This window comes from Entelurus aequoreus, linkage group LG08 (assembly GCF_033978785.1).
Source record: "Entelurus aequoreus isolate RoL-2023_Sb linkage group LG08, RoL_Eaeq_v1.1, whole genome shotgun sequence".
NCBI classification, from domain to species: Eukaryota; Metazoa; Chordata; class Actinopteri; order Syngnathiformes; family Syngnathidae; genus Entelurus; species Entelurus aequoreus.
This window is the reverse complement of record NC_084738.1, coordinates 25,312,788-25,384,876: the sequence shown is the minus strand read 5'-3', so window position 1 is coordinate 25,384,876 and position 72,089 is coordinate 25,312,788. Positions and strand designations below refer to the sequence as shown.

Below are 72,089 nucleotides of genomic sequence, written 5' to 3'. Positions count from 1 at the left end.
CACAAAAATATTGATTTTCCGAAAAAAATAAAAATAAAAACTACTTTTAATAGCGGGCTCAGTGACTATTATTTATGTCTATACAATGGAGGAGACAACAAAATGGCAAGTAAAAACAGTATGTTAGAAATGTGTGAGTGATATGTTAGTAGGGATGGGAATTGATGAGATTTTTCCGGTTTCGATTTCACTTTGGATTCTGCTTAACGTTCTTCTTTGGAAAAATATATAAATACATGGATGAACATTAATATTTGTTTAGTTTAGAGCTAACATGACCTTACAAAGCCAACAGTGAGGTCTTAAGAGGCACATAGCATAGAAAAAATATATTGAAAATCAAAAAAAAAAATTTAAAAGTACAATTTAACAAAATAAAACATGTGGAAATTACACAAGAATGTAACATTTAATAAAACATTTTAAACTTTTAAGAATCTTTGTCATACACCTAGAAAGTATATAGTGCACTATACCGTGCAAAGGTTTGTGTAGATTCACAAGGTGAAACTAACATAATGACATAGGCTCATAGGATGCAGCATGAGATATTTAAAACCTTCTTTTGATATAACGTTGATGTTTATTGCTTACAAATTATCCATCCATCCATCCATTTTCTACCGCTTATTCCCTTCGGGGTCACGGGGGGCACTGGAGCCTAGCTCAGCTACAATCGGGCGGAAGGCGGGGTACACCCTGGACAAGTCGCCACCTCATCACTGGGTGTACCCCGCCTTCCGCCCGTGTGCAGCTGCAATAGGCTCCAGCACCCCCTGCGATCCTGAAAACGGATGGATGGAAAGGCTTGACATACCTCACTTTGCATGTAATGAGTTTATATCACATATTATTTTCACATTTTAATCACACCATAATCCAATTTTATGAGTTTCACATGTATAATATAATGAAAGTGAAAATGTGGTTGGAGGAAAACATGCAACTTTTCTCTGACTACAATTGAACATTAACCTACCAAAGAAGCATTATGCGGCAAATTGTGGTAAGTTTTTGACCACAAACTTAGTCACTTCTCGGTGAAATTCGTGGTTCCTGGCCGAGTGGTACTCTTCTCGTGGCAGACGTGAACTGGAGCCATGCCCACCTCCAAAATGGTAAGAATGTCTCCTCATGCCCATCTAAATGAGAAGGTATTCATTTCAATTTAACAGGTAATAGCACTAACATTATAGACGGTATTCGTACCTGTTGTAAGCTAACACGACACCCAAAACCTCATTAAAGTTAGAACAAAACAACAAACTGTGGGCGCATGAGTTATTCCAGTTATTCCAAATAAAACAAGTTGTTTTATTTTCCTACTCATTAAGGGTGCCATATTTTTCATTTTAGGTCCAGTCCTGTCAGTTATTTTCCACATACACATTTTAAAATAAATAATGTGCAAATACAAAAAAAATTGCTGCCGCTAATTGGCACCTTTCACAAGAACCCAATATTTGTGTTCCAGTGTGTGATGACAATTTATTGGAAAATTCACCTAAAGGGAGGCGCAACATGGCAGGATATCCATATGGATGACAAACCAGAGAGGGGGTTGCAGGCGATCCTGATGGACGCAAGCCTCCTCCGATCTGGCAGAATGTCAATTTACTACCAGTCCCTAAATAGAGAAGGCATCGTTTATCCTCCTTGCAGTCACAGAGCTCTCCTTTTCATTATCGATCAGCCACAGGGTTGAAAAACAATCAAAGATATGCCACATTGTTGGTCAATAATGAACTTTCTTGAGTTTTTAGCGAGTTTGGGTCAAAATGAGCTCGCAACAATGAGGACTTAGATTAGACGTATGAAGAATTGCCTTTAAATCTACAAGGCAAGGCACGTTTATTTATAGCGCACAATTTGTGCACAAGGCAATTGAAAGTGTTTTACAGAAAATTAAAAGAAGGCAAAAATAAATATATAAAATCATATTTCAAATTAAAGTCAGAAAATACAATCATCATAAAAAACAATCATAATTAATTAAAATTAAAAATCAATCAAATACTGTAAAAAATATTTTCAGTTGTTATACGCAGAAATAAATAAAATATTTTTTAAGGCTGGATTTGACCATTGCCATTATTGGGGCCCATCTCACATTTTCAGGAAGTCTATTCCAGATTTTAGTAGCATAAAACTGAAAGGCAGTTGTGCTATGTTTGGTCCTGACTCTAGGCATCAACAGGAGACCACTCCCTGACGTTCTCAGAGCTCAAGATGGTTTATATGGCTCTCATGTCAGAGAGCTGTTTAAAAGTTTATTCTCTGAGCAACAGGAAGTCAGTGCAGTGACCTACGCTCTGGACTAATGTGGTCGTATTTCCTGGTTTTAGTCAGGACTCGAGCAGCAGCATTTTGGATGTACTGCAGCTGCTTTACAGCTTGTTTAGAGAGCCCGGTGGGAAGGCCATTACAGTAGTCTAACCTGCTGGAGGCAGAGTCATCGGCATTCTAATTCTAGTCTGATTTAGACATTATTCCTCTGATTTTGGCAATGCTTTTGAGGTGGTGAAAGGCTGCTTATGTTATTGAATTAATGTGACTGTTAAAGTTCCAGAGAATAATTTTGCCACACCTAGTGTGTGTGTGACAATCATTGGTACTTCAACTTCAACTTCAAGTCTGAGTCGATTATTACCCCTGGATTTCTAACCTGATTATTAGGATCCAGGAACTGGGTCTCAAGGTGAATAATAATAGTTTATTTTTGCTTCTGTGGGGCAAACAAAATGATTTCAGTTTTTTCTGAATTTTGCTGAAGAAAGTCGTTTTGCATCCGCACACTGATTTGTTCGATGCAGCGACAAAGTGAATCAACAGGCCGACGTTCACCTGCCGCCAGTGACACGTAGATCTGAGTGTCATCCGCGTAGTTGAGCAGGTGGGACACCTTGAAGTTGCGTATTAGCTACCCTTGTAGCAGCATGTACAAGTTGAACAATAGGGGTCCCGAAACGGAGCCCTGAATAACCCACAGGTCGTAGCCATTTGGCCAGAGAAGCAGTGACCAATATTAAAACGAATCAGAATCAGAAATACTTCAGTAATCCCAGTGTGTCCTGTGATCGAGATAGGACTTGAACCAGTTGAGAGCAGAACCAGATATTCCCACCCAGTTTTCTAACGTCTGTATTAGGACAGTGTGGTCAACTGTGTCAAAGGTAGCGCTCAGGTCCAGCAGAACCAAGACTGAAACTTTTCCTTCATCTGTGTTCAGGAGGATATCATTTGTCACCTTGATCAGAGCTGTTTCAGTGGGGCCTGAAGCCTGATTGGATAATATCAAACACATTGTGCTGCTTTCAAGAGAGTCAGAAAGTCTCATGTGTGATGGTGGAGAGGAGAAAGACAGTGAAGCATCTCTGGAGGGTGTAAATGCAGCAGGTGGGATCCAGGTTTGTGATGATGGCTGTGATAAAGGTGATGATGATGGAGGAATTGCTGCATAAGAATCTTGTATTCGGTATACTGGAGGTGCTGCTGTGGTTGCTGTGGCTAAGTTTACGAAACAGAGAGTGTGTGTTGTTTTGGTGATGACTGGTGGGATGGTGGATGGGTGCGTTGCAATTTTGGACGCATCATCATTAGTGTCTCACTGGGTCACTGGGCGTTTCCGCCTTAACACTAGATGCCCTCTCCAGGGGTGGCCAGCCACAGGGTGATCGGCCCTGGGCTTGCGTCAATCCCAATTAGTCATGAGAGTTGCTTGGTGTCGAGCAGCAGACTTCTCATCGGACTAAGCATGGCAGGGGCGTCCTTTTCCCTGAGTCAAGCCTAAGCTGACCGCATACCTAAGTCCTATGGGTTCCTAGGTGGCAGCAGAGGAGTTTTTATTCCACTCCCCTTCTCTCTCCTCTGTGACAGCACAGGATCTGGTCCAGGCCTATTCTGATACATCAGAGCGTGGAGGAGGTTATCCGTCAGTTATCTCACTCCACCTTTGTTCAGGTGTGGGCCTTTCCTTTGAAACAGATCCTCCCTTTGCTAGAAGAGATTGAAATTGCCAATAAAATGCAGTATCTGGACTCACAGACTTTGGACAGTCATGTATTCAGCTGAAGCAGCAGGCTGAATTTGATCATCCTCCTGTCGATGTTTCGGAGCGGTACTCTGATGAGTGTAGATATTTCCACTTTATCAACACACTCTATTAGTTAATTAAAGTCTTTCTTTAGGTTTTCAGACTGTTAGTTTCTGACGTGCACGGCACCCACATGCACAATCAGCTGTTTAATTCCTTAGTCTTTAGCCAGGACCTCAGGTAGTCGCTTTGTGACGTCTGAGACGGTGGCATTTGGAAAGCTGCATGTGATCATTCTGTTTATTTTTATGTCCGATATGGCTTCGTCTACAAGCAGTAGCTTATCTTTGACCTTGGAACTTGGCACAGTTGCTCTGTCCGTATATGACGCTTTGTGCTAACGTCTTCCTGTTTGTGATATTCAGTCATACTGTGACGGTGGAAAAAATCTGTTTGTTTACTTTAGTCCGAGTGACATTACATGTTGCCCATGGATACCAACGTTCTGACTTGGTTTTGGTTTAGCAACAAGCCCATTCCAGGTGTCTTTATAGAGTCTTGGAAAAGACACGGTATCAATTAGCTTCAGGCCGTGCGTAACAGCTTTTTCACCCTTTGATCTGGAGGTAAATGATGACTTCTTACCTCTGGGTTCCACTGGTAGTGTCCCATGAACTGTTTTTTCATTTTGCAGGGAAAAAATCCTCGCTTTTAGCGCTCCAATTTCTTGTTTATATATCCAACAGCTATATACAACCAGCCCAGAAATTGCTATATGTATCAAAGTTTTTATTAAAGCAAACAGTAAATGGTGTTGAATTGTTTTTGGATTTATCGTGATGTCACACATACTCACTTAACCATTATAGAGCAGCATCTATTTTAATGTTTTACTGAAGTACTGTATCTTGAGTGATTCAAATCTTAGTTTAGCCATTAGCATTGGCTAATTTGAATTGCACTGCATAATTTCTGTCACTACCCTATGGGTAATAGAGGAAGGAGTACACTGCAATTAGCCCAGGATAGAGCATGTTGGTCATTGTTACAGGAACAATGGAAATCAGTTTGACATTAAAGACAATAAATACAAAAATAAACACAAATGTTTAAAAAATGCTCATTCCCTTTACAATGTAACACATGCATATCTAAATTGCTTGTCTTTATGTAACAAAAAACATATTTTAATATTATTTAATCCAAAAAACATCTGTTGTTTTCATTTTTTTTTAAATCCATGTTATCTTTATATCTACAACACAAAGGTATTTAGGATATTTTAGGTAGTCCGACATTTTTTGTAATTATTATTCACACCGGCAAAATCATTATATATATTTTTTAAATACATTTTTATTTTTTAAATTATTGCTAGATTTTTAAAAAGCGAAACATAAAGACTGCTTATGTTACACCAGGGGTCACCAACCTTTTTGAAACCAAGAGCTACTGATTAATGCGAAGGGCTACCATTTTGATACTGTCATGACTAGGTCTTTGGCGTGGTTTGCTCTCCCGTGGTGCAAAAGAATTGGAACGGACGTGGCGTGCAGGTAAAGACATAGTTTAATTATTACTATAAACTCAAACAAAAGGTACAAACAAAAGGCGCTCACAGCGGAGGTAAAAAAACTTGACTAGGAAAACAAAAGGCGCGCACAATGGCGGAGAACTATGAACATTAAACAAAGAAAAACTTACGTGACAAGGAACTGTGAACATGGCATGAATGTATGATGTCGCCAGGACCAACAACAGAAACAGAAAAGCCTATATAGTGACATGAAAAGTGAAAACAGGTGCGTGACAAACTGTGAACAGGTGCGTGACATGACTGTGAAAACGTGAGACAGGTGTGTGTGAGTCCAAACGTGGAACAGGTGAAACTAATGGTTGCTATGGTGACAAACAAAACCAGGAAGTGAAACAAGGAACTAAGGAAGTGTCCAAAAAACAAAACAGCACATGGCCAAACAAAAACATGAACACAGACATGACAGAACCCCCCCCTTACGGACAGATCCCAGATGGCCAAAAACAAAAAACAGGATCAAGAGTCATGGGAGGGAGGGAGGGGGACATGGCGGTGGGTCGCCAGACCAGGTGTCCCCGAATCCACCGGGGCAGAGTCAGGTGGCGGCGGCGGGTAGACCGCCGCTGAACCTGACGAGGTGGGCGACCTGGGAATGGCCACATTCGTGGCAGACGATGAGGTCGGCGCACCTGGCGTGGCGGACGCCCATGGAATGGCCACATCCTTGGCCGACGAGGAGGTGGGCGCGTTGTCGTGGCAGGCGGCGAAGCTTGGCGTGGTGCGTCAGGCGGCGAAGCTTGGCGTGGTGCGTCAGGCGGCGAAGCTTGGCGTGGTGCGTCAGGCGGCGAAGCTTGGCGTGGTGCGTCAGGCGGCGAAGCTTGGCGTGGGTGGTCTTGGCCTTGGCGGTCTTGGTCTTGGCAGCGTGGGTCATGGTCTTGGCAGCGCGGGTCTTGGTCTTGGACTTGGCGTGGGTCTGGGTCTTGGTCTTGGACTTGGTCTTGGACTTGGCGTGGTTGGTCTTGGTCTTGGACACTTGGCGGTTCTTGGTCACTTGGCGGTTCTTGGTCACTTGGCGGGTCTTGGTCACTTGGCGGTTCTGGGTCTTGGTCACTTGGCGGGTCTTGGTCTTGGCTTTGGTCTTGGCGTGGGGCAGCCACGGGCGGCACTTGGCGGCGTGGGGCAGCCACGGGCGGCACTTGGCGGCGTGGGGCAGCCACGGGCGGCACTTGGCGGCGTGGGGCAGCCACGGGCGGCACTTGGCGGCGTGGGGCAGCCACGGGCTGCACTTGGCGGCGTGGGGCAGCCACGGGCTGCACTTGGCGGCGTGGGGCAGCTACTGGCGGCACTTGGCGGCGTGAAGCTGCGACTGGCGGCGCTTGGCGTGGAGCAGGTACTGGCGGCGCTTGGCGTGGAGCAGGTACTGGCGGCGCTTGGCGTGGAGCAGGTACTGGCGGCGCTTGGCGTGGAGCAGGTACTGGCGGCGCTTGGCGTGGAGCAGGTACTGGCGGCGCTTGGCGTGGAGCAGGTACTGGCGGCGCTTGGCGTGGAGCAGGTACTGGCGGCGCTTGGCGTGGAGCAGGTACTGGTGGCGCTTGGCGTGGAGCAGGTACTGGTGGCGCTTGGCGTGGAGCTGGGCGTGGAGCAGGTGGATCTTGGCATGGTCGAAAAACTGGTGGTGGCGGCGGTGCTGGTGGCTGTGGCTTGGCAGGTCGAAAGACAGGTGGTGGGGGTCGTGCTGGAGGCTGTGTCTTGGCGTGACGAAAGACTGGTGGTGGGGGTCGTGCTGGTGGCTGTGGCTTGGCAGGTCGAAAGACAGGTGGTGGGGGTCGTGCTGGTGGCTGTGGCTTGGCAGGTCGAAAGACAGGTGGTGGTGGTCGTGCTGGAGGCTGTGGCTTGGCGTGACGATGCTGACCCACCCCACCTGAACAATTCCCAGCCCTAGCCCCCCCCTCAAGGAGCGGATCCCAGACGCGCTCCCCGCGGTCTGGAACCGTCTTTTGGGGTGGGCGGAGGGGGTTCAGGAGGAGGGCAGAATCCTCCCCTCTAAATTGTCCAAAAGGTCTTTCGTTCCCCCCCACCTGGGCTTTTGTGGGTGAAAAAAAAATTTCTGACTTGGGCGTGGCATGAGTCCTGGGGGGCGGGGCATGAAAATTGGGTGACTGTGATTGACAGGATCTGATTTCTAAAAACATGTCTTGGTAATATTTAATCATGGATTTAGAGTCTTTGGTTGGATGTGGCTGACAAGAAAAAGAGTTCAGGGGAAAAAAATCCATGACGTCACCCACTGGCAGCGGCGTGACGTCGTCCTGGGGAAGCCGGGCTGGCTGCAGCTCGTTTCCGCCCGGAGGGGGAGGAGCTTGCGGGAACGATGCGTCCTTTCCAATGCTTGTGGAAGCCCTCCCTGACGTCCTTCGTTGGGAGCGGCGCTTCCGGGACTGCGGTGACGCAGCGCCATCCTCGGACCAAAGGGAGCTGATCGGCACCAGTTTGCCGGTCGGACCCCACATGAGATCCCTGCGCTCCATGGGGGAATGGCGGAGTGTCTCGGCTTCCATGGCGCGCAGGACCTCCCACGTTACCTCGTCAAAATTGTCCCATTTTTTTGCGGGAGAGCTCTCGTGCTGGCGACATCTGTCATGACTAGGTCTTTGGCGTGGTTTGCTCTCCCGTGGTGCAAAAGAATTGGAACGGACGTGGCGTGCAGGTAAAGACATATTTAATTATTACTATAAACTCAAACAAAAGGTACAAACAAAAGGCGCTCACAGCGGAGGTAAAAAAACTTGACTAGGAAAACAAAAGGCGCGCACAATGGCGGAGAACTATGAACATTAAACAAAGAAAAACTTACGTGACAAGGAACTGTGAACATGGCATGAATGTATGATGTCGCCAGGACCAACAACAGAAACAGAAAAGCCTATATAGTGACATGAAAAGTGAAAACAGGTGCGTGACAAACTGTGAACAGGTGCGTGACATGACTGTGAAAACGTGAGACAGGTGTGTGTGAGTCCAAACGTGGAACAGGTGAAACTAATGGTTGCTATGGTGACAAACAAAACCAGGAAGTGAAACAAGGAACTAAGGAAGTGTCCAAAAAACAAAACAGCACATGGCCAAACAAAAACATGAACACAGACATGACAGATACACACTTAAATAAATTGCCAGGAATAGCCAATTTGCTCAATTTACCTTTAACTCTATGTTATTATTAATAATTAATTATATTTATCTTTGTGGAAACACTGATCATCTTAATGATTTCTCACAATAAATATATATAGAAACAGATAAATATCAATATGCAACACTTTATTTTTATATTTTCTCTAAGTGCACATTTTTCAAATTGAACATTTTCAAATGATCACTTCTAAGACAGTCTTGTGAAATCACAATATCCCATTTTAGCTAGCTAGCCACTAACATTTTTTAACAAATCATGAATTACTTAGCACTATGTTTGTACAAATAATAACTCATGTAAAATACAAAAGTCAACTCTCAAATTTTTAAATAAATCATGTCACACTTTGAACTGGACACCAAATCTGTTATCTGTTTCTTTGTCAGTTAGTGGGAAGCCTGGCATTGCATGCTGTTAACTAGTGTGTTGTACTCTGGTGTGTAACTTGACACTGCAACTCTGAGTGAGTCTTGCAGATGTGCATCAGTGAGGCGTGTTCTGGGTTTGTTCTTGATGAAGTTCATGTCAGAAAAGGCTGATTCACAAAGATACGTTGAACCAAACAGGCTTGCAACCTTCATAGCTGCTGCGCATACACCGCTGTACTTTTCTGTGTCAACAAGTCAACAAAAGTTTGATGCAGCCTGGTGGGCTTTGAGGTGGAGGTCATTTTGCAGTGTTACAATTCCAATCTCCACCTGTTCAGCATTCAGGCTGAATGTTGCACTTAACTGCTCAGCAATGCATGATATGTCCACGTTCATGAAATGATTAGAAATGAACGACATACATGACTCAAGCTGATCCAGGTCACAAAACCTGTTCTCAAACTCTTGCCCAACTCTGTTTATGACCTGAGAGTACTTTTCTGCAACTTTGTCAAAAGCCTCAGATTCTACAGATTTTCTAGATTTGCCAGAATATTTTTTTTTAAATTTTAATCATAATAAGTTTGAAGAAATATTTCACAAATATTCTTTGTCGAAAAAACAGAAGCTAAAATGAAGAATTCAATTAAAATGTATTTATTATTCTTCACAATAAAAAAATTAATTTACTTGAACATTGATTTAAATTGTCAGGAAAGAAGAGGAAGGAATTTAAAAGGGAAAAGGTATATGTGTTTAAAAATCCTAAAATCATTTTTAAGGTTGTATTTTTTCTCTAAAATTGTCTTTCTGAAAGTTATAAGAAGCAAAGTAAAAAAAAAAGAATTTATTTAAACAAGTGAAGACCAAGTCTTTAAAATATTTTCTTGGATTTTCAAATTCTATTTGAGTTTTGTCTCTCTTAGAATTAAAAATGTCAAGCAAAGCGAGACCAGCTTGCTAGTTGTGGGCGGCGAGGAGGCGTGGACGAGCGAGCGGCAAGGTGGGGCGCGCTGGGAGCGACGCCGCAATCAGCATAAGGTGCGTGGAGCGCGCAGCTGTGGACAGTGCAATCACCCTCTCGGACCGTATAAAAGGGCGAGAGACGTGAACATCAAGGGAGGAGACGGAGAAAGACGGCGGACGGGAGGAAACCATCCTCTGCTGCCACGCAAACGACGGCGACGTGCTGCTGAAAAGCAGACGGCGGACGGGAGGAAACCATTCATGTGCTCACGTGAGAAAAAAGGCAGCTGCTGAAAAGCATGCAAAAGACTGATTGAAATAATAAAGAAGTCTAAACCGTCTCACGACAATGTCTTCCCTGGATGGTCCTGAGAACCCGCATGACAGTTAGGACTGTCACACTAGTAAATAAATAACATTTTAAAAATAGAGGCAGCTCACTGATAATTAAGTGCTGCTATTTGAGCTATTTTTAGAACAGGCCAGCGGGCGACTCATCTGGTCCTTACGGGCGACCTGGTGCCCGCGGGCACCGCGTTGGTGACTCCTGTGTTACACTGAGGGTGACTTGTTAGAACATGCTTAACATTAACTAACAAACTTGCTTGTGTATGTCCATTGTTATGGGTCACGGGTGTTTCCTCTCAGGTGCGGGCGTGCCTCCGCGGCTGCAAGAAGTCAGCAATCAACACACCTGCCCGTGATGAGCAACCAGCCTTCTTGAGATCCAGTGCCAGAACGTAGCTTCTCGTACCTTGTACAGAAAGCCAACTTGTCTCCAGCCTTCTCGCATGTGCATGCTCTCTCCCTGTGTTCCCCCCCCCGTCGTGTTCACTGTCTCTCGTGTTGTGTCGTCCTCCAGCTTCCCGTCGCCATTCCTCGTTGTCGAGCTGTGTGTCTCGTCTTCCCGGACCCCCTTCGGACTTCCTCTTGCCTCCCTGGACTTCGACCTCATGCCTTCCCACTGACCACGACGCCGCTCCTGTCCTTGACCATCCGCCTGCCTTCCGACTTCCGAGCCTGCTTTGCCCTTTTTTTTTTACTTCCGCATCGATCCCAACACGCACCCTCAACACCCTCTGGTAACCACACTCATATAATACTCACACATAGTCACACTACATATCTTTGGTTTAATCACACACCGCACACACATATCTTGCTGTCAATAAAGACGCTGACAGCTAACAACGTCATCGCCTCTCTGCCGTCTACTTCTCCCGCTGCACCGTCACATCCATGTTTATATGCATATGCTTTAATCTTTGGACAAACAGCCATATCAGTGACGTGCGGTCACTAGAGGCCGCAGGTGAGGCCCCACCTCACCTGCCATCATGGAAAGAAAAAAAATGTAAAAAGGAAAACAATTAATTAAATTGTTATATGTATTCAGTGATTATACTATAAAGTTATTTTCCATTTAACTTCACCAGTTTTAGATTATTTTTATTCAAAATCGCTGAATTTTCACATTTGCCGTTCAAATACTGAGAAGAGACGGTGCGGTGATCAGCAGCCAGTTGAGGCCCTTGAATTATATATGAATTATATTATACATTTCCATAGTTTAGTTAGCTGAGGTATATAATGTACAGTGTATTTTGTCAACAACTGTATGTGTGTAAAGTATTTCTTGTGCTGAGCGATCATAAAACTGCTGCGAAGACGCACTGTGGGAGGCTCGCAGTAACCCCGCCTCCTTGTGCCAAGCACCCCCGCCGCAGAATGCACCGCCCGACGGGAGCGCCACACCAACCAAAGCCAACACCCAAACCCTCCACGTGCAAGACCGAATCCACCCAAAAAAAGTCACTTAACAAGAAGCCAAAAAGTGCAAAAACAACAATGCTCGCGCCGGAGGAGCCGTGAACGAGTGCAGGGACACAACATTAGGTACACCTGCAGACTGCAGCACGGATTTCAAGTCAAGTCAAGTCAAGTCAACTTTATTTATATAGCACATTTTCAACAACTTTTTAGATTGCACCAAAGTGCTTTACAGGTTAAAAAAGCATGGAGCAAACAAAAAACAAACAACAACAAAAAAAACAACAACAAAAAAAAAACAAAAAAAAACAACTAAGCAAAACAAAAAAAACAAACAAACAAAACATAAACAATGAGTGTGCTAAACAAGATAATGCAAATGCAATACGGTAAAAGGGGTCGAATAAAAAGTTTCATATTTCATTCATTCACAACTCCTCCAACACGAACACCACTGTTCCCGCACTTATAAGTAAAACTAAGACCATAAAAACGTTTTTTTTATTAAATGTGCTTTTTTGTGTGCTACAGTTTGTAAGTGTAAAGTTAAAGTTAAGTTAAAGTACCAATGATTGTCACACACACACTAGGTGTGGTGAAATGTGTTCTCTGCATTTGACCCATCCCCTTGATCACCCCCTGGGAGGTGAGGGGAGCAGTGGGCAGCAGCGGCGCCGCGCCGGGGAATAATTTTGGTTTATTTAACCCCCAATTCCAACCCTTGATGCTGAGTGCCAAGCAGGGAATAATGCTGGTATGAGCTTTTAAACATAACCCGTTAACTGCCGCTAATTAAATGGTGAATAAGATACTCTTTAGGGTTCATATGTTTGTAAATCTGACTGTGATGAAGTCAGTGCCTCACCAGTCATGAACCTCACCGCACGTCACTGAGCCATATGTAGCTCTGACGCTTGACTTTTACAGCTTTAGTAAAATACTTGTACTTTTTTTGGCCTGAAAAATACAAATGGATACCTTTTAGTCTGGTAACTTGAGGCTTGACATCCTTACTTTTCAAAGTGTACATCCTATACAGTAATCTCAAGTATTAGTTATAAAACTTTTAGGTCTAATCAAGTCACAGTCAATGCTGAGTGAAATGAAATGGGAGCTTTGCGCATACTGTCAACACACCTGCAGCAGTGAGTGACATCCTGTGTGCTGAGCGCCCATCCACCTGTGTCAGGTATGTGGCTGTGGGAAAGCAGACAGCTGTACAGAGCCCAGCATGCACAGTTCTGCTCTATAATCCTCCCGAAAGTGACGACCGAAAGACGGCGTGGCGCCTCTGAATGTCACGCTGTAAACAAAACAAAAAAACAGATGTGTCATCAAATGCTGTTGCAGAGTTGCTGTAAATCCATAATGTGAAATGAAAATACCACTAGATAGATAGATAGAAAGTGGGACATCACAGGAGGGTGACAAAGTGTAATGTATTTAACGAACAACAACAGTACAGAACATCCAACATTACATCTCCTCTTCCATGGCATGTGACTGTGTGTACAGTGGTATCTGTAAAGCCCTTTCGGTTGAGCAGGTCCACCAACATTCGCCTCAAAAGTCGGACAAAGCTTTGTAGTTCATAGCTCCGACTGCCTTCATTTGCACGTTTCAACACACATTTTAGTTTACTTATTTTTACACTTGTATGGTGATGAAACATGTTGAAATATAACTTAACATTAGGGATGTGCCGACGGACTGACCAACGATCATTAGTGGCCATTTTTTGCAAAAAAAAAAGTATACTATCGCCATGCTGTTTGATGCCAAGCCCCTCTGGCTGATAATGTATTTATTTTTAGTCCACCGGCTGACAAGCAGCTAGCAGCTAATTGTGTGTCTCCATACACAGTGTGGAATAATCACCTCCATTATGGCAAACAAACTGCATTTCTTAGTGTATTAAGTATCAATATTAAGTTATCACAGGAAGACGAGGCTAAACAGGTTACACAACACACTGAGAGTCTGCCAGGAGCAGGCGTGCTAAGATACTGTAGCTAACTGTTGGTGTGTCACCATCCATAAATGTGTGCCGTCGATACCAAGAGTCGTATCAGTAAATGATTGATCGAGTGATTAGGTCAATACTTTTATTGTCCCACAGTATTGTTTTTGCTGTTTTTGTTACTGTTAACCAACTCATGTTTTGTTTTTTTGGACACAGGAGGACTTTGTAGACAAAAAACAAATAATTTAAACGAGTAATAGTAGTTTTTCTTTAGTTAGTGTGTACTAATGGCTATATTTTGCTCAAACAATTGTATGTGACAAAAGGGGATAATTAACTAGTTTAAGTATCATGTTGATAATGTTTAACTGTCACCAAAATACATTGAAAAATACATGCGGTCGATATTGGTATCAAACGAATCCCACTCTGGATTATCGGTACCCTTATCGGAGCATCCCAATTCTTTGTACCGTTGATAAAGGTTTTATGATGGAGACAGTTTAAAAAAGTTTGAAAAAAGTCTACAAAGTGTGCAACAAAGGAGATCTATACCTCTTCTAAGTGTTCGTTAGCTCACCTGGATGGAATGCACATGCACACACACACACATACACACACACACACACACACACACACACACACGGACAGTACATGCTTGTCACCATGCTCCATCAGCCATCCTTAATAAAGGTCAACATGGATTAGAGGTTGAAGCTTTTTCAAATTTTAATTAAAGTCACTCAGGAAGGATTCAACCCCAAGTCGTCAGTCAATGTGGTGGGATAAATGTTTACTTCAGGGACATTGGGACATTAGTAATGACTAAATGGTACTAATTCATTTTAATGCTGGCAGCAAAAAAAACCAACAACAATTAATATGACACGGCAGCCATGTTTAATGCACTAGACTAATTATATATCATTTGTGGGTATTTTGTTTATCTGTTTGTTAGTGTGCATGGATTCCTAATTTGTCAGTGAATGATGCATCAATCTTAGTAACAAAATATAGGCTAGTGTAGTGACATGAAAATGCCTTCACTGTAGCATAATTGTGCACTAAGAGAAAATGTTGTGAAGATGGTGATTTAGGAACAATACTAGATATCCATGGCGTCTGCAATCGGACGTTGCATGCAATGCGAACGCCAGCTGCAGAAGGCCGCACTCTTTCCGCTGTAAGTGCAGGGCAGCGCTCTGTGGCGAGCTGGTAAGTATAGGCCACGTGAATGAGCTACATTACAGCCCCATGGGTGTGGCCAAAGAGCTCGGAACTAGAAACATCTTTCGACTGAGTTGCATGCCTGCACAGGACTATTACATCTCAAAGCTGTAAGATGAAAAGATAATGCCCTAAAAACATGTTTTAGCCACCCTGGTATCCATTAAATACTGCTGTCATTTACAAATATTACAGAGGTAAAAAACACAAGCTGTTAGATGTATGCCAAAGCAACAGGAGCGCCTTAACTAACCATGATTTCTTCACTTTTATGTTTTACCACCTGATTTGTTTGAGAGACTAACATCAGAGGAATCAGCAGTGAGGTCGGGGGCAATGTTTCAGGTGGGCCTTGCAGACACAACACTTTTTTAAAATCTCCTAAAATCTGTTTGTATATCTACAAGCGTCAAATGGTTGATTTGATTGGTGGACAAAAATATGCAAAGTAAGATAGGAAAAAAGTGTGCTGCGACATGTAGGATATTGTGAAGCAGCACAGTAGGTACTGAACTCATCTGGTCCTATTCCCCTGCCAAGCAAGACACATGATACATGAAGAGTTGAGAGGGTGTAAACTACCAACCGTCACCACCAGATGGCAGCAGAGAACTTAAATACCAACTGTTTATTACAGACCTGGGCATTCTGCGGCCCGCGGGCCGCATCCGGCCCTTTGTGCGTCCCTGTCCGGCCCGCGTGAGGCCAATTATAAATTACAAAATAAATTTTAAAAAGTATCTATGTCGAGTGTGCAATACAACGGTGCTGCTTTTGTTTTGAAAATCGTTATTTGTATTACTTCCATGTGGACGTGTGCGTGATTGTGAGTGAATGTGAACAACTGCAATTACAAAATAAAGTTGAAAAAACATCTATGTCCTGCGCGCAATACAACTGTGCTGCTTTTATTTTGAAAAGTATTATTTATGGGCGTGTGTCCGTGTGTAACCTGCGAGTGAAGGTGCACATGCAGCGACAAGTGATGCACGGTTTACACCCGAGACGCCAAAAAGAGAAAAGTTGATGAGGAATGCCGTGTTTTCAACAACACATGAACTGCAAAGCAACGTCCCCTCACCTAAGGTGCGTGCCTGCGCAATTGCGCACTGCTCAAGCGTCCGCTGCGCGCAGCAAGTATATATGCCGCGCACCAAATCAAATCCCATCTGAATTCTAAACAAAATAAACATATTTATTCTATGGAATTTTGCAATGCAACTTTGAGTGACAGTGATAACAAGCGGCCCCAATGGTGTTCGTCAACACCGTTCAATTGAACACCGTTCAATTATTGTAACGTCTATCGAGATGCTTCGAGGACAGGAATTATATCGATCACTTTATTGAACAAAACTGTTTATATTCGGACATAACCACACCAAAAACATGAGTAAAACAATTCTATCTCGAAAAACTAGTCATTTTCTGCCGTACAAACCAGGCCAAAACCAACTTGTCATCTGTCACCAACACGCATAGCACTAAACCACTGGTGCGTTTAAGGCCACACAAAAAGTCGGACAACTCAAACACCACACAAAGTTACACTATGACTCCTCAGTCATACGTGTGCTTATTTTACTGTCATTTATTATTAATGTTAATTTATATATATTAGTCATGGAATGCTGTTACACACACTATGTTGAAGTATTACTATTATTATTATTATTATTATTATTATTATTTATCTTACGGTATATATCAAAAATAATATTGAGCAAAATTTAATTGAAATATTGTCGATGTGGCCCTCCAGCAGTGCTCGGGTAGCTCATGCGGCCCCCGGTAAAAATTAATTGCCCACCCCTGGTTTATTATGTTTAGTGGCAATTCCAACTTTGACCACAACAGTTGCTAAGAAGAGTGGCGCTGTCCATAAATCGGACAGTTTTAAGCAGTCTTTATGAAAGAATACAAGGAACATCACTTTTAAATGTATATTACATTATTGTATAATGCTGTATAATACTGTACGGAATGTTAAAACAACAACAACACTGCGATGATTGAAGACACTCAGTGGAACCTCAATTTACGTACCGCTCATTACACTAACTTCTCGATTTACGAACTGTAAACCTAAAAAAAATTAGCTTTTTTGTACGAACCTTGTCTCAGGGTATTACCGTTTCATACACCCATTGTATGCCTGCAGGGTAGCCATTTTGTGCTGGCAGGACATCTATTGTGGGCTCATTGTTAGCTACTTTGTGTTGATTTTTGTTTTTTTTTACATATGTAGCATCATCTACAAAGATACAAACAATTGCTATTGCGACATCTAGTGGACACATTTAGAACAGTGGTTTCTTTCATTAAAAAAAATTGGCTCACTTTTATACTTAGCAAACTGATCCCGCGGGCCGGATAAAACCTGTTCGGCCTTTTTGCCTTTTTACAAAAATGTTTCTAGTTTTGCTAGCTCAATATAATTTCGAATGGTAATGGACAAGCAATGTGTGGTTTGAAACATTCGGGAAGTATCCACAGCATTGTCGTCAATGCCTACACAACCTTACCCCTTGATGTCCAAGACACATTTCTCCTCGGAGACAATGAACTAATTATTATTATTATTATTATTATTATTATTATTATTATTATTATTATTATTATTATTATTATTATTATTATCATTATTACACCTAGCTGCAGGTAAAGAAGATTAACCGAAAGTGGATTCTATTTTTTATTCCTAAGCAACCTGGCAGTTAAAGTAAAGAGTTTTGTGATTTATCAACTGGGAGTGCACCACAGGGCTAGTGATAGTGTGTGCGTGTCGGCTGCAGAAGAGGACAGTTCTGCTAGTTATTGTTTTGGATTTGTTATTAAATAGAAAGTTGTTATATATTTTTTTATATACAACACCTTTTTTTCAATACAGTATTGTATATTGTGTTTAAAGTGTACAAACGTTAACAAAAATTTTGACTTTTGTTGCGACTGGAACCCATTTTTCATATTGACATAGTTTCTTATGGAGAAATTAGCTTAGACTTAGACTTATACAGACTTTATTGATCCACAAGGGGAATTGTTTCACACAGTAGCTCAGTTTCAAAGGATGGAAAGGGTAAGGATGGAAATGATAATGCAGGTATTAAGTAGACAAAAAATGTACCATAGTAGCAATATAAAATATAACATATATGTAATATTTACATATTATTTATAGCGTATATAATATATACTGATATATTATATTATATAGTTATATAATTAATACAATATATAACAAATGCAATATGTAAACTTCTTTATTTACAAACCCTGTCCACCCTTGCAGAATTTTTTTTGGAAACAATCCCCCCACGCCCTTTACAACAAATGTTCAAACTTTATTATTTGTGTGAAACAATTTTTATGCTGCACTGTACCTAAATCTAATTAGATGTATGTTTTGGACTAAAATAACATGTTCAATAGTTTATTAATAACTGTTGAATTTGTAAAGCCACAAATTGTTTTGCATTAATTTTGTAATATCTATTTGAGCGTGTGTAATTTATTACTGACTTACAGTATATACACTACACATGCTCTCAGACTGTAAATGGTAACTGTAAATGGCATCTTTTGTTGATGACTCCCACCTTAGAGACAGAAATAATGTGGAGGTTACGAATTTAGGTGGTCCTGTGCTGCAATTGATGACTTTGGTAAGTTACTGTTTGTCAAATGTCTGCATTGAATTAATAGGACCACCCTGTCCTGTCATGTAACGTTCGGAGATCATGTGACTCCCCTTCGCTAGATCTGCTTGTGCGTCCTCTAATGCAGTCCTTCCATTTTCCTCGGCATCCGATCCAATCCTTTTAACAAGAATTTTGGACTCCACAGCTACAGTGCGATTTACAGTGCCCAGTATAATCCCACCATTGCATGATCTACAGTCATGATGTCACTCATGCAATAAAGATTGCTCTATAATCATTGGCGGCCATTCTAGCTGCTATGAAATTCTGCAGTGGAAGGATGATATATCCGAAGCTAGGCTAAGGCTGTAAATATAAAGAGCGGGTAGACGGCGCCTGAGGCCAAAGTAAAGACTGATCCTAGAGTTGTAATTTTCTTAAAGTTAGAAGCAAAGTACTGTTCTCCATTACTGCACTATTTAAGATGCAGAGATCAATGAGGCCTTAAAAACACATCAATTAGTCTGTGCAGGGTCGACAGGTAGCCTAAACAAACACAACTAACCTCCTGACTTACACACACACACACACACACACACACACACACACACACACACACACACACACACACACACACACACACACACACACACACACACACACACACACACACACACACACACGCTGTCATAGCATATCACAGTTGAACGTCTGCCGCAGTAGAAAAGCTCCTGATTAAATAACTTTGCAGCAATGTGTATGTGTGTGTGTGTGTGTGTGTGTCTCAATAAGCTCAGCAGCTTTAAAGCAACTCGCTGAGGTCGGCTCCTATCGCGTCTCGCTACTGAAGATAATGCGGTTAGGCGGCGCTCCGGGATCGTGTTTACAAACAGTCACCGTGAGCGCTGTCAGGGGGCATCCAAGTTGGATGAAGCCAGACGGCGCTGCTATAAAGTGTGTGTGTGTGTGCTTTAAACTGTGCGTCGACTTAGATTTTTTTTCAACTGGATGCCTGTTAAAGTGCCAGCAGATGACAAAAAAACCCCCAACAAAGTTCACATTTGTAATAGAGTATAGTGTTTAGTAAATGTTAAATGGGTTGTACTTGTATAGCGCTTTTCTACCTTTTTTTTTTAAGGAACTCAAAGCGTTTTGACACTATTTCCACATTCACCCATTCACAGACACATTCACAAACTGATGGCGGGAGCTGCCGTGCAAGGCTCTAACCACGACCCATCAGGAGCAAGGGTGAAGTGTCTTGCTCAAGTTGGTAGAAGGTGGGGATCGAACCAGGAACCCTCAGGTTGCTGGCACGGCCACTCTCCCAAAAGCACCACGCCGTCCCCGTTTAGTCTGCAGTGATACTTATTTTTGATTTATTGTTGTATACTCATGTTAAACAATTTTTTTATTTTTTATTTTTTTCATAAAGAAATACAATCATGTGTGCTTACGGACTGTATCCCTGCAGACTGTATTGATCTATATTGATATATAATGTATATATTGTGTTTTTTATGTTGATTTAATTTTAAAAAATAAATAAATAAATAAATAAAAAAAATTTTACATCTCTTGCGTGGCCCGGTACCAATCGGTCCGCGGACCTGTACCGGGCCGTGGCCCGGTGGTTGGGGACCACTGATATAGGATATATGTTAGTAATATATGTTCTACTGTATGAGAAAAAATGTCATTAAAAAAATATCAGATGACAAAACGCATCAATCAAATTTGTTTTATTCAGCCCCTTCCGTCATGTAGAAGCTCAAAAATTATAAAATAATCTTGCTGAACAGACAACGTGTCTAATATATTTTATTTCAGACCGTCCAAATATGTCTAAACGTACATGTAGGATGGAGGATTCCCTGTCCACCGTGTGTCTTTGCAATGCAAGCACTCCTCTCTCACAGCTGTGTTTGGAACTGTGTCAGCTTACGCATTCTTTTCAACCGTGCTAAATAAAACGCAAAATAGTGCTCCCAAAATGGTAGAGTGTCGATAAATACTCAATAAATACTAAATAATTATATTACCATTGTATCCTCCCAGTATTATGGGTGTCTTGATGATCAGCATATATTTTGCATATTAATGAAGACAGAGACACTTATCCACTTTGCACACATTTAGTGGATCATCTTCGTGTGTGCTATCAAGTTTGCACGTATTCTATTACTCGCAAACCTTTCGCAAATCAGGCCCTAAAACAAGCTATTCTCTGCTTCAGGCTTTGAGGAAGAAAAAAAAGGTAGAATAAAGTATTATTTTTATCTAATTTTGGCGTGTGCATAAAAACTACAACATGCAGTAACATAAATGCTGCTAAAAGCAACTTTTTAAATGCAGAGTCCAAATAGATTGGAGAGTATGTAGGTGTACCCAATGTTGTGACCGGATGAATCTATATACTGTTCATTAAGCATATTTTCGACTGTATCTGAAAAGAATAGCAGAGACGACTTCAATATATATATATTTAAACAGTGCACATTTTCAAAATATAAATTAGGATACTTTTGGAGAGGTTGGGCGTGGTTTCATTTGGAATCTAGTAACGCCTCCACAATCGAACATCTTGCAGACAGACTTAAAAAGCGGATCATAAAAGTGACTGTGGTGCAAAATGTACGCAAAATTTACACCAAAGCATATCCAATACATATTAATTAGACCACAAGGAAGTGTTTTAAATGTAGATTTAAATCATCATAGCTCCCCTTTATGTTTAAGTGCTCAAATCTAACAAATCCGGCTTATCTACACATCCTAAAATAAACCCTGGAGCTCTGCCAACTATCCATCAGTCAACTACAAACGTTGTCATTTTGCTTGTCTTCAGCGAGTACTAACCTAGCATGGTAGCTCGTTAAAATGTGACTGTAATATTAACGCATGTAGCTGTGCTCGTGTTGATAACGCTCAATTCTTATTGACCTATCATAGTGTGTCAAGTAATGTTGTTCCTTTGCTGTCCTGTGGGTGGCAGTAATGTACATTACAAAAATAGTGCCCACTTCCAGCTTTGTTCATCACAGCTTCATCTACTGGATGTGGTGTGTCACCACACCACTCTGCACACTGGCGAACTCAAATTTTTAATCTGCATTTTTAATCTGATCTGCACCAAAATTAAAATGGTTTTCATTGGTCCAACCGAAAATTGGCTATGAAGCTTTTGTATAATTCTACTTACTAACTTGCCAACTAACCAAGCAAACATTGTACATTGTAGTTTGGATAACTGGTGACTGTGGCAACCAAAATATTAGAAACACTTCTTGGCATGATGCAGTGCAGTTCCACACTACTGCAAACTGCCACTCCATTTATTCGCCATCTTTATTGCTCACTAATTGAATTAAAAATACCCGATTCCAGAACAGTATTACAGTTACTGTGAATAATTTGCATGTCTCACATATGTCAGGTGTTTTACCACCGCCCGCACTGCCAGATCACCTTTTGAGAGCGGTATAGCTCGGTTGGTAGAGTGGGTGTGCCAGCAACTTGAGGGTTCCAGGTCCGAGCCCCGCTTCCGCCATCCCAGTCACTGCCGTTGTGTCCTTGGGCAAGACACTTTACCCACCTGCTCCCAGTGCCACCCACACTGGTTTAATGTAACTTGGATATTGGGTTTCACTATGTAAAGCGCTTTGAGTCACTAGAGAAAAGCGCTATATAAATCTAATTCACAATTCACAGATGTAAACATCTCTTTCCAGGATGTTTGCAGGAAAAGTCCCATGTTTTCAGAGAAATAAGTATGTAGTTATGAAAATAATGCATCATTATAAAGTATACTATGTAATGCTTCCTTTAAAACCAAAACTTTGATTGAAGTAATGTTGAGATAATTTAAATGTTGTTTGTTTTGAATGTTATAAATTGTATTACATGATATCACATTGTACAGTACAAGCTATAGTGAAACATTTAATTATTAGATTATTTGTAATAATTGTTTACTATCATATGTATTATATACATATTTTGTTCTAAATCGTCAAGTTAAGGTTATTTATTTATTGATTAAAAAGAAGATACAAACAGGTTAAATACAACAACAGAAATAGTCATCTCGTCCATTTTTAACGGTCTTTCCTCACACACATTAATTTGTTTATTTTTTCTATCATTTTGGGTTATTAAAAGATGTTACTATAATTAGTTGAATATAAGACGGTATTTTTTCCATTGGAAAAAAAAGTTACAGAAGACAGCCCGTCCTATATTTGGGGTCTAGAGATGAGTCTCAGGTTCCGTGAAATAATTTACAGTATTGACTCAAACATAATACGATATTTATTTATTTATTTTTTTGACTGAGAAACGGTCTAAAAATCTTCATATTTATATGTGCATATTAAAAGGTGGTGCCAAACAATTAGAGGGCTGTCTTATATTTGAGTCAATGCGTAGGTACTGTAGAGAGTTTAAATAACTTTTTTGGGGTCCCTGCATTTTTGGAAAACAAATTCCATTCAACACAAATCACATGCGGGATTTACTTATTTATGTATTTATTTTAAACCTTTTATCCTTAATTTTACAGAACAACTTTAACAGTAGAAGTTAGATTTTGGTGAAGATCTAGCTAAAAATGAGAATGCAATATTTTTCCCCCTTAGTTTGACATTGTGACAAAATTCAGGAGGGCAATTCAACACCAGGGTTGCCCCCTAATGGTGGAATATCATTAATATCAGAGCTACCTTCCAGATGTTCAGATTATCTCCAAACACACCCAAATAAATAGTCTATTTAATTCTTATTTTGGGACTACCAAAGGTTGTGTAACGTACTATACTGTATGTCCATAGTGACCTTAGTCAGATCCAGTGTGAAACACATACCATACCATACCATACCAACTTTATTTATAAAGCCCTTTAAAAAAAACACACTTGAAGAACGAAAGGGCTGTGTACACCACAAAGAAATACAGGCAAAGGATGGACTAAAAAATAACATTAAAAACAGAGGTAAAATACACATTGAAAAAGCAAAATACAAATTATATTCAGAACAATTTGTTAGATAAAAAGCACTTAAAAAGTTAAAAACAGTTTAAAGTCTCATGCTGGGTTGAACGCCAGTGAATAAAAATGTTGTTTTTTTTTTAAAGAAGGGTCTTAAAAATAGCCAAAGAAGAACACAGACAATGCAAACCAAAAAAAACAATAAGTAAAACTATTTGTGGTGTACAGACCCAAAGGGAAGGTGAAAGGTGTCAACATTCCGGTGTCTGTGCTGCCTCCTCGCTGATCAGTGTGAGTGTGATGTATGCATGTTGACCCCTGTGTGTGTGTTCAGCAGGGGGGTTCTACCTGGGTCCAGTTCAGGCGTGCTTGCAGGCCGCAGGCACCACATGCAAGAAGTGTGAGATGGATGGTGAAGAGTTGCTCCATGTCTAAAGGATTTAGCCTAATTTAGCCCAGATGCTAAGTGATGCTCGTCATGCCGGCCGCTTAGCTGCCTGCGGCTTTTACACAGTTCGGATTTAACTTTCTGACCACTAATTTGTCACCCTCAAGGGGTGGGTGAATGATGTAACGTAAGCACTTTTTAGACAACTTAACCATTGTTCTTGAAGTTAACTCTCTAACTTTAAATCACTGCCCGTCAGTTGTGCTTATAAGATAATATGATGTCGGCCTTTTTAATGAGTGTTTAATCCGACCACACTTTTTTTCTGTCCTTGAAGTGAACACCACAAATTGCCTTCTTAAAACTGTTAAAAACAACAAAAGAAACGTGAATTGTGAATTATACAGTCTGATAGCCTCTGGCATGCAGAAGGGACGAGCTGTACCGTTCCTTCAGACATCTGGGCTGCACAAGTCTGTTTCTGGGCTGCTCTGCAGACTTTCCAAGATGACGTAGAGGGGGTGCGAGACATTGTTCATTAACAGGGGCGTGGGACCACATTCTGGGCCCCCATACACTAGATTCCTAAAGGGGCCGCCGATCCCACCCTTAACCCAACATTGCGGCCCCATACACACACACTTGGCATGTTTACATGCACTAAAAACATATTTTGTATGAATTTGGTTGAAAACAGCTTTTAAAAACACATGTGAAAACCTTAAATAGGGTTTTCGACTTTTTGAAAAATGGGATTAATATCTGGAGCATATCTAGTTAACCCCCGCAATTATTACTTGATGCCAACAAATTGTGGCAGAATATGAATTTAAATACCTGTCATTATTCACTTACATATGATTATAAATCAGTCATGTTTTCCTTTATTAAGAATGTAAAGTAGATATTATCTGACACGCGTAGGATTATCCTTAATGTCTAATATGAATCATAATAATACATAATTATTATAATTGTATTATTATTAGTGCAGCCACTGGGAGTTAAGTTACTGCATGTTTTTAAAACCTGGTGACGCCTCTGCTTCTAACTTTAATCGAGGGTCACCACCACAGTTACGTGCAATACGATGCAAAAATGAAACTTGTACATAACGTTCTCCTATCCTGCCACAAATAGATCTATTATAATATTACCTTTCTTCTATCATTTCTCCTTATTCTAAAATACACCTATGACTGTATTCCTATCCAGCCGAGCAATTCCATCATCAAATTTGCGGATGATACTACAGTGGTGGGGCTCATCACAGAAGGGGACAAGACTGCCTATAGCAGGGGTGTCCAAAGTGCGGCCCTGGGGCCATTTGCGGCCCGCAGCTAATTGTTTACCGGCCCGCCACACATTCTGGAAATGCTCTTGCAAAAATAAAAAAAAACATTTCAAAAAGTGGAATGAGATGAAATCTAACTAGAAAAAGTTGCAATGTTGACACAAAGCTGCCATGCAGGCAGTTTTTTTCTTTTGTCTATTTTCTTTTTTTTTTTTTTTCCATTGCTCAAAAAAAAAAAAGAAATCTATGTTATATTGAATTATTGACCTATTCAAGGCTCCAATTACTTAAAATATTTCACTTTAAAATGTTTTATGTAGAAAATATTGCATACATTGTGTGGTTGCCGTATAAATACATCAATGATTTCTTTGACAAAAGAGCATAAAACAAACAAAATAATAGTTCAAATGTAAAATCGACAGATAAATCTGAAGTTGATCTTGTAACTTAAGTGTTGAAATTAAAAAAAAAACTAATAAAAATGTATCACTTCATGAGTGGGGGAACTTTTGGATCCCAAATATATTTTCACTGTGATTACTCAAAAATATTAAATAATTAAAATCAATGGTGTCCTGCATTATTGATCTTTTAGGGCCCTAATTACTAAATAACGCATATTTCAGTTTTACTTTAAAAAACAAGGTTGTCTTTGACAGAAAAGACATAAAAGCGTTAAATACATTTTTTTTTAATAATTTGACTTATTTTTTACATTTTAATAACTGAGACCCTTTATGGTCCCCGGGAGCCATAAAGGTAAAAAAAATCTATATATTTTGTTATGGTTTGAAAATGAAAAATATCAAAATGGCCCCCGCATGCTTTAATTTTTCTGTGTGCGGCCCTCAGTGGAAAAAGTTTGAACACCCCTGGCCTATAGAGAAGAGGTGAAGGCACTGTCAGACCACTATGCGAAAAACAACCTCATCCTCAACCCCACAAAGACCAAGGAGCTGATTGTTGATTTCAGGGGGAAAAAAACACTGAGGCCATCCAGCCCATCTACATCATGGGAGAGGAGGTGGGAAGGGTCTCAAAGTGTAAGTTCCTGGGCATGAACATCTCAAGCAACATGACATGGAAAAGCAACACCACTGCACTCCAGAAAAAAGGTCAGCAAAAACGGTATTTTCTGAGAAGGCTGAGGAAAATAGATCTGGCTGATAACCTGCTCCTGTCCTTCTATCGCTGCTCCGTCTGCTTTTCTAGCTGCACGGTGGCAGAGAAAAAGAAATTACAGGGGGTCATAAACGCGGCCCAGAGGATGAAGAACCTGAATAAGAGACAGTGCAGCAGGAGTGCAAACAGCATCCTCAGGGACTCATCCCACCCAGGTCACCACTGGCTTGAACTCTTGCCCTCAGGGAGGCGCTATAAGACCATCAAAGCAAGAACAAATAGACTGAAAAACAATTTAGATCCTAGAGCTGTTAGCCCTAAACTCTGCACTTACCTGAACACACCACTTTATTAACTTGCTTAACTCGATAGAGATCTGCTGTGCAATATGTTTTTAAAATTGTTAATATGTTTTTAAAATCGTTATTATTGTTTGTTGTCTTAGAGTATTTTATGTAGGTTGTTTTAAAAGCACTGAGCTGGATTACTGTTCAATTTCATTGTTTCCATGCAATGACAATAAAGGTATTCTGATTCTGATTCTGATGGTGCTGTGTGTGAATGCTTAAAGGTGAGCTTTCACAACGTTTTGACATCTGTGTTGAGTGAGGTGTTCGAAGTTCGGTTTGTCACGAACCATTTTTTATTTTTTATAGGGGGTGTAGGTAGTTTTAGACATTCTCAATTGGATTCAAGCAACCTAATTATAGAACTTCCAGGGCTATATTAATGTCATATTGTCATAGCATTTTATATACATATATATACACTACCGTTCAAAAGTTTGGAGTCACCCGAACAATTTTGTGGAATAGCCTTCATTTCTAAGAACAAGAATAGACTGTCAAGTTTCAGATGAAAGATATCTTTTTCTGGCCATTTTGAGCGTTTAATTGACCCCACAAATGTGATGCTCCAGAAACTCAATCTGCTCAAAGGAAGGTCAGTTTTGTAGCTTCTGTAACGAGCTAAACTGTTTTCAGATGTGTGAACATGATTGCACAAGGGTTTTATAATCATCAATTAGCCTTCTGAGCCAATGAGCAAACACATTGTACCATTAGAACACTGGAGTGATATTTGCTGGAAATGGGCCTTTATACACCTATGTAGATATTGCACCAAAAACCAGACATTTGCAGCTAGAATAGTCATTTACCACATTAGCAATGTATAGAGTGTATTTCTTTAAAGTTAAGACTAGTTTAAAGTTATCTTCATTGAAAAGTACAGTGCTTTTCCTTCAAAAATAAGGACATTTTAATGTGACCCCAAACTTTTGAACGGTAGTGTATACATCCATCCATCCATCCATTTTCTACAGCTTATTGCCTTCGGGGTCGCGGGGGGCGCTGGAGCCTATCTCAGCTACAATCGGGCGGAAGGCGAGGTACACCCTGGACAAGTCGCCACCTCATCGCAGATATATATATATATATATATATATATATATATATATATATATATATATATATATATATATATATATATATATATATATATATATATATATATATATATATATACCTCTGACCTCCTCCTCCAATCTATGTTGGTTCTAGCTATGAGCCACATGGGCAATTGACCAGGGCAACATGATATGAGGTGCTCCAAGGGCACGGTATTCTTACGGCTGAAATAGACCACCATCTTCTTTGTTTTCTCCACATTTTGCTGCCGATAATTCTGCCCACACCGCATCACAAAGTTATCCACCAGTGCTGAACTTCCTGTGCACCAGGGTTCATACGTCCAACATGTAGTCTAAAACAGTGGTTCTTAACCGTGCCTCCAAGAAAAATATCAGTTTCTTAGCTGTGGTCCATAAGAGTACTCAGTTGTAATACACTTTTTCACCACTCTTGGCGGCACTGAAAATATCAAACAAACAGAAGAAGTCCGGAGTTAAACTCATAGAGAAGTTTCATAAGTGCAAAAATTATGACCAAAATGGGGCCGGCCATGAAGCGGCAGACAGGTGAGTGGATATCTCAGCTGGAGCGAGTTATCTAATCACCTGTTCCTTTATTAGCAGCGTCGGAGACCATGAGGGGGGGGGGTGGTGTGGGCTGGAGAGCACGAGAGCGACACCACAAGAGTGGTGCTGAAAAGCAGAGGCGAGGACACCAAGGAGGAGCTGAAAAGCCAACTGACACGTGTGTGCATTATAATTAAAAGTATTGTAAACCGCAGCAGCATAGTGTTGTGCCTTTTCCTGTGGTCCCAGAAAAACCTGATACAGAGGTCACAGTATGTAAATTCATTTTGCTATCAGTTTTTATGAGTCCCTTCTTTTGCAGTATATTTGGCTGGTATTCATTTTTGTAATCAGCCTGAAATAAGCCTTGATAATAATCTTTGTGATTAATACATGGTTTCATATAATTTCACAAGGTTTATCCTGTTAAAATGTAAGTAGGTTAGATACAATTATTGAATACCAATAAAATAAAAAATAAGATCTTTAATTCAATGTTAATATTTGAGTGGGCCCCGGGCCACTCTGTAGTGAAAATGTTGGGCCCTATGGTCAAAAAGGTTAAAAACCACTGGTCTAACACATTGATTTAAAGGCCTACTGAAACCCACTACTACCAACCACGCAGTCTGATAGTTTATATATCAATGATGAAATCTTAACATTGAAACACATGCCAATACGGCCGGGTTAACTTATAAAGTGCAATTTTAAAATTCCCGCCACACTTCCGGTTGAAAAACTCCTTTGGATATGATTTATGCGCGTGACGTCACAAAAGCAACGGAAGTGGTTGGACCCCATCGGACCCGATAGAAAAGCCTCTTGTTTTCTTCGACAAAATTCCACAGTATTCTGGACATCTGTGTTGGTGAATCTTTTGCAATTTGTTTAATGAACAATGGAGGCTGCAAAGAAGAACGTTGTAGGTGGGATCGATCGGTGTATTAGCGGCTAAGTACAATACTTACAGCAACACAACAAGGACTACTTACTACGCCTAGCCGATGCTTGCCGCCAAACCCACGGATGAAGTCCTTCGTCGCGCCGTTGATCGCTGGAATGCAGGTGAGCACGGCTGTTGATGGGAAGATGAGGGCTGGCTGGCGTAGGTGGAGCGCTAATGTTTTATCATAGTTCTGTGAGGTCCGGTTGCTAAGTTGCTAAATTAGCCTTAGCGTCGTTAGCAACAGCATTTTTAAGCCTTACCAGGCTGAGAATTTTTAACCGTGTAGTTACATGTACATGGTTTAATAGTATTGTTGGTCTTCTGTCTATCCTTCCAGTCAGGGATTTATTTATTTTGTTTCTATCTTCATTTGAGAACGATGCTATCACGTTAGCTCAGCAGCTAAGTGTGTCACCGATGTATTGTCTTAGAGATAAAAGTCACTTTAAATGTCCATTTCGCGTGCTCGACTCTCATTTTCAAGAGGATATAGTATCTGAGGTGGTTTAAAATACATATCCGTGATCCACAATAGAAAAAGGAGAGTGTGGAATCCAATGAGCCAGCTTGTACCTAAGTTACGGTCAGAGCGAAAAAAGATACGTCCATCACTGCCTCTCAAGTCCTTCACTGTAACGTTCCTCATCTACGAATCTTTCATCCTCGCTCAAATTAATGGGGTAATCGTCACTTTCTCGGTCCGAATCTCTCTCGCTCCATTGTAAACAATGGGGAATTGTGAGGAATACTAGCTCCTGTGACGTCACGCTACTTCCGGTACAGGCAAGGCTTTTTTTTATCAGCGAGCAAAAGTTGCGAATTTTATCGTCGATTTTCTCTACTAAATCCTTTCAGCAAAAATATGGCAATATCGCGAAATGATCAAGTATGACACATAGAATGGATCTGCTATTCCCGTTTAAATTTTAAAAAATCATTTCAGTTGGCCTTTAATGCTGACAACATTGGCACTTGTTTCATATTTCTGCACCTAAAAATTATGTCTACAGGTAAAATGTAGGTATGTCCGAAAATGGCTTTTTGCCAGTATCCGATATTCTGATATTGTCCAAATCCTAATTACCGATACCGATATCAACCGATACCGATACCAACCGATACTGCTATAGACAGTCGTGGAATTAACACATTATTATGCCTAATTTGGACAGCCAGGTATGGTGAAGATAAAGTCCTTTTTTTTTTAATTAATAAAATAAAATAAGATAAATAAATTAAAACATTTTCTTGAATGAAAATAAAATAAAAAACAATATAAAAACAGTTACATAGAAACTAGTAATTAATGAAAATGAGTAACATTAACTGTTAAAGGTTAGTACTATTAGTGGACCAGCAGCACACACAATCATGTGTGCTTACGGACTGTATCCCTTGCAGACTGTATTGTTATATATTGATATATAATGTAGGAACCAGAATATTAATAACAGAAAGAAACAACCCTTTTGTGTGAATGAGTGTAAATGGGGGAGGGAGGTTTTTTGGGTTGGTGCACTAATTGTAAGTGTATCTTGTGTTTTTTATGTTGATTTAAAAAAATTAAAAAAAAATTAAAAAAATACAAATAAAAACCCGATACTGATCATAAAAAAAACGATACCGATAATTTCCGATATTAAATTTTAAAGCATTTATTGGCCGATATTATCAGACATCTCTAGTAAAATGTATCCCATATTAGACAGTCGTGATTTAGGCTTGTTTGGTCATGAGTTTCAGCACAGTCTGGAACACCCACTTTTAGCTCCAAAATGTGGAAGGGCCTTTATCAGAAGACTGGAAGCAATCTCATATCACGTAGTATGTATTTTGGTAACACATTCATCCCGAATAATGATATTTTCACTCAAAATTTGAATGAAATATTACATATGCATACAGTAGCAATACAACTAAAGAAGGGGTCAGCCTGCATACATTTCCAAATGATAGGAATATGAGGAAAGTATGGACTTCTTCAGTGAAAATGACACTCGCAAAAGGAGTGCAATTTGCAGCAAATATTTTAATGATTCTGACTTCAAATAAGAGTTTTGGTCAAAGTGCGGTTCTAAAAAAGGTAAAAGAATAACACCAAATGAGATGCTGAAAATCTGTGTTAGTGAGCATTTCTTCTTTGCCAAGATAATCCATCCAATCTCACAAGTGTGGCATATAAAAATCCGGATTAAACAGCATGATTATTACAGAGGTGTGCCTTTGGCTGCCCACAATAAAAGGCCACGCTGAAATGTGCAGTTTTATCACACAGAACAATGCTGCAGATGTCGCAAGTTTTGAGGGAGCGTGCAGTTGGCATGCTGACTGCAGGAATGTCCACCAGAGCTGTCGCCCGTGAATTGATACTTCATTTCTCAACCTTAAAATCGTTTCAGAAAATTTGGCAGTACATCCAACCGGCCTCACAACCGCAAACCACGTGTAACCACAACAGTTTAGGACCTCCAGATCCAACAGGTGCACCTCCATGTTCGTCTGAGACCAGCTACTCAGACAGCTGCTGCAACAATTGATTTGCATAACCAAAAAATCATTAGAAAAATATTAATAAGCGTACCACAGTGACTTGTGATTCTGCATATCCTTGCGATTTTAGGAAATAGAGTCATGCTATGACTTGTATCTGTGAAATCACCAGTTGTCTTTTGCCCGTTAGGGTTCAACAAGTCAATGTTAAAGTCACTGCGTATGAAAATTAATCTTTGAATGATTTCAGTGAAGGTTGCTTTGCTCCAGTCCTCAAACCTTTTAATGCCTGACTTAGGTATTCTATACACAGGTGATTAATAAATAATACAATAATTCATATCCTTCAAGTTCTAAATGTATTCCTTTTTTTTGTTGCATAAATCCATGTCACTTGGGATGGTTTGTTGAATTGTCCCCAAAAAAGTTAAACACAAATCATTGTCTTCGGTCCAGTAAACATTTTTATTAAATCAACTTTGTAATTGTGAAAAATATAGACACTTGTCAAACAAATGTGTTCTGTTAAACCACTAATGGTAACATAAACTAGCTAGTGGTGCTCTTGTTATAATTTTTACTTTGAAAAACATTACTGTAAGTATGTTGCAAACAGCACCCTTAAATTGTTCAAATTCACCTTAAAATTACATCAGCCATTTATGTCTGTAAACAAGTCCGGGCCTGAAAAATGGTGCATTTAGGGACTAGCAGGAATCCACACACTGTAATGAAATGTAGACCGAACTAAACAGATATAATCCTATTAATGAGATTTGCATTAATGTCATGTTATTATTTCTTAAGGCAGAAGAGTAAATTTAACTAAGATTAAATTATATTTTTAAATTGGATTCATGAGACAACATCAATTTAATAATAGCAATATATATAAAAGTAATTGTACTGCAGAGGTCTAAAAGTGATATTGTGCAATTGACTGCAATGTTGCATATAGTGATAGTCTCAGATGTTGGTTGGACTGTCAGGCAGCAAACCACAAAAATGCCATTTGGCCTCCAGCGTGTTCCATTTGAACTACTTAAACATAACAGCTTCACTTTTCTGTGCGTGTGTGTGTGGTTGCTTGTCTGTGGGTGTGTGTGTGCGTTTACGTGGGTGTGTGCATGCATGTGTATGTTTGTTTGAGAGAGAATGTGTGTAATGTATGCGTACATACGTGTTGACGATGATATCACCGCACCTGCTTTGTTTGATTGATGGGATAATTTAAAGTAAGCATCTTATCTGATTTGGGCCAAATGAGATGAAATGCTGACGTAATACAAACCCTTAACATACCCATTATTTTATTCAGATTTTCAGGTTTATATTTTATCCCGAGGCTCAAACCTGGGTCGATCGAGTGAGACGAGCTAAAAGCCCGAGCTGTCAGTAAATTAGTTTTTGTCTAAATAAAAATACTTAACTTTACAGCAAACTACCCATCAAATTAATAAAAATGACAATACATTTTACGTTGTTCTTTATAGCATGTTACTGTTAATTGAAAATAACTACTATGTGACGACCGGGTCGCATAGTGATGCGAAATGTTCGTTCTCCCAGGGATGCAGATCGGGCTTCGGACATAGCTTGCAGGTAAGAAATTATTTATTTAAGAAATAAATAATACTGAACAAACAAAAACGTGCTCATAGCACTTAAGGAAGAAACAAAAGGAGCTAGCGTGGGAGCTAGAAGGTAAACACTAAACAGAGCCTTTAGCGTGGGAGCTAGAAGGTTTCAGAGCAGGAACGAAAGTCGTCATCTGTTGTATGGAAACAAACTACGAAGCAAGACCGACTGACTGGGAAGGCAGGCTTTAAATAATATTGTCAGTGATGACAAACAGGTGCGTGTCGGGAACACACGCGGCAGGTGAAAGTAATCAGTTGCTATGGTAACAAACTCAGAGGTGCATAAACAGGAACTAGAAGGAGACCAAGACTAACAGAAAGACACAAGTGACCCGAAAACCCAAACAGAACACGATCCGCGCAGCGGATCACAACATACTACTGTTTTTTGCGTTAAAATTCTGTTGACTGAGCTGCCAGGTTTTGACAGTAAAATCTACGGTTGTTGTTTATTCCTGGAAATGGAAAGATGTTTTTTACGGTAGAAAAACTGGCAGCTAATTTGCCAGAATGAAAAAAAGAACTTGTACTGTTTTTCCATGAACTTTATAATGTTGTAAAAACAAATGTAACTTTAACAGTAAAATTCTGGGAACTGAGCAGCCAGCTTTCTTCGTAACCCCCCCCCCCCCCCCCCCCCCCAAAAAAAACAGTGGTACTGTTTTCCCATTTACCGTCAAATGTTGTAAAAAAAACAAAACAAAACAACACTATATTTTACAGTAACATTTTGTAAATGTAAAGTTTTTACTGTAAAATCAACAGTCTACTTAAACCAATGTATATAATTAATAATGAAATAATGAAATCCAGAGGCAAATTGATACATTATTCGCTGTTACAAGCGGCCCTCTGATGGCAATGAAAACGAGTTTGACATCCCTGATTTAGGGACTAATTCAATGAGCAACATGTAATTCGGGGAAAACAAATTCCATTTAACATGAAACACCTGTGTTAACACTTGCAGGGCTCTTTTTTATTTAAATTGTTTATCGTATCCTTAATTCTACATAACTTTAAAGAGGAATTGCACTGGGGATTTTTTGTTGAATTTTACCAATCATCCACAGTCCTTATGTGAGATAAGAACACCAATGTCTTTCCCTTTTCTGTGAAATCTAAAAAGGCATTCGTAAAAAGGCAATTAACAATGTGTGTGTTGGGGATATGATCTATGTTGCCAATAAAGCACTCTAAAATAGCCAAAAACCTCTGTATATACATGCTGTAAGTTTATATGTAATGTAGTTACAGGCACGTTCATGATAACATGTAATATTTACAGCATATAGCTGATTTTCTTTCCAGCAGGTAAGAAGATCAGGTAATGTGCACAGGTAATGGGGTATTGGTCCATGGGCGCATTGATTTCACAGTTTGATTTAACGTTTCAAATAAGAATATAAAACAGTGACTTACAACGGCCACTCTCACTGGGATGAGGTTGCTGTATCTTTCAGCACTTACACGCTCATTGAGCTGCTTAATTTCAGAATAATCCCCTCTCCTCAGTTTACACGTTTCCTATTGATGATGCAATGGTCTTACGCTACGTTCCATTCGGTAAGAGCCAAGTTGAGAGCCATACAGTATCAAGTTGGTAGCGTGTGGATTTTCAAAGGTGACCAACTTCTCGGCTTGATGCCACAGCCTTCTATTCCACAGGTGAGATGTATAATTTACAACCTAGCATTAACTGTTCCTAACTCAGAGACAATACAGCAGCAGAAGAAGCCGCTCAAGCGCCTTCTTTTTTTCATGGCAGGTCGCAACCTGGCAGCTCTAACTAGCGAGTGGTGGTTGGCGTAGCAGTGTGAGCAAGGCAATGTGTCAGTGCTTCAAAAAAGTAGTTCCTCTGTGTTAGCTCTTACAATAACAATGTCACTACAGCTTGGTTCATATGCCGGTCATGGTGTTGGAGTATTGTTGGCAGCTTTTTAGAGCGCCTTATCGGCAGGGAAGATGAATCTCATTATTGTTAGTCGCCTCTTACTAAGTTTTTTTTTTACTATTCAACCCTTGTGTAATGTTCAGATTGTTGCTACTCAGCCAGTGTTTGTGGGTCTGATGGACCCATTGCATTTTGTGGCTTTTAATGCCTCACAATCAAACACTTTTATGTTAAAATACTGAACAGATGTTTACCTTATTATCCCAATATTACCTCATTATCCCAATAAACATCTGTCCAGTATTTTAACATAAAAGTGTTTGATTGTGAGGCATTAAAAGCCACAAAATACAACGGGTCCATCAGACCCACAAACACTGGCTGAGTAACAACAATATGAACGTTGCACGGAAAATTTCTCTGCCAGTTTCTGCATCCCACCAGGATTCTTCTTTTGTGTTTCTGCACCTGCGGTTCCCACACAAGGTTGCAACATTGTTTGTCAACACTGTCTGCTCTCATTTTCTCGCACGTTTGACCCTCTGATGTTCTGTGTACCTACACTCTGTCCTCCTCCTGTCTAGGCCTGCTGTGTGTGTGTGTGTTTGTGTGTGTGTGTGTGTGTGTGTGTGTGTGTGTGTGTGTGTGTGTGTGTGTGTGTGTGTGTGTACACAGAACATCAATTTCCACACTTCTATTAGCCCCCAGTGGACCCGGACATCTTATATGTAATAGAAATGTGTAGGGGGAGTGTATGGTGTGTGGTCATTAAATATGTATTCTGATATATGTTCTTCACAGAAAATGAGCCAAAGTCAGTGAGTCTCAGTTTGAAAATTGAATTAATTGTATCATTTTTCTTTTAATAAAAAATGAAAACGGGTCCCACAGACCCGAACACCACACAAAGGTTAAAAAATGCACAGAAAAGCTAAAGAAAAGTGTTCTAATCTCACATAAGGATTGTGGATGAGTAAAAAAAAAAAAATAGCTGTCGTAAAGTTATAGTTTGTGACGATCTAGCTGAAAATGAGGATCCAGTATTGTTTCCCATGTTTACATTTAACTGTTAAATGTAAACATGGGAAACATGTTAACATTTTAACATCATGACAAAATTCCGATTCAGACTACATGGTCAACGTGACACCTCCTGGTGTGAAATCATAAATGTTATAACTGCCTTGCAGATGTTCCAATCCTCTCCAAATTCTACACCACCCAGTATGTGATTGCATACAGGCATTAACTCACGTGTCGCTCCCTACTAGTTGAAGTTCATAGTTAGCATTACGACCTTCCACGTTGCCTGATCGACTAACAAAAGACTCACTCCTGTTACATTCAGTCGTGTCACTTTGCCATAGGACCCTTGAACATACAATGTTGCCTGAGATGGGCTAAAACACTTTTTGAGTAGTTAAATAAGTTTAGGCCAAAAGCTAGGTATTGATTATTTTAGTACTTGAGTAATTTATCGATTAGTTTGTTTGAATAATCTGACAAAATGAGACTTTATAGCCCTGTAACATACTTTTGGGAAAATGGTTGGCATAAACCAGGGGTGTCAAACATACGGCCTTATCTGGCCCGCGGGATGAGTTTGCTAAGTATAAAGATGAGCCGAAATTTTTGAATGAAAGAAACAGCTGTTCTAAATGTGTCCACTAGATGTCACAAATAGCAATTCATTGTAGATGATGCTACATACGTTAAAAAAATAATAAACCACATGATGTTAGTCACCATTCGAGGAAAATGAGCAAACTACATAAAATAACATCCTGTAATTTGATTTTGATATTATTTTTTTATCTTGATAGATTGGAAATTAACACCAACGAGTTGACTGATGAACATTATCACATAATTTGTTCAGAAAGTATAAGTAACGACAAATAAAGATAGAGTACTATTGACCGCAACATGTAAGTGTAAAAAAACCCCCAACAACATTATGATTTGTACATTTTCACAATGTGCTTGTTCTATTTTTAAACAAAGAAAACCATCTGAAGTTGTCTTTATTTTTAAGTTATCGTGCCATGATTTTACCAGTGCGGCCCACTGGGGAGTAGATGTTTCTTCATGTGGCTGCCGATATAAAATGAGTTTGACACCCCTGGCATAAACAGAGACTGCTCTGCTTAGCATAACCATATTTGTTCCCATTAAATGCACATCATCAGCATTGAAACTGCCCTTTTAACATGTGTGTATTACGCGCACACTCTCATGTGCACTCTATTTCAGCGCCCCTGCGGAACACGTCCACTTAAAGTTCCGGGCCCTGCATGTGGTCTGGATTGTATCAAATGTTATTACTTACACTCATTAAACGATTAATCGAAGCGACATAATATCCAGTCATTATGCGGTATTGTCTATAGAATTTTGCGGACACAAATGTATTTATTCAATATTGTAATAAGGATGTAACATGACAGAATGTGAAAAAAGTGATATATACTTTACTTTCTGGATGCACTGTACAAAGCTTTTTTTTTTCCTAATCAACTTTATCAATGAATTGTTGCAGCCCTAAATACGTGTATAATCAGATTGAGAGTTCAGTTCAGTTTCAGTTTATTTCAAACATGCATACGATACAATGTAATGCATCACACAATTTCAGTTGTTTCATTACAGCACGTCCAAAAAGGAGTAGGAAGAAGCAGAGTTTATTTAATCCTACCCCTTTCATACCATAGCAACTTTATCCTATTTCCTTGTTTTCTGTAACAGAACAGTGAACAAATAAATAAATAATATACCATTGTAAGCAAACAAATATTAAATACATAAATAATCTTTGTCTGAATTTAAAAAAAAGAAAAAAAAGGGTTCAAAATGTTCATCATAATTCTTGTTCTGTGTACTTTGTGAACACTTCTGGTTTAAACAGTCTCTTAAACTGAATCATATTGGTGCTTTGTTTGATTAATTTGGTTAATCTATTCCACATACAGATATGCTAAAGGTTTTAAGTAGAGATGTCATATTAATCTATTCCACGTACAGATATGCTAAAGGTTTTAAGTAGAGATGTCCGATAATGCCTTTTTTGCCTATATCCGATATTCTGATATTGTCCAACTCTTAATTACCGATTCCGATATCAACCGATACTGATATATACAGTTGTGGAATTAACACATTATACTGCCTAATTTTGTTGTGATGCCCTGCTGGATACATTAAACAATATAACAAGGTTGAGGTGGGGGGCGTAGGGGGTAGCGGGGGTGTATATTGCAGCGTCCCGGAAGAGTTAGTGCTGAAAGGGGTTCTGGGTATTTTTGCTGTTGTGTTTATGTTGTGTTACGGTGCGGATGTTCTCCCGAAATGTGTTTGTCATTCTTGTTTGGTGTGGGTTCACAGTGTGGTGCATATTTGTAACAGTGTTAAAGTTGTTTATACGTCCACCCTCAGTGTGACCTGTATGGCTGTTGACCAAGTATGCTTTGCATTCACTTGTGTGTGTGAAAAGCCGTGGATATTATGTGATTGGACCCGCACGCTAAGGCAGTGCCTTTAAGGTTTATTGTCGCTCTGTACTTCTCCCTACGTCCGTGTACCACTCCGTACAGCGGCGTTTTAAAAAGTCAGAAAATGTACTTTTTTAAACCAATACCGATAATTTCCAATATTACATTTAAAAGCTTTTATCGGCCGATAATATCGGCAGTCCGATATTATCGGACATCTCTAGTTTTAAGTGTTGTACCAGCATACAAATGTTTTAAATTTGATTTTCCCCTAAGGTTATATTTCTCGAGAGTTGAAAAAGACATACATTCAAGTTTATTTTGAGAGAGTACAACAAAAAATGGCCACATAATGTAAATGCTGTAAATATATAGAAATAATGTTTATGTGAGGTCTACCCTCTCCTAAGTGACTTTGTAGTCAACGGATAATTTACTACGTTCACCGAGTATGTTTAAGATGGCGTTTCTATCGTGTTAATACCTTTTTGCAGTAAGGACATTCTGTTGGATGATTCTATTTAGTGTTGGGCCCTTGAAGACATGATAAGTGATGAAGGCTCTCTTTTCAGTAATTAATCTATCACAAATCCTAACCCATGCAACAACACAAGCGGTGTCAGCAAGACGCACCTTCAATGTCTGCTTGTACACATAAATTGAAGTTGTTGTATGCACAAATATAATGACCACCTTGGGCATTTGTGCTATGTAAGGGCAAGTTATGGGCAACACCGAAATGTGTCGGTGGTAAGACCACTTGAGTGCACTTTGTGTGAACAAACTACAAGAGCACAAACAAAACTTCAAAAGTCGCGGCTCGAGTGTGCCCTATCCAAGAATACAGCCAACACTTTTTCATGTGTGTAAGTATGAGTGCGTGTTGCCTGTATAATGACAGTCTTTGCTCTCTAGTCTCTATAACGAGGCTGCCCAGCTTCTCCTCAAAACCTCATCGCCACCGCCAAGCCGCCGCCACCAGGAATGCGGCCTGCAGCTGCGCCAGAACGCGCCACTCAACCAACCGACGTTCACATGTCATCACAAAAACGTGGACGGCTGATGAAGCGTGTAAGTGTACAGTGGTGTGTCTCATACAAGATGCTGCCTCCGTTACTCTCACAAGGCTGCTTGGAGAGAGAAGGTTAAAGTGACAACACGAGAGAACAGCTCCCTCTAGTGAATACTCAGCAAACAACACCAACATTCTTACTTGCATTTTATTACCAATTAGCATTATTCAATATTATAACATGCACAATGTGCAGATTGTAAGTGCATAGATCATGTGGCCGACTTATATCAGCAAAAAATCTATATTATTACTAATAAATACTGATCTTAAACATGAAGAGTGTTACAGAATGTAATGTGAGATACTTCAACAGACAAGATGTCCTTCCCAGGACTTTCTCTTGGCCGCATCATACTCTCCTCCTGGACATTTGGAGTCTCTGGACTTGTCGAAACTCACTCTTTATTGCTTGTCCTTGCCTGGGAAAAAGAAAATATAGAACATAATCACTATTATGATAACCTAATATTACTAATCAGTTGAATGTCATGTCTGGGAAATTCATACATGGAATTGGTGCCATTTACATCCTCAGGAACCATAATGTATAAATGCATGGTAAATGAACTGTAATATACATATATATATATATATATATATATATATATATATATATATATATATATATATATATATATATATATATATATATATATATATATATATATATATATATATATATATATATATATATATGATGTAAGTAAATGACAAACAATTCAACATTTTTATCATATATATTTTTTGAAACTGGATTTCATTTTATATAATTTTCAAGGATATTTACAGACATAGGAGAATATAATACAATTTACCATATATTTATTGATTGTGAATTTCTGTTAAAATTGTTATCACAGTATCTATTCAAACCTACTATCTTTACTTATTCTATCTTGTTGTATTTTATATTGATAATTTATTTTCTCATTTTAATTACTTCTAAAACAGTTTGCCTTTTTTGAAACATTTTTAATTTTGCGGTTAGTTTATTATTGTAATTATCAGCATGTAAAAATATGGTGTGACTGATAAATAAATATATATATATATATATATATATATATATATATATATATATATATATATATATATATATATATATATATATATATATATATATATATATATATATATATATATACATATATATATACTGTATATATGTATATATATGTATATCCATCCATCCATTTTCTACCGCTTATTCCCTTCGGGATCGCGGGGGGCGCTGGAGCCTATCTCAGCTACAATCGGGCGGGAGGCGGGGTACACCCTGGACAAGTCGCCACCTCATCACAGGGCCAACACAGATGGACAAACAATATTCACACTCACATTCACACACTAGGGCCAATTTTAGTGTTGCCAATCAACCTATCCCCAGGTGCATGTCTTTGGAGGTGGGAGGAAGCCGGAGTACCCGGAGGGAACCCACGCAGTCACGGGGAGAACATGCAAACTCCACACAGAAAGATCCCGAGGGATTGAACTCACGACTACTCAGGACCTTCGTATTGTGAGGCAGACGCACTAACCCCTCTGCCACCGTGCTGCCCTATGTATATATATATATATATATATATATATATATATATATATATATATATATATATATATATATATATATATATATATATATATATATATATATATATATATATATGTATATGTATATATATATACATATATATATATCCATCCATCCATTTTCTACCGTTGGGGTGGCGGGGGTTGCTGGAGCCTATCTCAGCTGCATGTGGGCAGAAGGCGGTGTACACCCTGGACAAGTCACTACTTTGAACACGGGAAAATAGCATTTGCTGCCTATCCCTACTTCCTAACATTTTACTTAACCATGAAATATAATCAATTGATCAATCAAACTTTACTTATATAGCACATTTCATGCATAGGCCAAGTTGCAACACAAATAAACACAACCTTTGAGGCATGGAGAATAACAAAAAAAATACATAATTTAAAAATGTTTTATAAAATATATTTCAAAACATATATAAACAATTACATTTGAATAATAAATTAACAGATCAATACAAAACTAAAATAGTGAAAATAATAGCAGTAATAATAATAATTTTAAAATAATATTTAAAAGGTGTACACCACCTTCCGCCCGAATGCAGCTGAGATAGACTCCAGCACCCCCCGCGACCCCAAAAGGGACAAGCGGTAAAAAATGGATGGAGGGATGGAAGATAGAAGTGTGCCTTTAACCATTTTTTATGTAAAATATCATGTTATATTATTTGTATTACTTCTTATCACAAAAACACTATGTTAATATACCTTTAAAAATAAAATAAATATGTTTTTTGTTCAAATTAACACATTAACCCCTGTGAATATGTTGACTATTTTCACAAGTCACATGTCCACAGGAATTTGATTAATTCATATCTTCTGTAGGCCATGGGAAGGCCTAAAGTGATGGTGGATGAATCTATTGTTCTGTATAGATTCAGGTTTATTATTTACCATTCAAACATTTTAGTTGTGCACTGGAAAACAAAAGTGTGTTGCATTTCCAACCCATGATTAAAACGGGGCGATAAAAATACCATAAGGAAACTAAACCAAGTTTAAAAGGTTGTTTTAAACCTACAAACGTATATTATGTTTAAAATGCTATATTTAAGAAAGTAAAACAGTGGAAAGGGCTAATTACACCCAGCCTATTGACAAATATACATACTTTAGGGACAAGCAGTAGAAAATGGATGGATGAATGGACGAAATTGTAATATTACTGTCAAGGAACCTTGCAGTTCGATAAATAATCTATAATATTTTATTTACAGTCCTGTTACTTATACTAATATTTTTTGTTGTAAAATACTTTTTAGTTGAATATCTATAATGTGCTTAGTGTCAACAAGCAATTAGCATAAATAATTGTATGTATTTGCTCAGTCTTTGCTAAAAACTCACTCCTGTTACATTCGGTGCTGTTACTCAAATGAGACATACAGTATTTTTCATAGGAACCTTGTACATAGAGAATGTTGCCTGAGATGGGCCAATGCATATATTGAGTAGTTAAATATGTGTATTATCTGGTTGAGATTTGAAAAAAGACAGAAATGTACGTTTATTTGGAGAGATTACAATCAAATGGCACCAATTCAGTGTAATGGTATGCTTGAACAAATATATTCCAAAAGTCCTTAGAGAGTGTAATTGCTGAGTGTAGTAATATGGTTATAAGTATGCTTTAAAGTGCTTGTCTTACCTTTGCTGGGGACAAACTTGAGCGAGTGACTGAATATTCAAAATCGTGACATGCCCTCCTCCGGCCCGCCGTTAAAAAATTCATGACCCAGGCCTTGGCCGCACTTGCCACACAGAACCTACAAGTTTGACCAAAACAGACTATCTTTGAATCTCAGTAAAACTAAAATAATGCTATTTGGTAACAGTAGAATAGAAAGTCAAACACAAATACAAATAGATGGAGTAGACATTGAAAAGGGTAAAATAAAACACATTTTTGGGTGTACTAATAGATGGTAAAATGAATTGGAAATCTCATGTAAAAAAATATACGACATAAAGTAGCAAGAAACACGTCAATAATGATTAAAGCAAAACATGTTCTAGACCAAAAATCACTTCATATTCTTTACTGCTCGCTAGTGTTACCATATCTGAGTTTTTGTGCAGAAATATGGGGAAACAACTACAAATGTGCGCTTCAATCACTAACGGTGTTACAAAAAAGATCAATTAGAATAATACATAATGTTGGATATAGAGAACATACAAACCCTTTAATTATTAAATCACAAATATTGAAATTCAACGATTTGTTGCATTTGCAAACAGCTAAAATTATGTGCAAAGCAAACTATAACCTGCTACCCAAGAATGTACAACATTTCTTCTCAACAAAAGAGGAGACATGTAACCTTCGAGGAAAATCTAATTTAAAACATAGGTATGCTCGCACAACACTTAAAACCTTTTGCATATCAGTATGTGGAATTCAATTATGGAATGGATTAACCAAATAAATCAAACAAAGATTCAGCTTAAGAGATTGTTCAAACTACAAGTGTTCACAAAGTACACAGAACAAGAATTATGATGAATATCTTGAACCCTTTTTTTTTTGTTTTGTTTTTGAGACAAAGATAATTTATGCATTTAATATTTGTTTACTTACTATAGTATATAATTAGTTTATTATTTATTTGTTCACTGTTCTGTTACAGAGAACAAGAAAATAGGATAAAATTGCTATGGTATGAAAAGGGGTAGGATTAAATAAACTCAGCTTCTTCTTACTCCTTTTCGGACGTGCTGTAATGAAACAACTGGAAATGTGCGATGCATTACATTGTATCGGATGCATGTTCCAAATAAACTGAAACGGAACTGAAATAACGCGATTACGCATGCACCTCCTGGTACCCTAGCACCTCTAAATCCCTCAAATCTAGACTCCAAACATCCCAGAACAAGCTAGTCAGATTACTTCTAGACCTCCACCCCAGATCACACCTCACTCCTACCCACTTCTCCAAAGTAGGCTGGCTCAGGGTGGAGGACAGAGTTAAACAACTTGCACTGAGCCTAGTCTATAAAATCCGCTACACCTCCCTGATACCGAAGTACATGTCAAACTACTTCCTTAACGTAAATGACCGCCATAACCGCAACACCAGGGGGAGCTCCACTAACCACGTTAAACCCAGATTTCAAACTAACAAAGGTCTTAACTCATTCTCTTTCTATGCCACATCAATATGGAATGCACTCCCAACAGGTGTAAAAGAAAGGGCATCTCTATCCTCCTTCAAAACCGCACTAAAAGAACACCTCCAGGCACCCCCCCATATCCCACACCCCGGATTGTAAATAATGTAAATAATTCAATGTATATACTCTGATGATTATCTTGTGTGATGACTGTATTATGATGTTAGTATATATTTGATAGTATATATCTGTATCATGAATCAATTTAAGTGGACCCCGACTTAAACAAGTTGAAAAACTTATCCGGGTGTTACCATTTAGTGGTCAATTGTACGGACTATGTACTTCACTGTGCAATCTACTAATAAAAGTTTCAATCAATCAATCAATCAAGCGGGAAATCATGGATGGGAGTAGTTTTGATGACTTCCCTGACCTTAAAGGCTGTGAGCGTCTCCATCATCTTGGTCACACTGTCCTCCCTGACGGTCTCGGTGAAAGCGGGCCATGGGGATGAGTGAGCAAACTTGGACCGACTTGAGAACAGTGGATGGTTACAGTTGGAGCACACGTACACACCTGTAGCGAACATCTCATTTAGACCAGAGTCCTCATACCTGTCCACTATATAAAAAACGTTATATCAATATCCATATATTGTTGTCTACTTACTGACTCGCAAACACAACCTAATAATAATAAACATATGGCAGGCCTAAAATACACCATGTTAACCTTAGGCTGCATAATCCAGACCACAGGTTACATCACCTCTCAAGTGATTTCGTAACGTTGCTACAGACTCACCTGGTTTAAAGTGATCCTTGTAGACCTCACCGCCAAAAAAACGACAGAAAGACATGCTGTGTGTGATGGACGTGATCCCCAATGATTACCAAGGTGACTGGTGATGACTGACTGTCAACAGTGAGATCGCCTTTCCGTTTGTGCCTCCTCTCGCGAGACTAAACGGGAGCTCCGGCCACCGCAATTATTTTAGTGGGCGCTAGATGGCAGCGTTTGACCACCTTAGAACTACTACTGCTGAAGGGAACTTGTTACAGTTTTTTTCATTGGTTTACACATAATTTTACAAACTGTGTGTCTTTTTTCAAAAGGATTAACACACTTTTGCTGAAACTGAAAATGAACTGAACTGAACTGTCATTCCGTTCGCGAAGTGGGAAGGTAAGTGAAGGTGTTGTTAGCCAAAAGCACAGGGAGGACCATTGTACAGTTTGAATATTTTGTTCTGTCATTCAAATATATTACGTATAAAAAAAAACGTAACACAAATTCATAAAAAATCAATACAAGCCTAAACGTTCAATAATTAAGTTCTCTGAATCAAATTAAGAATAACTTAGACCAGTGGTTCTCAAGGTTGTTTTTTTTTACCAAGTACCATTTCAGAAACATTCTAGCTCTCCAAGTACCACCATAATGACCAACAATAAAATACAGTAGCGTAGTAGGCCTAAGTACTCGTTAAAAATGCAGAGTTTTAACTTAGCAAGCATATTTAAAGTCCCACTTAAGTTTTGGTTGATTTTGGCGGCGTCGGTGGACCAAAGTGGTAGTGTTTTGCCAGAAGATGAACACATTTCCCATGATTTCCGCTGTAATATTGACATAAATATTACATCTCTAATGGCTATGCTGATGTTATATAGCAGACACTATCAAGAAATTATATTGGATTGCGCTACAAACATGACGCTACTACCAGAGCAGCGGGAGATTATTTTTCTCGCCTGTAGTGTGAAACTATCACGCTGTTGGCTATTTATTGCAGTGGCTATTTATTGCAGTGGCGTGCAGTCACTATAGGGGAGGCATCATGGAAAGAAAAAAAAAGTAAAAAGAAAAACAATTAATTAAATTGTTATATGTATCCAGTGATTATACTAAAGTTATTTTCCTTTTAACTTCACCAGTTTTAGATTGTTTTTATTTTTATTTTCACATTTGCCGTTCAAATACTGAGAAGAGACGGTGCGGTGATCAGCAGCCAGTTGAGGCACGTCACTGCGTTGTGCCTCAACATGGATTGTGCGCAATGACTCGGCTAACTGCTGGCCTGCTGTGCAGTGAGACTGTATTGCTATATGAATTATATTATACATTTCCATAGTTTAGTTAGCTGAGGTATATAATGTACAGTGTATTTTGTCAACAACTGTATGTGTGTAACATATTTCTTGTGCTGAGCGATCATAAAACTGGAGGCTCGTCTCATAACCCCGCCTCCTGGTGCCAAGACGGGAGCGCCACACCAACCAAAGCCCACACCCAAACCCTCCACGTGCAAGACCGAATCCACCCAAAAAAAGTCACTTAACAAGAAGCCAAAAAGTGCAAAAACAACAATGCTCGCGCGGCGCGCCGGAGGAGCCGTGAACAGGGACACAACATTAGGTACACCTGCAGACTGCTGCGCGGATTTCATATTTCATTCATTCACGACTCTTCCAACACGAACACCACTGCTCCCGCACTTATAAGTAAAGGTAAGACCATAATAACGTTTTTTTTAATTAAATGTGCTTTTTTGTGTGCTACAGTTTGTAAGTGTAAAGTTAAAGTACCAATGATTGTCACACACACACTAGGTGTGGTGAAATTCGTCCTCTGCATTTGACCCATCCCCTTGTTCACCCCCTGGGAGGTGAGGGGAGCAGTGGGCAGCAGCGGGCAGCAGCAGCGCCGTGCCTGGGAATCATTTTTGGTGATTTAACCCCCAATTCCAACCCTTGATGCTGAGTGCCAAGCAGGGAAGAATGCTGGTATGAGCTTTTAAACATAACCCGTTAACTGCTGCCAATCAAATGGTGAATAAGATACTCTTTAGGGTTCATATGTTTGTAAATCTGACTGTGATGAAGTCAGTGCCTCACCAGCCATGAACCTCACCGCACGCCACTGATTTATTGGTACCACGCAAATTTCCAATAGCTAACATTAGCATTATCATTTTGATTTGAGCATCAAAAGTCACTTAATACTAGTCCAGCAGGAGCAGCATTGGTCTGAAATTCCTCGTCTTTGAGCTCACGGCAGCAAGTGAAAGCTGGAGCAATGTTGATCCTGACTGTCCAATCAAAAATGTGAATGGGTTCGTTCCACCTGAATAGGCAAACCTAGCTTGGAACACCTCACTAAACACAGATGTCACATAACTTAGACTTAGACTTAGACACATTTTATTAGTCCACAAGGGAAGTTGTTCCACACAGTAGCTCAGGTACAATGCATACAGGCACAAAAAGAGGGCGAAAACAAAAGGTATAAAGTAGACCAAAAATTTACCATGGCAATATAAAATATACATATATGTAATATCTACATATTATATCCATCCATCCATTTTCTACCGCTTGTCCCTTTTGGGGTCGCGGGGGTGCTGAAGCCTATCTCAGCTGTATTCGGGCGGAAGGCGGGGTACACCCTGGACAAGTCGCCACCTCATACAGTATTTAAAATATACTGATATATTATATTATTATAGTATACTATATACAATATACAACACAACGTCATCAGAAAGCTCACCTTCAAGCATTTACACACAGCAACATCAATTTGGAACAAGGAGAGATGGTAGAAGAAAATCTATCTGTGACAGGATAGGAGAACGTTATGTACGAGTTTCACCTTTGCATCTCTTTGCCAATAACTGTGGTGCACTCAAAGACCCTCGATTCAAGTTAGAAACAGAGCCGTTACTACGTTTTAAAGACAGGGGGAGACTTATCTCCTAGGAGATGCACTAATATTGATATAAATTTAAATAATAATGATGTATTATTAAAATGTTAGTCTGAAGTAAAATAAAAGTTGACAGATTTATAATCATATTAAAATGAATAATGGCAGGTTGTATGATTATTTAAATTAATATTTTGGCCACTCTATAATACATTTGTTGACACGTTTTTGTAAAACCCAAACTAACTTATGATCATTTAAAAATGTTAAAGATATGTTAATCCCATCTTTAAAAAGTCAAAAAACCTAATAGGTTTTTACATGTGTTTTAAAAAGCTGGTTTCTGTACATGTAGTGCTTTTTAGTGCATGTAAACATACCAAGTGTGTGTGAATGTGGTTGGGTTTAGCGTGGGATTGGGGGCCCCTTAGGAGTCCTGTGTATGGGGGCCCAGGATTTGGTGATTCGCCCCGGCAGTCCATACTTCAGCATACTGAGATAGCATAGACAGCATAGAAACAGCTCTCAGTATGATGCAATGCATTTTACATACTGAAAACTACAAACAATCATAAACATATTGTTAAATGAATACGTACTGCATTATTACTTTAATGAAGGCATTTGTGCAGCTCCTCTGTTGGTTCTCATTACACATGTGTGCCCTACATGTAATGTAACAGTCAGTGAATTATATTCAAACAAATGTAATACATTATAAATCAAAATAAATGTATAAAAACACACACATACATTCATATTTTTTAATATTTGGATTTGGACAAATGTTTAACACACTGCTGTTTGCAGTTTTCTAGGACAAAAACTTTGAATAATACAAAACTCAAATATTCATGTAATATAAAATAAAATACAGTACTAGATGGAACCACTGGAATTTGCCACAAGTGTATAATGAACATATGGGCATATACAGTAGTACCTCAACTTGGTTCTGTGACAACGCTCTTAATTCAAAACACTTGCCCATTGAATTAATTTAAATCAATTTAATCTGTGCTTGGCCCCAAATATGGCACAATTTTAACATGTAACATGCCTTTTAAAAAGAAAAGCATTATAAAGTAATGTTATAATAGTGTATAAATTGGTGAGTGGACTTCTATGGTATCTCCTACAAGCTGTTTCTCCATCAAACACACCATTAGCAGCTTCTTCATATCTTCATGGATGAATGTCCACATTTTGACATTATTTGAACAATCTTGCCTGGCGTTAGACTCATCCTGTATGGTACAGACAAGCAGTGATACGCTCATACTGCTTCGTCGAGTGAACGACACACTCGGTCATGTTTTTGATTATTTATTTTTTCAATTCAAATAATATCATACACTACTTCTTCTCAGCATTGTCCTTCAAACTCACTTTTTTCCTTACCATGGTTGCAAAGACAAAGCTATGTCCATCTCTAGCTGGTGAGATGCGTGTATCAGATTTTTGCTTGCAACTTAAAGCATAACAATTAGCGGCACAACTTATTTCAAAATACTCTTCAGTTGAGGTAACACTGTACTAAATTAAGGGAGAAGATGTCAATAAAAAGTAGAAAAAAAAAAAAGTTTCAGTTATTTTTAATCAACCAATATTCTTAAAAAAATATATCACATTGGCACAATTTAATCTGTATTGTGGTTCCAAAATTATGGGAATGATTGGGGAAGGCCTTTTTTCCGAGATTTAAAGGCACGGTTGGATGAGTCTGGATGTGGAAGACCCCACTGAGCCCTTATAAGTGAATTATATTTTATATAGCGCCTTTCTCTATTGACTCAAAGCGCTTTACATAGTGAAACCCATTATCTAAGTTACATTTAAACCAGTGTGGGTGGCACTGGGAGCAGGTGGACGAACTGTCTTGCCCAAGGACACAACAGCAGTGACTAGGATGGCAGAAGCGGGGATCGAACCCAGAACCCTCAAGTTGCTGGCACGGCCGCTCTACCAACCGAGCTACGCCTCATAGCTCCCTCAATGACCTCTGACCTCACAAGTTCATCTGAATGGACACAAATGGACAAAAAGTCTTCCAGCTGAATGAAGCTGTCACTTCTTTTAGGTGAACTGGCTTTTAGTTCCGCAATTAAGCATCCTGGTCTAACAAACAGCATCCATTCACAATATCTATAGAGTCTCAGTTTAGTTCCCACGGAAGATCCTCAGTCCTCACTCATACTTGCAGTAGTGCTTTAATGCTTCTGGCAGGGCCAACCAGTCAATGGCCATTCTGTGGACGATGTGTTTCTGGATGGACTTTCTGCACAGTGTCTGCAAGGATGAGACTGAAATGGGGGACTTTTAAAGATACGAAATTGACACAAAAAACCGCTTCCATCATGCAACAGTGATACTCACATCCATACTCCACCTGCACAATCCTGACACACTTAGTAGCAGCAAACACGTCCACTACGGCATAAATGGGCTCCGTGGTGGGGATGCCTCTCGCAGAAGCCCCCATGTCCTCCCCGTTAATGACAATGTGCATGTCAGCTAGATGTGGGCCTTTGGATACATACAGAACTCCTATCCGGCTACGTCTGGCTGTCGGCGGAAGCGCATTAGTCTTGTACAAGTCGTCCAGAATGTGGCTGTAACGTCCAGGTCGGCTGCGGCCAACCAGCTTGTCTCTGGGGATCCGGACGTTCTCAATGTACAAATGAGAGTCAGTGAAAAAAGTTTTAGGTTTGTTGTTTGTGTCACCTTCATTTTCCTCCTCCCCCTGACCCAGTCTGTGACCCCCCGCGGGATCCTGCCCACCTTCTCCCTCGTCGACCTCCTCCACGATTTTATTGTGGTTGCGAGTGATAGCGAAAACCCAGCTGTCGCCCTGGTCTGTCAATTCCGGTATAGAGTATTCAGGAACCACCTCCAAGCTCATGGGGTCCTTGGCGGTCAGGCCTATCCGGAGGTGGCCACACCAGCCGAGCTCCTTGTCCTCGATCTCTATGAGGAATATCTCCCCTGGCTTGAGGGGGTGTTTGCTGAAGCATACTCCATTGGCAAAGCTTTCGACCCGCGTGGCCTGCGTGGACAAGGGGTCCAGTTGCACGTTGGTTCCGTGGATAGGGTGGAACTCCATGAACTGGTCGGGAAAAGGTTCCATTTCTTGTTGGGCCTTGACTCTTAGACACTGATATTGACGTAAACAACCTTGTATTGGCATCTAAAGATCATTATGGAGACTAAACTCTCTGCAAGGACGGCAACGTGAACACAGCTCCGCCTATCTTTGGTGAAGCTTCTGGTAGGGCTATTTTTGAACTTATGTTAACAGATGGCAAGGAATGTGTGTGTGTGTGCCTGTGTGCGTGTGTCTCACATTCACGTTCATGTGATCATGTGGTGGAATAGGAACATTAAAAATCCCATTTGGTACTTCATGCTCATTTCATATCACAAACGGTATTAATAACGGCGTGATTATCCTATTGGCATATGCAAAAACATAGTTTAAAATATCATTTTCAAAGCTGCCCTCTAAATATAGACCTTGCAAATTAGCCTAGATAAGATTCTTAAGTAAAGCAGCAAATTAATGAAATATGGTGATTTTTTTGATTTTTTTTGATAATGGCTTATGTCACAGGATGAGTACTTTGGAAAAAAGAACATTTTCAAATGATGAAAGGTGACGGCCCTTATTTAGATCACAATAAAATCACCAAGCATGACCTTTGTTACTGTATGCAATCCCCACAGAGCAGAATGTGTTTTAAAATGGGTTTCTATCTCAACTGTTTATAAACCATAGAGTACAGATCTTTGACACAGTTGGTGTTGTATAGTATGGAGGGCCAAACGGGACAAAATGTAATTGATAAATATAAGTTTGGATAATTACTTAAATGTGTCATTAATTAATTATAATTTAAATTAAATGCAGTAGTAGCTCAATTTAGGAGCTTAATTGCTTGTGTGACGGTACTTGTATCACAAACCAATGTCTCTCATTGAAATTATTTCATATCGATTTAATTGGTGATTGGCGTCCCAAAACAGCAAAATGTTAACATGTCTTTTAAAGAGAAAACAATAACTTTTAGATCAGACATACTGTATAAAAAATTATATAATAGAATGCTATTAATAAATACAGTAGTTTTACAAAGTAATATAATAAGAATGTACAGCATTAAAGACTGACCTTCTAAATCAAACACACAATCAGCAGCGTTTCCATATTTTCATGGTTAAATGGCTGCCGCTTGATATTATTTTAACATCCCTGGCTGGTGTTAGACTCAAGCTGCTTTGGTAGAGTGCAGACTGGCAGTGATACGCTCCAATTGCTTCGCCTTGTTGCTGACACACTCAATCATGTTTTTGATTATTTGAGCTCCCCCACTTGGCGAGTCAGAATACTGCAGAGGCATTGAACTGCAAGTTGACAATATATCGCCACCTACCTTGAGGCAGAGGTACTTGCTGCCTCATGGCCTGCCTTTTCCCCCGCGGCAACAAGCACGCGCCCCCTCACACGCATGCGCTCAATACACTTTGTGTGTAGCCGTGGAGGCACCACCTGTGTCTGCCTCACTTCTCGTCTGCCGCGTTATTTGGATCAGGAAACACGAAATTTCCGCGATTTTCACCATGGAAATTATCAAAATATACAGGAACCACACCAAAATCACATATAAAGCATAGACCAAAAGAGAAATAAACTTAAATTCAAGTTTGATAAAAAAAAAAAAGTATGAAAGTAGTTTCACAATAATTAAAAAGTGTGCAAATATTTTGTGCGAGGGGACCTCCAAATATAATTCTGCTTAGAGCCCTGACAAAATGTAATTGTAACTACTTAAAGGCCTACTGAAATTAATTTTTGTATTCAAACGGGGATAGCAGATCCATTCTATGTGTCATACTTGATCATTTCGCGATATTGCCATATTTTTGCTGAAAGGATTTAAACAACGACGATAAAGTTCACAACTTTTGGTCGCTGATAAAAAAAAGCCTTGCCTATACCGGAAGTAGCGTGACGTCACAGGAGGAAGGATTCCTCTCAATTCCCCGTTGTTTACAATGGAGCGAGAGAGATTCGGACCGAGAAAGCGACGATTACCCCATTAATTTGAGCGAGGATGAGAGATTTGTGGATGAGGTACGTTAGAGTGAAGAACTACAGAGGCAGTGCAGGGTGTATCTTTTTTCGCTCTGACCGTAACTTAGGTACAAGGTCTCATTGGATTCCACACACTCTCCTTTTTCTATTGTGGATCACGGATTTGTATTTTAAACCACCTCGGATACTATATCCTCTTGAAAATGAGAGTCGAGACCGCGAAATGGACATTCACAGTGACTTTTATCTCGATGACAATACATCAGCGAAGCTCTTTAGCTACTGAGCTAACGTGATAGCATCTGGCTCAAATGCAGATAGAAACAAAATAAATAAATCCCTGACTGGAAGGATAGACAGAAGATCAACAATACTATTAAACCATGGACATGTAACTACACGGTTAATAATTCTCAGCCTGGCAAAGCTTAACAATGCTGTTGCTAACGACGCTGACGCTAACTTAGCAACCGGACCTCACAGAGCTATGACAAAAACATTAGCGCTCCACCTACGCCAGCCAGTCCTCATCTGCTCATCAACACCCGTGCTCACCTGCGTTCCAGCGATCGACGGCGCGATGAAGGACTTCACCCGATCACAGATGCAGTTGGCGGCTAGCATCGGCTAGGCGTCTGCTATCCAAGTGAGTAGGTGCCACCTACAACTTTCTTCTTTGCAATCTCCATTGTTCATTAAACAAATTGCAAAAGATTCACCAACACAGATGTCCAGAATACTGTGGAATTGTTAGATGAAAACAGAGCAGTTTGTATGGAGACACATTGGGTACGAATACTTCCGTTGCCGTCGTGACGTCAAGCGCATACGCATCATACATAGACGTTTCCAACCGGAAGTTTAGCTGGAAATTTAAAATTGCACTTTATAAGTTAACCCGGCCGTATTGGCATGTGTTGCAATGTTAAGATTTAATCATTGATATATAAACTATCAGACTGCGTGGTCGGTAGTAGTGGGTTTCAGTAGGCCTTTAAAGAAGTTCACTAAGGACTTTGGTGTGTCATTTTCATTCCAGCAGTAGCCTACTAGAGACAGTGACGTGCGGTGAACACAAGGTGAGGCATAGATACTTTTGGATTTGTTTTTCTTACTGTAAATATATTATCTAAATATTACATATATATGTTATATTTTATATTGCTTTTAGTCTATTGTCCTTTCCATCTTTTCCACAATTTGTAACCGAGCTACTGTGTGGAAAAATTTCGCCTGTGGATCATTCAAGTTTGTCCAAGTCTAAGTCTAAGTCTAAATCTAAATATTAAAACTTATTTGTATTTTATTACTTTGTTTTTGAACATCTCAAGCCTTTTACCCCCTCTGGTGGCAAGGTGAGGCACTGCCTCACTTGTCTCCCCTGACAGCACGTCACTGAAGAGAGTGATGTAAAACGTTTATGTCTGCTTGGCAAATTGCATATTTATCAACTCAAAGTGTTATCATTTATATTAGGGCTGTGAATCTTTGGGTGTCCCACGATTCGATTCAATATCGATTCTTGGGGTCACGATTCGATTCAAAATCGATTTTTTTTTTTTTCAATTCAACACGATTCTCGATTCAAAAACGATTTTTCCCGATTCAAAAGGATTCTCTATTCATTCAATACATAGGATTCCAGCAGGATCTAACCCAGTCTGCTGACATGCAAGCAGAGTAATAGATTTTTGGAAAAAGCTTTTATAATTGTAAAGGACAATGTTTTATCAACTGATTGCAATAATGTACATTTGTTTTAACTATTAAATGAACCAAAAATATGACTTATTTTATCTTTGTGAAAATATTGGACGCAGTGTGTTGTCAAGCTTATGAGATGCGATGCAAGTGTAAGCCACTGTGACACTCCATAAATCCATCCATTTTCTACCGTTTATTCCATTCGGGGTCGCGGGGGGCGCTGGAGCCTATCTCAGCTACAATCGGGCGGGAGGCGGGGTACACCCTGGACAAGTCGCCACCTCATCACATGGCCAACACAGATAGACAAACAATATTCACACTCACATTCACACACTAGGGCCAATTTAGTGTTGCCAATCAACCTATCCCCAGGTGCATGTCTTTGGAGATGGGAGGAAGCCGGAGTACCCGGAGGGAACCCACGCAGTCACGGGGAGAACATGTTATTGTTCTTTTTATTTTTATTTTTATAAATGTCTAATGATAACGTCAATGAGGGATTTTTAATCCCTGCTATGTTGAAATTGTAACTAATATTGATACTGTTGTTGATAATATTCATTTTTGTTTCACTACTTTTGGTTTGTTCTGTGTCGTGTTTGTGTCTCCTCTCAATTGCTCTGTTTATTGCAGTTCTGAGTGTTGCTGGGTCGGGTTTGGTTTTGAAATTGGATTGCATTGTTATGGTATTGCTGTGTATTGTTTTGTTGGATTGATTAATTTAAAAAAATAATAAAAAAAAAAAATTACAAATAAATAAATAAATAATTAAAAATAAAATATCGATTTTTAAAAAATGAGAATCGATTCTGAATCGCACAATGTGAGGATTGCGATTCGAATTTGAATCGATTTTTTCCCACACCCCTATATCAACAGTTAGCACTCACTAAAGAGGATGATGTCGAAAAAACAGAAAGGGCATGAAAACCTCCACCCTTGTAGAAACAAATGTAAAATCTATTTTCATAATAGACAATTTTTTTTTTTGCTGTCCGAATAATAATGAATATATTTTTAATATTATTGAATTCATATGTTTATGAACACACTACTACTGCTGTGTAACTTAGTATATTATTGATAATACCATATTTAATATTTGTTTTATATGTACTGGTATGTGCTACGCAGTCAGTGCAGCACTGGGGGGGGGGGGGGGGGGGGGAACCGGAAGCGGAAGTGTGAGCTGGTGAGCGGCAGGGAGTTTCACGCTGCTCGGAGTGAGCTGCCAGGTGGACTCGGACTGAGCCAAACTTGTAAGTTGACTAGTTTTGGAAGTCTTTAAACTTCCCGTTAATAATGTCTGAAAGTTATACTTTTCCGATGTGTTTTGGTTCGCCACATTCGAAAAACGATTTGTTTTAACTTTTGCGGCTGACATGAAGGTATACAAGCAATTCTTGCGTCTACAGTGAGAACTAATTACATGTAAGTCATTCTAACAGGACGCCATTTTCTGTTTTCGTGTTAGCAACATGCTAATACAGTAATGGAAACACTGTCATTACAGTGAACAGAATAGTGTGTTTGCTACCGAATAGCTGTGAACGTGGTGACGTCACTTTGTGTCCAGTTTTCTGTGACGTCCAAGTGACTGCAGGACTTGTAAGGGGACACACGCCACACACACACTTCCTCTAGGGTGATGTGTTCGATGTTGATGTTTTCCAGGTGTTTTTACTTGATCTGTGTTGGCCCTGCGATGAGGTGGCGACTTGTCCAGGGTGTACCCCGCCTTCCGCCCGAATGCAGCTGAGATAGGCTCCAGCACCCCCCGCGACCCCAAAAAGGGACAAGCGGTAGAAAATGAATGAATGGATGGATGGATATAAAAGTCGTTTTTGTCATCCCATATGTGGCGTAGTCCGAGCATGTTTTGACTCTGATCCGCCTCCTTGCAGCCTACCTGTGATGTCACAGCGCGGGTGGAGCCTGCAGATGTCGCCATGCCGTACGTAGACCGACAGAATCGCATCTGCGGCTTTCTGGACATTGAGGAGATGGAGAACAGTGGCAAGTTCCTGCGCCGCTACTTCATCCTTAGCACGGAGCAGCGCAACCTGCTTTGGTACATGGACAACCCACAGGTGAGTGTATATGTGTGTGTATGTCGCCACCATGACAACAATGGCAATGTTCTTTTATTTGCATAGAATCTTCCGGAAGGAGCAAAGAACGTTGGATCTCTCAACCTCTCCTACATCTCCAAGGTGAGTACGTGCACATGACAAACTAATAGGAAGCCATGTGCGTGAGGTAAAGCAAACCAGCAGTGTCTTTTTTTTTTTTGCCTGCAGGTGAGCGATGCCGCCAAAACGAGGCCAAAGACAGAGTTCTGCTTTGGTAAGTTGTCACAGAGAACATGCATAAGTCAGGTGGTCACCGTGGTCACATAGAAAGGTTCTGGAATGATTCATTTCAAACATGTTGACAAACATCTGTGTTGAAAAGGTGCAGGTGCGCTTCCTCCCTTTCCTTGCTTCCTTCGGTAGTCCCTTCCCTGCCTCGTCTTCCCGTGTGTCTGTCTCACACTTTTCTTCCCCGCCTTTTGTCTCTCACCACTTCCTGTTGCGGTTCGCCTCTGGGAGGAAGCGGTACCAGTGTGTATCCTCATTCTGAAACATGATGACATTTTCCCATTTGTATCTTCTTTCACACACGCAGTTATAAACGCAGCAATGAGGAAGTTCTACCTGCAGGCCAACGACCAACAAGACTTGGTGGAATGGATCGCTGCTCTCAACAAAGCCACCAAGATAACTGTGAGACACCAATTTACTCAAACGTATAATATCTGACATTCATTTACAAAACAGTGCCTGAATTCCTTTCCAAAACATTGCACTCACGACCCCGGTGTCCTCCCGCTACTCTTTCCACTATCATCCATAAATGGTCAATGCTACCTGATTGGAGCATAGCATGTTTATGTACAGAGCAGCCTGCTAGCCTGCAGGTTTGTTTATTAAGATCACTAATAGCAGCTGCATTAGCAGCCGCTATTCTTCCTGAGGTCTAACATTTCACAATGCTTTGATACATGTACAACACTAAACAAACATAAATACACACAATCATACATGACCAATCCTACCACATAAAAAAAACACATCTCTACATTAGATACATACAATCATTAGTAGTATAGAATCAGACAATAACCATAAAAATACAATATTGTTTACAAAACAAAAGGAACAAATTATTAGCACACAGAAAAATAAACATGTTTTTTATTTTTGTGTAGATATATAATGTCCTAATCTTTTACAAAAATTGAGAAGCTGAATTGCAAGCAACCTTTGCTCTATACTTAGACTTCCTTTTTATTGTCATTTAAATTTGAACTTTACAGTACAGATAAGAACGAAATTTCGTTGCATTAGCTCATGGTAGTGCAGGATAAAAAAGCAATAAGGTGCAGATATAAATAAATAGATTATTGTACAGATTATTGCAGTTTTGCATATGCATCCACGTTTATGGATGTATGTTATATTGTCTTTATATTCCAGCGAGTTAATCCATTTTTGGGGGGAATTGAGGGGATTATTATGATGCGTTCAATAGTCTTACGACCTGAGGGAAGAAGCTGTTACAGAACCTGGAGGTTCTTCTTCATACTGCAATGTATTCTGTATTAAGTTAGTTCGACAAGGAGCTATTTTAAAAGCAACTGTCCTTTGACTGATGCATGGAATGTTGATGAATATCTCTGAAAAATTAATGTTTGCTGAAAAGTATTTTTGGCTTTTTTGTTAAAATGTTTTTTTGCGATAAAATGCATAACATAATAATTGATCTTACCCTTTACAGATAACCAACCCAACTAGAAATTCAATATGGGATTTTTTTTGTAGACCGTTTTAGCCTATATTTGAGTAGTAATGTAGAAATTTTAAGTTGCATGAGTTTCAAACACTCCAGAATGTTAACACTTCCAATGCCCGGATTTAGGGGGAAATAAGATGTTTAGACTCTAACAAATACAATATATCCAAAAGAAGAGCAAAGCATGTACTGAACATTGTGGTGCAGTGTATGGTATACCTAATCTGTGTATTTGCATGATCTTTTTTTGGTGGTTTCAATGTCGGGCGTCTGCCTTATTGAAATACCAAGAGTTACGGTAAAAGGGCGTAAACATATTTTCCCCCTGCTGAGGCAATTTTCTTGTCCGAGGCAACATTTCCAAATGAGGACCCACAGCCCGAAGCAGACACATTATCAGTCCTCTTTCTTTAAGAGACAGAGTTACTGAAAGAGTTGTTTCAGTTTAAGAATGAATGTCTTTTAGGAATTATTAATTTTTTCTGGGTGGGTGTTTATCAAGACAACAGCCTATGTTATGAGTCAGCGCGGTTGTTGCTTACTTCCAGGTGCCAAAGGTCAGCGTGGCTATGGTGGCAGACACCCAACAGGAAGTCCTGGGAGTCTCCTACAAGACTGAAATCATTGGAGGAGTGCCCATCGTCACAGCTACTCAGGTGAGGCTTTCATTTGGTGCTGTCCTGACACGCCTGGACGCGTGCGCTGGTATGCGTGGATGCATGTGCTACGTGTGCACGCCTCGACATGCTTGATCACTGCTTTGAGTTCCAGACTGGAAAACTTGACTTTACAACAAACAGTGACTCTGCAGTGTTGCTGTGTTTTATGGTAATGCTAATGTTTGACATTAAAAAAATACAAATAATTATTATTTGAATTTATTATCATGGCATCTCCAACACAGTGAAGTTCAAACAAATGCTTGAGTCTATGTGCACGTCTACTTTGTTGTGCGGTAGGAGCGGGGCGAGGGGCAGGATGGGGTAGAGCGTGGAGGTTTAAGGCGGGGCCACAACCAGTCACCTTACTTCCTGTCCAGAGAAGCGCAAGACCAGGCCGTCATCAAGGCGGGGTACTGTGTAAAACAGGGAGCTGTGGTGAGCCACACACCCACCCACACCAACACAGCCTGTTTTTATCATGTCAGAAGTACACAACTTAAACAAACATACTGTTGACAACTTCTCCTGGTATTATGTTGACGCTTTCTCAGATGAAAACATGGAAGCGCAGGTACTTTATCCTGGATGAAAATGCTCTCAGCTACTTCAAGTCAGACTTGGTGAGTTTGTAGCTTCATTCAACTTGGCATGTGCACAAGTGATGTCGCTAACTGATTAAGCATCTGCTCTCTCTGCCTTCTGACAGGACAGGGGGGCATTGCGAGTCATCCATCTAAAGGACATTCTTAAAGTCCAGGAGTGCAAACAGAGGTAATCAAATAGTTTATTATAATTCTGTCAGTCTTGGTCTCTTTCCTGCAGCAAGATGTCATATCTTAATACTCCTTAAGGTAGCGACAAAGGTTCTGCCGTGCTATTTAAAACCTGCTGTCATAGAAGAAGACCAAAACACTTTTTTAGTAATCTACTTAATAGAATAAAACAATATAATCCTAAAATATTGAGTAGAATATAAACATTAACATATTTCTCACAATTACAAATTAAATTGAATACATCTCTTTTTAACAAATAAGACTGTAACTCATGGCTGTCTAGTACACTCGTACATGTTTATTATATATTTGCACATTCACAAAAGCAGTCCCAGAGAAGCGATCAACAATTTGCAATCATGCTGTTAGCTAGCGCCTTTTTGTGATTTTTCAAAGAAAAAAAAGTCACAATTATTCACATCCTTTGCTCCATACTTTGTTGATGCACCTTTGGCAGAAAATACAGCCTCAAGTCTTTTTGAATACAATGCCACAAGCTTGACACACCTATCTTCGGGCAGGTTAGCCCATTCCTCTTTGCAGCACCTCTCAAACTCCAACAGGTTGGATGAAAAGTGTCTGTCGGACCAAAACACTGCCAGTTGTTTAATTCAGACATGTGACGTCACACCAGGAAGCAGTGACTGGAAGCAGCGAAATTGAAAGCAGATGTGAATTCCGTCTTACTCTCTAAACACTATTTGTCTGTACACAAGAGTTTTTTACTAAATATTTATAGAAGACACGATGAACACAATCGATTTATCCTCCCAACACCCTTGCTGTACGCTGGGTCTCAGCGGGTATTAACTCTCTTGCGTCACACAGAGGGGGAAGTTAATAGTCGAATCAGACTCCTCCGAATTGAATGGTCGACTATTTAAAGAATACCCTGATTTCTAATATGTTCATTAAACGTGTTTACTGCTTGCACTTTGAGTAATTTTGCACTACCTCAATAAATAAATTATATTTGTAAAATCTCTGCGATTTGAGTCACCGCTTATCATTAAAGGGTGATAGTGTGTCCTGCAGCCAAGCCAGTTGAGAACCACTGGGCTAGAGTGATCCTACCAGCACGGTGCACTTTTTAATTAGACTTCTAGTTTGCTGCCTAGTTAGGCTGCAGAAGAAAATAAAGTAACTTTTAGATCCTTACACCTAAACAATGTGTTCTACAGTGAGCTGATGATGAGGGACAACCTGTTTGAGATGATCACCAGCTCCAGAACATTCTACTTGCAGGTAATCACCCCACACACCTTTTTTCTCCAGGATACGAAGCGAAACTATAGCTACACATCATGACATGTTTTATTTTGTCAGACTGACAGTCCAGAGGACATGCACAGCTGGATCAAAGCCCTCTCCGGCGCCATCGTGGCACAGCGGGGACCCGGCCACTCCATCAACACGGTGAGTGCTGCGCCATAGTGTTTCAAACATGTCTTGGTACACGACACAACCGAGGTGATGTGGAACAAGAATGTTGCTTCACAGTGAGAGATGAGTCCTCGTGTTCTTGTCAATCAGGTGTGTGTGAGCGTCGTCTTGTGGCTCAAACATGACACTGCAAGTTTTTTACTTCCTCTCTTCTTGGAAGTCTTACTTTGACGAGCGTGGTCCTGATGATGACGCCCCTTCATGTTTTACCGCATGATGGTTTCGCTGTCAAGGCACATGATCATCCACCAAACATGGTCAAGCAGTCAATTGTGTTCTCACATGCATCTAACCGGGCGTTTGTCCTGTACATGTATGCAGATATACTGCAGATATACGCCATTCTGCAGCAGCCATTATAACATGTATGTGATCCTGTTACTTTTAACCCCGTACTGTGCTGACAACTGGATTGGACACAACAGGCATTAGTGTTTGTAGTGTGCATGACGACTGAATGTTGTTAACGCGTCGTAATTCTTGCCTGCCGCCATTGTCATCTTCTGACACTCGTCATCATGTAATTAACTCTATTGTGGCTCAGAGGACTCTGCTGTGATGTCATCTTCAGGCTCAGGTGTCCTACTAAAGTAAATCCCAGTAACCGCTTATCCATACATGAGTCATAAATGAATGCAGTCTTTCGTCATCTTCATCCTAATACATCTTACCTCTGCCATCTTTCTTTCTTCCCCAGGATGAAGCTGAGCCGTCACCTCCCGCTGCCACAGCGTCGTCCTCCACCTTTTATTACCCCATCAGTGAGGAGCTGCATTACCCACAATCCTCCTGTCTGCCCACTCATCCAAAAGGCGAACTCTCACCATCACAACTTCATGGCCTTTCTTCCGCGGAAGTCGAACGTCTCGTCATCGAAGACGTCCAGCCAGGCGGCTTGATCCCGCCTCTAACTGCAGATGGAGACACCCACCAAGTTAAGCCAGGGGAAGAGTCGCTATGGAAACGGCAAAGCGACATATCCCAGCAGGTGCTTGTCAACAGCAGGGAGGATCAAAGCTCCGCCATTACGCCAGACGTACGCATGACCTCGTGAGGAGAAGGATGATGATGGTGAAACATCGTCTTTTTTGTCCCCCAATTTAATTACATGTGTAATTACTTTCACTTTGCTCTGCTGACTTACCTTATTTTGACTTTTTGGATTACTTATTTATTAATAAAACACTCCTTCAAAGATGTCACATTAAGGCAATGGCTCATTCTGAGGGTGAAAACACAGAGAAGAAGCAGGAGACTTCTTCTTAGAACAACAATCGTTACAAGACCAGAATGACACCCGTCTCATTTGTCTCATTTTGGCAGCTGGGTTACACAAACATACACACACACACACACACACACACACACACACACACACACACACACAGAGAAGGTTTCTGGTAAAAGTGTGTTTTGGCCTTAAGGGCACTTCACTGCATCGCTGTGTGGCGTCTTTACAAAGGTCTTCAGTGGAGTAACAATACGAAGTGGACATCCTGTGATCTGTGTCAGAGCATCCCCTGTTGGACACTGAAAACAATGCAGTTAAGGGCATCACTTAATTTCAGTGCTGTCAAATAAAAAAAAATAATTACAGTTTAAAATGTAATTAATCATGATTAATCCAAGATGGTGGCACATGTGGACGCGATGGCCCTTCTCTCTCTCCCAATCAAATCACAACCATCTCTGAAATATGCCCACTATCGTCGTAGTGTACAAACAAAGAAGCTGTACATATACATATAAACAACAAGACACAATTATACAAACTAATGATACCAAGAGCCAGAAATGAAATGAAATGGCAAATCAAGCTGAAAAATACACACATTGGAGATATAATTATATATATATAACAGGATTGGGTGGAGGCACACAGAAAAATGGCCTCCATCATTCATAAATAGAAAAAAAGTTTGGAATCACTAGGACACTCCAGACAGAGCTGGTTAGCCGTCAGGGAGGTGACCAAGAACCTGATCGGTCACTCTGTCAGAGCTACAGTATTTCAATCTGGAGAGACGACAACCTTCTAGAAGGACAACCATTTCTGCAGTAATCCACCAATTTAGGCCTGTATGTCAGAGTGGTCGGACGGAAGTCGTTGCTTCGTAAAAAGTTTTCCAAAATGCACCTGAAATACTCTCAGACCATGAGAAACAAAAATATCTGGTCTGATGAGACAAAGACTGAACTCTGGCATGAATGCCAGGCATCATGTTTGGAGGAAACCAGGCTCCGCTCATAACCAGGCCAAAACTATCCCTATAGTGAAGCATGGTGGTGGCAGCATCATCCTGGTGGGATGTTTTTCAGCGGCAGGGACTAGTCAGGATAGAGGGAAAGATGAATGCGTCAATGTACAGAGACATCCTGGATTAAACCTGTTCCAGAGCGCTCTTGAACTCCGGCTGAGACGACGGTTCATCTTTCAGCAGGACAACGACCCTAAGCACATAGCCAAGATGTCAAAGGAGTGGCTTCAGGCCTAGCAGGAGCCCAGACTTGAATCAGATTGATTTAACCCCGTACTCACGGCACTGTGCTCACAACTGAATTGGACACAACAGGCATTAGTGTTTGTCGTGTGCATGATGACAAAATGGCATATTTAAAAAGACTTGAGGCTGTAACTGCTGCCAAAGGTGCATCAACAAAGTATTGAGCAACGGCTGTGAATACGTATGTACATGTGAATGTTTTATTTTTGTATTTTTAATATATTTGAAAAAATTCCCCCCCAAAAAACGTTATTATATTGTCATTATGGGGTATTGACTGTAGAATTTTGAGGACAAAAAATGAACTTTAGCCGTTTTGGAATTAGTGTAACATAACAAAATGTGGAAAAAATTGAAGCGCTGTGCTTACTTTCCAGATGCACTGTATTTAGAACAGTATTTTAATATTTGAATGCAGTACAGTAAAAACAGTACATATAAAGAGATGCCACACTTGTATCATACACAACTGAATTGGGGCATCTTGGCCACTGCTCTTTTTTGTATAGAAATGAGACGATTGCACGAATGAATGTTAGTAGTTGATCTGGTGGTCACCTTGAAACGACCGCTTGTGTTTAAATGTTGATGTTCGCAGTTCCGATTTTCGTGAATGCACTTCTCTGCCTGCTACTAAAGATGGGATTTATGGGTTTTTGAAGGGAGCCGGTTCTTGAGGAGCTGTTCCTGTCAAAGAGTAGTTCAAAAGACTGGCTCATTTTTATAGTTAATTTTTTAACCGTTTTATTTTAACAAGAACATATCACTATATTATAAGTTGTAAGATACAATATGGATCAGAATAATCTAAATGTACACAAATATTACTCTATTGGTGGGAAATATTTCTGAAATATTGACTATGAATGTATTTTTGTTGTCATTGTAAAAATTCCATAAGGCAGTTTAATATTTCCGTTCTTTGACCGTGACATAACTAGTTAGAATGTTTTCCTCACCCACCCCCAAAAATGTGGCACCAGAGCATTTTAACGATACAGAAACAAATACACAAATAATAAGAAAGAATAAAATGTATTAATGAATATGAAAATTATTAACAAAACTAGAAAAAAAATTAAGATGTAATAAAAGTGCGAATACAAAACATTACCCTACTTTGTGTGTGTAAGCTTGATCTTTTACATATCAGAACACCAAACCTGAAAACTGAATCATAATACAAAAATAATAATTAAAGAAAAAATACATAAATAAATATATATATATATATATATATATACTGTATATATATATATATATATATATATATATATATATATATATATATATATATATATATATATATATATATATATATATATATATATATATACATACACATATATATATATATATATATATATATATATATATATATATATATATATATACACACACGTTAGGTCAGGAAAAAACACAGAGGCTATTTCATCCCGACAAGCCTGTTTCGCAGGTTTCTCTGCTCTTCAGGGGATTTTATAAATATATATACCGGTAAATCAAATATATATAAATGTATACATTTATCCAATCCACTTTCAATCCACTTTATTTATACAGCACATTTAAACAACCAAATGTAGCAAAGTTCACCAACTTGTCGGATTTTGTCCCCCTACCTCCACTACCAAGGTGAGAGACATTATTTATGATCTCTAAAAAATGTAGTATGAGCTCCGAGGCGAGAAAGCAGCTCACCAGCTCAAGACGTCAATATAGCAGCAACAAGGTAGTTAGTGCTCTGTGACGATGCGTTGCTAAAAATAGTTTGTCTGCGTTAGCGCTTATTATAAAATTTAGGTCACGAAATGTAATTGGAGCATTGGTGGTGCTTTTTGGATGGTTATTTAGAGGCTTTCATGGACGTAATAGAGGACCTCCCATTGACTCCTTTGTAAGCGGAATTTTATTTATGTTTATTTACGAGTTAGAATGCATTTAAAAAATACATCTGTTTTCTTGTCTTATATAATGATTTTGAACAATTGGCAAAATCACAAAAAAAAGGTGCAGATCCCCTAAAAGTATGACTCATTCTCTAGTAACGTGGGCAATTGCATCCGCTATAGCTGAATATGCAGTAAAAAAAACTGCTCCTAAATGAACGGCTCGCAACTGGTAATCGTTTCTCATTGTTTACTTGAAATAGAATTTGCAGAAGACTCCATACGTATGAGAACCCACACCTCTACCTGCTACTGATATCCTCACTTGCCATGCCGCCACGAGATGTGTGCCACGTTTCTGGCCGACTTTGTCAAATTTAATAGAGCGGACCAGTCAATTTCCTCCGTTCCTGGGACCTCGTTCTGCTCCTCACAAGAGCCGGAGTTCTGAAAAAATGTGCTGGGGAGAATACTGCGCAGCCAAAATCCGCGCAATTGCGCACCTAGTAGAATAAGGCCCTTAATTACGTCAGGAATTACATCATAAGAAGCCACAGCTGCGTACTCACGGTACCACGTCTGCGTCTGTGTATCCAAATCAAAGTAATCCTGGTAAGAGTCTGTGTTGTCCCAGTTCTCTAAAGGCGTCTGTGTATCGAAGTCAAAGTCCTCCTGGTAAGAGTCTCTGTTGTCCGAGTTCTTCGATCTTGACTGCATCTTTCGGGAATGTAAACAATGAAACACCGGCTGTGTTGTGTTGCTGACTTCCCTCGCAAAATACTCCGCTTCGCACCGACAACTTTCTTCTTTGCTTGCTCAGCTTCTTTCTCCATAATGCAATGAACAAATTGCAACAGATTCGCCAACACAGATGTCCAGAATACTGTGGAATTTTGCGATGAAAACTGACGACTTTAAGCTGGCCGCGATGCTGGACTAAAATGTCCTGTCTAACTCGTGACGTCACATCCGCAGCGTCATCATACCAAGACGTTTTCAGCAGATATTTTGCAGGAAATTTAAAATTGCACTTTAGTAAACTAACCCGGCCGTATTGGCATGTGTTGCAATGTTAAGATTTCATCATTGATATATAAACTATCAGACTGCGTGGTCGGTAGTAGTGGGTTTCAGTAGGCCTTTAATGGAGATGTTTGGATGTTTTTTTAAGGGCTTTATAGGCGGCATTGCACGGCTATGGACAATCCCTGTCAAATCTGGCCTTCCGTGCATAGGATTTTCGCACTTCTGAGGATGGAATAAGTCCAGCACCCTGGGAAGGTGGAACATTATATTGCACTTGAAGTTTGAATTATGTGTAAACCACATGTGATAAAATGATGAAATAAACTTCAAAAAAACTATCACATCTATTTTGAAAGCAGAAACTAATTGGATTTTGATGCAAATCAGAATTCAAATGTGGCCCTTTTTATTCGTCTCCTATTCTCTTGTCAATGCCCATATAGATACATATCGATGCAGATCAAATTAAATGTAATGGGCCCCATGGTTATTACTCTGTTCTTCATCTACTTAAAGACACCTCCTTTAGTCAGTGATGGATGGAAGTTATTGTCCTTTACCCACGCAGCTGGAGCCTGAACACCACTCGACCCCGTCCCTCATACTGTCATATCAGGGGCTGACTGTGTTTCTTTCTCCCTATATAGGCCAAGATGAAGGGAGAACCAGAGGAAAAGCGTTGCACTGGACTCAGTAATGAAGACAATTCTGGTACAGCAGCCTTTACCATGCTCACTGGAGTTGTGTGTGTGTGAGAGTTTGTTTGCGTGTGCGTGTGTGTGTGTTTGTTTGAGGGTTTGTTTGTGTGCATCTGTTGGGGCTGCCCTACTCTAAATCTGGATTATCATGCAGGGCGGCCATGCTTTTCATAATCAGTTGGTGAGCTGTGATTCTCGGCAGCGCATGACACATCTGGATACAGGCAGTTGGCTTAAGAGAAGGTGTGTGTGGCGGCATGAGAAAGAGATGTGTATGAAAGAGAGAGAGAGTGTGTGTGTGTGTGTGTGTGCACGGCGACTCCTCCTCACTACGCAGTCCTTGCACAGACAAATGGAAGATGGACTCTGAAGACAACTGTGACCATCAAATTGATCCTGTTGCCATGCACAGCATGCAGGTGAGTAAACTCCATCTATGTCCTGCATATCATCTTTTGGCACAGCAAAGAAGTGCAATATAACCCATGAGGCTGAACTGACCGAATGTTGATATATAAACGGTTTAATCTGAAACGTATAAGCTTATGTAGTAAGTTGACACATGCATGCAGCACTGTGACATGTGTGTTTATTAGAATTTCAGAAACTTGTTAATAATTGTTGTAGTTGCCACAAGTCTTAGCTTGCCATCCGGGAAACTATGACAGGGTACAAATTCCATTTTATGTCTTTCAATTAGTACAAAATAGTTCAACAGGTTTCCACATGACCACACAACTCATCAAGTTGTGAACTGCTTTAAATAATGATTCTACAACAAGTGAGAGTTAAGACCAGACCATATGTTCTTCTCTGTATACAGTACTAAGCCAGCTGTTTTCATTTCAGCTACTGTATGTGCTTTATGACCTTTTTAGTCATTTTAATTTCATGACGAGTATGCATGTTGACATCAAATCTTCCAGTGACCTCTTGCCTCGCACTAAATCGGTAGATTTTTGACATTGAAAAGGACTTTGGGAGCGTTGAGATGAGCTCACTTGAAAACACGTCCTGCCAAAAGTTGGCTTAGCCAATAAGCCCTGCAGTGTGATTTGTCAGATTTCACGTTAAACTCTGAATTAACGTTAATCGGAGATCGTAGCTGGTCATGTTTGACGAGATTGCAGAACACAAACACCATAACGTCTGTATATTGAGTCAAAATGTAGCCCAATGTTGTCAAGGGAGCATATTTGAGGCAGTACACTTTTGTACTGGAGCTACAAAATTGCTTAAATAGATATGACACATGTTGTTTTTTAAAAAAGGCTACAAAAATTACACATATATTTAAAGACAAATATTGTTAGTATTTATTAGTATCAGCATTGTAACGTACGGCGGGGGAAGGAGACGACACAACGGCAGGGATCAGTTCAATAGGTTTATTGAAGCTGATGATATGTTGGCGTGTATATGCTACTCTAAGTGAATGGTGCAAGACGATGTGAAGAATTAGCAATATGAATGTTACCAGAGGTCGTTGTACGTGCATGTTGGAGGAATCCTTCGACAGTCCAGAGGGGCAAGGCAAGAAGACAGTCTGTGGGCAAGCGAGAGGTCGGGGGCTGGAGAGAGGTGACAAGGTCCGTGTCCAAACGGGGGTCGAGGATCGAGGGAAGCAGTTAAGTCCGGTGGGAAGTCGAGGCACACAGGTCGATCACAGGATACTGAGGGAATACTGCGGGGAACACAGAGGACATAAGACACGGGCAGAGGGAAAGCACAGAGAGCAGGTACCAGGAGGGAAGCCAGAGACGGGATGCTTACTACAAGAGTGAACTAGGTTCCGGCACTGGATCTTCGGGTCCGCTGGTCTTTATTCCGTTTGCCCTCATCAGACCCAGATGCGCGGATTGCTAATTGCCTGCAGCCGTGCAGGGTGGCTGCGATGCGGGAAGAGCGAGCAGGGGCGTGTCCCGGCGCGCTCCTAGCGGAGCTGCCGGCTGCGCTTGCTGCAGATGGCATGCGGAATTGCGCATCTGCCGTGACAAGCACATCTTTTTCTTGTTAAATGTTATTGTTTCGCGCTAGATTTCAAGTGTGGCTGTTTATTTTTTACTACAATGTAACACTGGCTGCACTTTGTGCTCCCCTCGTTTATTTACATGTATTATTCTGAATGTTGGAATTTAGTTTGTCAGATAGGTAAACCGTCCTTTAAATTACAGATTAAAAAAACTTCCAATTTGAGATTGTTCATTGATGTAATTATTGTAAAACTAAGCACACAAAAGAAATGTACATTAATATACACATGAAGTGCACATACATGTAGGAATTATATATTATATCGGCAATAAACTTTGGTATAGCCTGAAAAAAGTAATGCAAGATCATCAGAATAAAGGTTGGCTCTTATGCCACTAGCTTAATGCTAACACGCAATGGACAACCCCATTGACAGGCTAACGAAAATTTTCTTTGCATCATTTCTTTTTTTCAAAATGTTATACTTGTGGCAGATTTTACTTTTAGATACTACACACATGCAGTATTGAAGGAGCCATGATAGTAGTGATTGAAACAGTGGCGTCTATATTTGTACAATACAAGTAATATCTGCAGAAGACTTTAACTTACACGTGTTTAAATCACAAGCGTTCCGTTATCTTAGAGATTAATGCTAAACACTAACGCAATCCATGGAAGGTGCAAACTTTCAATCAGATAGACTTGCTATTCAGATCCCAGTCACAGGACGTGTGTGAACATTCTGTCACCCTTCTGGTCCTCCTTCCTCCCACCCATGTGAAAATCTATGTCGACGCTCTAATGTCTGCATGTGTGACTTGGAGGTTTTATCTCTCTGGCATGCAGTTTGGGTGCGAGCAGATTAGTCACAATCCACCATCTGCTGTGGAATTGGTTGAAATCGTGCCACACAAACCTGTAATATTGTTACATAAATCTGATTGGTCTAAAGGACGCTTTAGCTCCCATAAAGAGCAAAGGCTCGCTTGGGTTTTCCAGATTTGACCACGTTGATTGCAACTTTTAGTTATATGAGCTTGTTTATGCGTTTTACTACTTGTTTATGCGTTCTACAACTATTTATAGGGAAGTGCAGGAAATAGGTCCTCAAAGAAAACCATACTCAGAAATAACCATGTCTCAAACAATAACAAAAATACCCCCTGAATCATCTTTTTGCACAGTTTAGTGAGGCCCATTACTGTCTTGGCATATACACAAATCATAAAGGCTTGGTTGGTTGGGTTTGGTGTGGGACAAGTAGGGTTGGGCATCGAGGGTTGATAGAAACCAGGACTAACATTCCAATATTCCTGGAATCCTTTAATTCTTCTTAATTTGGATTCTTAGTTTTGATGCTTGACCGAAAGAAATAGCCGCCAAACATGTGCGAAGAATGAATAAAGGAGATGTTTCATCAAAAAATAACTTTGGTTTTGCACCCTCATTTAAACCAGGGATTCTTAATCTCTTTGACCTTGGGGACCAACTTTTCCACCACAGAAGGGCCCGGGGCCTACTCAAATATAAACACTGAATTAGTAATCGTACTCCTTGTTTGAATCATATTGAATAATTATATCTAACTTACTTACAGGTTGACAGGAAAAACCCTGTCAAATGATATGAAACCATGTGTTAATCACAAAGATTACTATCAAAGCTTACGTCAGACTGATTACAAAATTAAATACAAATCAAATATAGTGCAAAAGAAGGGACTCATAAAAAACGGTTGAAAAGAAATCTACATACAATTACGCAGTGCTAAAATAAATAAATGCCAGCTAAATTAATAACAAATAATAATATTGCATATGTTTCCTAACTACACTGTCAAAAAAATTAAAATGCAAATGAAAAACAGCTTTACCACTTTAGTCATACTTTTTGCGCTTAAGAAACTTCTCAATGACTTTAGCTCTAGACTTCTTATGTTTGTTTAAGAATGTTATTACTGCCAGGTGGTAGAAAAATTATTAACAAATAATAATATTGCATATGTTTCTTAACTAAACCGTCAATAAAATTAAAATGCAAA

General features: G+C 39.7%; 4 protein-coding genes across 9 annotated transcripts in view; 2 read left to right on the top strand and 2 right to left on the bottom strand.

The window, feature by feature from the left end:
- Window positions 1-38,016: 38,016 nt before the first annotated feature.
- Window positions 38,017-45,677, bottom strand: msrb1b (methionine sulfoxide reductase B1b). Its single transcript, XM_062054922.1, has 4 exons — window positions 45,540-45,677; window positions 45,169-45,311; window positions 43,264-43,381; window positions 38,017-40,429 (listed from the first exon to the last, which is right to left on the bottom strand). The coding sequence occupies exons 1-4, from the start codon at window positions 45,592-45,594 to the stop codon at window positions 40,413-40,415; spliced, it is 333 nt and encodes a 110-aa protein (XP_061910906.1). The 5' UTR covers window positions 45,595-45,677; the 3' UTR covers window positions 38,017-40,412.
- An 86-nt stretch (window positions 45,678-45,763) lies between these two features.
- LOC133655023 (pleckstrin homology domain-containing family A member 1-like) lies at window positions 45,764-63,156 on the top strand. Of its 5 annotated transcripts, none has more exons than XM_062054921.1 (13): window positions 56,400-56,498; window positions 56,914-57,041; window positions 57,144-57,329; window positions 57,396-57,452; window positions 57,540-57,585; window positions 57,907-58,004; window positions 59,622-59,729; window positions 60,036-60,170; window positions 60,287-60,355; window positions 60,442-60,506; window positions 61,693-61,756; window positions 61,838-61,927; window positions 62,652-63,156. In XM_062054921.1, exons 3-13 carry the CDS (start codon window positions 57,189-57,191, stop codon window positions 63,006-63,008), a joined length of 1,230 nt encoding a protein of 409 aa, XP_061910905.1. In that variant the 5' UTR covers window positions 56,400-56,498; window positions 56,914-57,041; window positions 57,144-57,188; the 3' UTR covers window positions 63,009-63,156. The 5 variants fall into 5 exon arrangements, with proteins under 5 accessions (XP_061910903.1, XP_061910902.1, XP_061910905.1 ...); XM_062054917.1 differs by having other exon boundaries at window positions 60,033-60,170; XM_062054919.1 differs by lacking the exons at window positions 56,400-56,498; window positions 56,914-57,041 and adding an exon at window positions 45,764-45,920 and having other exon boundaries at window positions 60,033-60,170.
- Window positions 49,755-51,614, bottom strand: neurl2 (neuralized E3 ubiquitin protein ligase 2). Its single transcript, XM_062054916.1, has 2 exons — window positions 50,817-51,614; window positions 49,755-50,743 (listed from the first exon to the last, which is right to left on the bottom strand). Exons 1-2 carry the CDS (start codon window positions 51,565-51,567, stop codon window positions 50,628-50,630), a joined length of 867 nt encoding a protein of 288 aa, XP_061910900.1. The 5' UTR covers window positions 51,568-51,614; the 3' UTR covers window positions 49,755-50,627.
- A 5,205-nt stretch (window positions 63,157-68,361) lies between the features above and the next one.
- Window positions 68,362-72,089, top strand: part of tex2l (testis expressed 2, like) — a 43,794-nt gene continuing 40,066 nt past the window's right edge. For both annotated transcript variants that reach the window (XM_062056102.1, XM_062056101.1), the window contains exon 1: window positions 68,362-68,490. The gene's annotated coding sequence lies outside the window, so the exon portion shown is untranslated. The remainder of the gene's footprint in view (window positions 68,491-72,089) is intronic.

Excerpts from the sequence above, each read along its gene's own strand:
- neurl2 (XM_062054916.1), bottom strand. The coding sequence starts at position 51,567 with ATGGAACCTTTTCCCGACCAGTTCATGGAGTTCCACCCTATCCACGGA. Across the intron at positions 50,744-50,816 it reads TGTGCAGGTGGAGTATGGAT|TCTCATCCTTGCAGACACTG; the intron begins GTGAGTATCACT and ends CCCCCATTTCAG.
- LOC133655023 (XM_062054919.1), top strand. The coding sequence starts at position 57,189 with ATGCCGTACGTAGACCGACAGAATCGCATCTGCGGCTTTCTGGACATT. Across the intron at positions 61,757-61,837 it reads CCAGAACATTCTACTTGCAG|ACTGACAGTCCAGAGGACAT; the intron begins GTAATCACCCCA and ends TTATTTTGTCAG. Across the intron at positions 61,928-62,651 it reads CCGGCCACTCCATCAACACG|GATGAAGCTGAGCCGTCACC; the intron begins GTGAGTGCTGCG and ends TTTCTTCCCCAG.